General features: G+C 53.2%; 1 protein-coding gene across 1 annotated transcript; it reads right to left on the bottom strand.

Moving 5' to 3' along the window:
- Nucleotides 1-21742: 21742 nt before the first annotated feature.
- Nucleotides 21743-59867, bottom strand: ttc19 (tetratricopeptide repeat domain 19). Its single transcript, XM_038808535.1, has 10 exons — nt 59675-59867; nt 56895-56983; nt 50122-50232; nt 46267-46305; nt 45757-45813; nt 38414-38475; nt 34497-34591; nt 33942-34096; nt 25593-25755; nt 21743-22137 (listed from the first exon to the last, which is right to left on the bottom strand). Exons 1-10 carry the CDS (start codon nt 59829-59831, stop codon nt 21983-21985), a joined length of 1083 nt encoding a protein of 360 aa, XP_038664463.1. The 5' UTR covers nt 59832-59867; the 3' UTR covers nt 21743-21982.
- Nucleotides 59868-71230: the final 11363 nt, after the last annotated feature.

The following is a 71230-nucleotide window of genomic DNA, read 5'->3' as shown; positions in this document are numbered from 1 at the left end:
GACAGTGACCCAGGCCGGGATTCAAACCCGGGTCCTCAGCGTCGTAGGCAGCAATACTAATCACTGTGCCAACGTGCTGCCCCCACAGAGGCATTGTTGAGGGAGGGGAAGGACTGGCAGCTCAATATTCCGGGGTATAGACTCTTCGGGTGAGATGAGGGGCGCACGGGGAGGGGGGGGGGGGTAAAAGAGGAGGTGGTGTAATAATAATCTTTTATTGTCACAAGTATGAAGTTACTGTGAAAACCCCTAGTCACCACATTCCGGCACCTGCTCGGGTAAGCTGGTGCAGGAATTGAACCCATGTTGTTGGCCTTGCTCTGCATCACAAACCAGCTGTCTAGCCCTCTGAGCTAATTAGGTGGAGTTTGGGTGTAGCAACATTGATCGAGGAGTCAATCCCTCCAGTGAGGAGGGATGAGATTTCAGCAGGCTCCTCAATTGAGGCCATATGGGGGCAACATAAATGGGACAATCGCATAGAACATACAGCGCAGAAGGAGGCCATTCGGCCCATCGAGTCTGCACCGACCCATTCAAGCCCTCACTTCCACACTCTCCCCGTAACCCCTCCTACCGTTTTTGGCCACTAAGGGCAATTTATCACGGCCAATCCACCTAACCTGCACATCTTTGGACTGTGGGAGGAAACCGGAGCACCCGGAGGAAACCCACGCAGATACGGGGAGAACGTGGGCAGACATGAGGCAGCATGCAGAATGTCTTATGGGGCGGGCGAAGAATCGCGCAAAGTTGGAAAATTCCATTTTGCAGCCGGTGCTAATTCTGACCAACATTTGCATGGATTTAAATACCATTACCGGATTGGACCTATCCGTGATGCTCAAACCCCAATGATGCTCCGCCCCTCTCAGGCCGAATTGGTGTAAATATTTACAGAGATGGGGACTAGTTGCCATGGCTACTGAGGAGGACTGGGAGGCCAACAAAGCTCTGGAAAAAGCCACTAATATTGTCGAATTGTTGGGTGGTGGCTGCCTGGGCTGGGGGCAGTAGCGGGGAATGATGTCCGTTCACACGGAGTGTCCCCCTCAGGATCAGAGTAGCCTGCCTCACATTGCCATTGCTGGGCCTTAAACAGATCCCTCTTACAGACTCCTGGATGCTCTCAGTGCAGACAGCTCTCTGTATCCTCTCAATGCTCAGAGAGGCTCTGGTGATGTGGGATCCCAGCCAGACTGCCCTCTGGAGACCCTCATACCCCAGCTGTATCATCAAGGGGATGGGTGTGGCCAAACTCAATCAGGGGCCCACCAGGTATTGGCATTCCTCAGAAACACTGTTCCGGAGCAGAGGAAGCAAGGGAATAGCAGAGTTCTCCCAAGCCAAAGGACACCTGCCCCATGGCCTTTGGAACCCTCCCTGTTTCTCTGCCTCTCTCAGGACAGAAGCCTCACCAGTTACCCTCACCCCTCAGGATCACCAGTTACCCTCACCCCTCAGTATCACCAGCTGTCTCCTCCTGGTGAGATTGCAGTGATGACTGTCTGTGCCACCTCCTCCCAGGCATTGTTCAGGAGGGAGAGCTTGAGTCTGCAGCCCACACTGGGAAGAAGTGCTTTCAGTTAACCAAAAAATCTCCCTGGCTTCTGGGTCTCATTCAGTGGAGATCAAAGGGTTCTGCGTAGCGAACCTCATGGTCCAGGGAAGGGAGTTTAAAAATTACCTACATCCTTCCCCATCTCTGCACTGCCACGCTCCCAGGGTTAGATTTTCAATGTAACCTCCAAAGCTTAACTTTTAAATTCGGCAGCCCCATACCCCACCTTACTGTCTGCAGCCTCGCGACCCTCAAAGTCGACCCGCCTTCCCTGTTTGCGAACCTCACCCCGGATTGCAAACCTGCCGCCACCAGGAGCAGACGGTGCAGTGCCCAGGACCGGGCCTTCATCAGGTCGGAGGTCCAGCGATTACTGAGGGAAGGTATCATTGAGGCCAGCAACAGCCCCTGGAGAGCTCAAGTAGTGGTGGTAAAGACCGGGGAGAAGCACAGGATGGTCATCGATTACAGTCAGACCATCAACAGGTATACGCAGCTCGACGCGTATCCTCTCCCACATATCCGATCTGGTCAATCAGATTGCACAATACAAGGTCTTTTCCACGGTGGATCTCAAGTCCGCCTATCACCAGCTCCCCATTCGCACGGACGACCGCAAATACGCTGCTTTCGAAGCAGATGGGCGGCTCTACCACTTCCTAAGGGTTCCCTTTGGTGTCACGAATGGAGTCTCAGTCTTCCAACGGGAGATGGACTGGATGGTTGACGTTTCCGTACCTCGATAACGCCACCATCTGCGGTCACGACCAGCAGGACCACAGCACCAACCTCTGTAAATTCCTCCATACCGCAAAACTCCTTAACCTCACATATAACAAGGATAAATGTGTGTTCAGCACCAACCGTCGAGCCATCCTCGGCTACGTAGTGCATGATGGAGTTATAGACCCAGATCCCGAATGCATGCGCTCCCTCATGGAGTTTCCCCTCCCCCACTGCTCCATGGCCCTGAAACGCTGCCTGGCATTTTTTTCTTATTATGCCCAGTGGGTCCCCAACTATGCGGCCAAGGCCCGCCCACTAATCCAATCCACGGTTTATCCCCTGTCGGAAGAGGCCCGCCAGGTCTTCAGCTGCATCAAAGCGGTCATCGCAAAGGCCACGATGCGCACTATCGACGAATCCCTTCCCTTCCAAGTCGAGAGCGAAGCGTCCGGCGTAGCTCTGGCGGCCACCCTCAACCAAGCGGGCAGACCCGTGGCCTTCTTCTCCCGGACCCTCCACGCTTCAGAAATCCACCATTCCTCAGTGGAAAAGGAAGCACAGGCCATAGTAGAAGCTGTGCGGCACTGGAGGCATTACCTGGCCGGCAGGAGATTCACTCTCCTCACTGACCAACGGACGGTCGCTTTCATGTTTGATAATGCACAGCGGGGCAAGATAAAGAACGACAAGATCTTACGGTGGAGGATCGAACTCCCGGGAAGCTAAACAAGCCTCCTGATGCCCTATCCCGTGGCACATGTGCCAACGCACAAGTGGACCACCTCTGAACCCTCCACGAGGACCTCTGCCACCCGGGGGTCACTCGATTCTTCCATTTCATCAAGATCCGCAACCTGCCCTACTCCATCGAGGAGGTCAGGACCGCCACCAGGAACTGTCAAATCTGCGCGGAGTGCAAGCCGCACTTCTACTGGCCAGAGAAAGCGCATCTGATAAAGGTTTCCCGTCCCTTTGAACGCCTCAGTATGGACGTCAAAGGGCCCCTCCCCTCCACCGACCGCAACACGTATTTCCTGAACGTGATTGATGAGTACTCCCGGTTCCCATTCGCCATCCCCTGCCCCGACATGACCGCAGCCACCATCATAAAAGCCCTCCACAGTATCTTTACCCTGTTCGGTTTCCCCGCCTGCATACACAGCAATGGGGGTCCTCCTTTATGAGCGACGAACTGCGTCAATTCCTGCTCAGCAAGGGCATCGCCTCTAGCAACCCCCGAGGAAACGGACAGGTAGAGAGGGAGAACGGAACGGTCTGGAAGACCGTCCTACTCAGCCTATGGTCATGGAATCTCCCAGTCTCCCGCTGGCAGGAAGTCCTTCCCGATGCTCTCCACTCCATCCGATCACTGCTGTGTACCACGACCAACCAAACACCTCACGAACGTCTCCTTGTCTTCCCTAAGAAGTCCTCCTCCTTGACCTCGCTCCCGACGTGGCTGGCAGCTCCTGGACCCATCCTGCTCCGCAAACACGTGCGGGTACACAAGTCGGACCCATTGGTCGAGAGGGTCCACCTCCTTCACGCTAACCTTCAGTACGCATTGGCGTATCCCGACGGCTGACAGGACACGGTCTCCCTTTGGGACCTGACGCCCGCTGGGTCTCTACCCACATCCCCACCACCACCACCCTCCCTCCCACCAGCGCACCCCACAGTCGCCCCCTTCCCAGGTGGATCGGTCCTCCCACCGGTCCCATCGAGGGGTGATGAAGAAGAAGCTGAAACCACGTTCCCGGAGCCACGGATGCCCGAGCCGGCGCCTGCATCACCGCCGACGCTACGACGATCGCAGAGGATGACCAGGGCCCCCGATCGACTTATTGCTTCATTCTGAACTGTAAATAAATTTGTAAATAGTTGCGACATAACGAGGCAAAACACTGTACTGATGTATACCGGGTACCTCCATAACCTTAACCTCTACCACTGTGAAATGCGAAGCCACCACCCCGCCGGACTTTTTTTAAACAGGGGGTGAATGTGGTAGTCGGTATTAGAGGTATTACGGTACCTCTGAATAATGCTGTAAGACCATTGGTGTGGAAGGTACCTGAGACTGCTGTTTCATTGGTTAAGCCTGCCTGCTGGTTCCGCCCAGTAAGGCAGAGTATAAGAGTCTGTGTCTCCCCAGCAGCTGCCTTCTGTACCTGCGCTGCTGGGGGAAACATCTAGTGCAATAAAGCCTTCAATTGTCTCCAATCTCGCTTCTGGAGTTATTGATCGTGCATCAGCACAGTGGCCTAAATAGCTGGCTTGTAATGCAGAACACGGCCAGCAGCGCAGGTTCAATTCCCGTACCAGCCTCCCCGAACAGGCACCAGAATGTGGCGACTAGGGGATTTTCACAGTAACTTCATTGCAGTGTTAATGTAAGTCTATTTGTGATGCTAACAACGATTATTATAAGCAGCCAGTCAGTAAAGACCCTGAAGATTTTCTCTCCGTGCTGGATAATTTTCAGAAGCATTCTAGCCAAATCTGTGAAGACTTTCCTGTTTAAAGGGACACAGACAGCCAACAGAACGGGAAAGAGATCTCGAATGTGAAAGTACAAGTTTTCCCAAAGGTCAGTAACCTTTGAACTGTGTTTGTCAGGGACTGGGAAGAGCTGAAGAATTGAAGTTTAAAGTGGGAGTATTTGTGATAAAGCTGCCAGAGTCTTCAGTAAAAACTGCTAAACTCCAGGAGCAGAGCTGTGTTGTTCTCTCAGGGAGGTGAAAGCTCCATCTTGTGGCTGAAGGGTAGAATTGCACCGACCTGGAATTCTTAGATGGAGCACCATCTGGTGGTCGCAGGATGGAATTGCGCCAACCTGGACCATTCGAGTAAATCTTTCTCAGAGGCTGCAACCACAGTAGAACATAGAAAAATACAGCACAGAACAGGCCCTTCGGCCCCGTAATCCATGTACCTATCCAATAGCCGCTTGAAGGTCCCTAATGTTTCCGACTCAACTACTTCCACAGGCAGTGCATTCCATGCCCCCACTACTCTCTGGGTAAAGAACCTACCTCTGACATCCCCCCTATATCTTCCACCATTTACCTTAAATTTATGTCCCCTTGTAATGGTTTGTTCCACCCGGGGAAAAAGTCTCTGACTGTCTACTCTATCTATTCCCCTGATCATCTTATAAACCTCTATCAAGTCGCCCCTCATCCTTCTCTGTTCTAATGAAAGTGAAGATTATTCTCAGACCTACCCCTTTAATCTCTGATTATTTTTATCATAGATCATAGAATTTACAGTGCAGAAGGAGGCCATTTGGCCCATCGAGTCTGCACCGGCTCCTGGAAAGAGCACCCTACCCAAGGTCAACACCTCCACCCTATCCCCATAACCCAGCAATCCCACCCAACACTAAGGGCAATTTTGGACACTAAGGGCAATTTATCACGGCCAATCCTCCTAACCCGCACATCTTTGGACAGTGGGAGGAAACCGGAGCACCCGGAGGAAACCCACGCAGACACGGGGGAGAATGTGCAGACTCCACATAGACAGTGACTCAAGCCGGGAATCGAATTTGGGACCCTGGAGATGTGAAGCAATTGCTAACCACTGTGCTACCGTGCTGCCCATTCCTCGTTGACCCATACCTTGTGTCTGCTTTCTGTGTGCCTGGTTAGAGGCTGGGGTGGGGTCTTGGGATTAGGGAGCCTAATAAACGGTTATCCTGTTATTTCCTTATATGTTCATCTTTTCATTAATAAACAGTTTGTTAACGTTTCACTTATAAACCTGCTGTCTGTAACTCATTGGCACAGTCAAGGGTTAAAGATCTTTGGAAAATACAAATTATTGGTTAATTCACTTATATTGGGATTCCGGGGTCAGTGGGGCTGGAATTGACCGTGCCCTCGCTTAGGGTGTCATAACAGCTGTCACATTAAAGGTAAGCAAACAGTGGGTTGTGAAGGTCGGTCAGTGTGGGTCGTGACGGTCGGTCAGTGTGGGTCGTGAAGGTCGGTCAGTGTGGGTGGCGAAGGTCGGTCAGTGTGGGTGGCGAAGGTCGGTCAGTGTGGGTCGTGAAGGTCGTTCAGTGTGGGTCGTGAAGGTCGGGCAGTGTGGGTGGCGAAGGTCGGGCAGTGTGGGTGGCGAAGGTCGGGCAGTGCGGGTCGCGAGGGTCGGGCAGTGTGGGTCGCGAAGGTCGGGCAGGGTGGGTCGCGAAGGTCGGGCAGTGTGGGTGGCGAAGGTCGGGCAGTGTGGGTGGCGAAGGTCGGTCAGTGTGGGTGGCGAAGGTCGGTCAGTGTGGGTCGTGAAGGTCGTTCAGTGTGGGTCGTGAAGGTCGGGCAGTGTGGGTCACGAAGGTCGGGCAGTGTGGGTAGCGAGGGTCGGGCAGTGTGGGTGGCGAAGGTCGGTCAGTGTGGGTCGCGAAGGTCGGGCAGTGTGGGTGGCGAAGGTCGGTCAGTGTGGGTGGCGAAGGTCGGTCAGTGTGGGTGGCGAAGGTCGGTGAGTGTGGGTCGCGAAGGTCGGGCAGTGTGGGTGGCGAAGGTCGGGCAGTGTGGGTCGCGAAGGTCAGGCAATGTGCGTGGCGAAGGTCGGTCAGTGTGGGTCACGAAGGTCGAGCAGTGTGGGTCACGAAGGTCGAGCAGTGTGGGTCGCGAAGGTCGGGCAGTGTGGGTCGCGAGGGTCGGGCAGTGTGGGTGGCGAAGGTCAGGCAGTGTGGGTGGCGAAGGTCGGGCAGTGTGGGTGGCGAAGGTCGGGCAGTGTGGGTGGTGAAGGTCGGGCAGTGTGGGTGGCGAAGGTCGGGCAGTGTGGGTAGCGAGGGTCGGGCAGTGTGGGTAGCGAAGGTCGGGCAGTGTGGGTGGCGAGGGTCGGTCAGTGTGGGTGGCGAAGGTCGGGCAGTGTGGGTAGCGAGGGTCGGGCAGTGTGGGTGGCGAAGGTCGGGCAGTGTGGGTTGCGAAGGTCGGGCAGTGTGGGTGGCGAAGGTCGGGCAGTGTGGGTGGCGAAGGTCGGGCAGTGTGGGTGGCGAAGGTCGGGCAGTGTGGGTCGCGAAGGTCGGGCAGTGTGGGTCGCGAAGGTCGGGCAGTGTGGGTGGCGAAGGTCGGTCAGTGTGGGTGGCGAAGGTCGGTCAGTGTGGGTGGCGAAGGTCGGGCAGTGTGGGTCATGAAGGTCGGGCAGTGTGGGTCACGAAGGTCGGGCAGTGTGGGTAGCGAGGGTCGGGCAGTGTGGGTGGCGAAGGTCGGGCAGTGTGGGTCGCGAAGGTCGGGCAGTGTGGGTTGCGAAGGTCGGTCAGTGTGGGTCACGAAGGTCGGGCAGTGTGCGTGGCGAAGGTCGGGCAGTGTGGGTCACGAAGGTCGGGCAGTGTGGGTCACGAAGGTCGGGCAGTGTGGGTGGCGAAGGTCGGGCAGTGTGGGTCGCGAGGGTCGGGCAGTGTGGGTAGCGATGGTCGGGCAGTGTGGGTCGCGAAGGTCGGTCAGTGTGGGTCACGAAGGTCGGGCAGTGTGCGTGGCGAAGGTCGGGCAGTGTGGGTCACGAAGGTCGGGCAGTGTGGGTCACGAAGGTCGGGCAGTGTGGGTGGCGAAGGTCGGGCAGTGTGGGTGGCGAGGGTCGGGCAGTGTGGGTAAAACTAAGTCCTGGGAAGGAAAGTTTGAAAACACTGATCTGGATGGGAATGTGGGGGTTTGATCAGTAAGTTCACAGATGACACCAAAATTGCTGGTGTGGTCAGTAGCGAAGAGGATAATCTTAGATTACAGGACGATATAAACGGGCTGGTCAGACGGGCAGAACGGTGGCAAATGGAATTTAACCTTGAAAAGTGTGAGCTGATGCATTTTGGGAGGACAAATAAGGCAAAGGGATGTACAATGAATGAGAGGATGCTGGGAAATACAGAGGACCAAAGGGATCGTGGGATTCATGTCCATAAATCCTTGAAGACAGCAGGACAGGCACATGGGAGGAGAGGGCGAGGTTGGTAGAGGAGATTCTGAGGGTGGATGGGAGGTACTCGGTCGTGCCAGACGAGGGGTTGTTAAAGGCGAGGCAGAGGCTCCAGATGGAGTTTGGGTTGGTGTCCCTGGGGAAAACAGTGGGTCAGTTGTGGAGGGCCGGACGGTCAGTGTATGAGTACGGGGAAAAGGTGAGTAGGATGCTGGCCCATCAGCTGAGGAAGGAGGCATTGGCGAGGGAGATTGGTAGGAAAAGGGACGAGGGGGTAAGGTAGTGGCGGATCCAGGAGGAGGCATTGGGGTATTTGAGGCCTTTTATAGGAGGCTGTATGAGTCGGAGACTCTGGCCGGGGAGAAGGGGATGAGACGGTGTTCGGATGGGTTGGAGTTCCCTCAGGCGGAGTGAGAGAGGGTGCAGGGGCTGGGGACCCCGATTGGGCTGAGAGAGGTGATGGACGGGGAAGGCCCCAGGGCCAGACGGGCTCCCAACAGAGTTTTATAAGAAGTTTGGGATGGAGCTGGGGTGGCTGTTAGTGATGACGTACAATGAGGCGAGGGATAGGGGGAATGAGGCGAGGGATAGGGGGGAATGAGGCGAGGGACAGGGGGGAATGAGGCGAGGGACAGGGGGGAATGAGGCGAGGGATAGGGGTAATGAGGCGAGGGATAGGGGGGAATGAGGCGAGGGATAGGGGGGAATGAGGCGAGGGATAGGGGGGAATGAGGCAAGGGATAGGGGGGAATGAGGCGAGGGATAGGGGGGAATGAGGCGAGGGATAGGGGGGAATGAGGCGAGGGATAGGGGGGAATGAGGCGAGGGATAGGGGTAATGAGGCGAGGGATAGGGGGGAATGAGGCGAGGGATGGGGGGAATGAGGCGAGGGATAGGGGGGAATGAGGCGAGGGATGGGGGGAATGAGGCGAGGGATAGGGGGAATGAGGCGAGGGATGGGGGGGAATGAGGCGAGGGATAGGGGGAATGAGGCGAGGGATAGGGGGGAATGAGGCGAGGGATGGGAGGAATGAGTCGAGGGATAGGGGGGAATGAGGCGAGGGATGGGAGGAATGAGGCGAGGGATGGGAGGAATGAGTCGAGGGATAGGGGGCGGGCGTACCGCCCAATGTCCCTGCTGAATGTCGATGTGAAGTTGTTGACGAAGGTGTTGGCATCGTGAATAGAGGGTTGTGTGGGCCGGGGTTTGTAGAGTGGTTGCTGCTGTGGCGAGCGTTTGGACGAGCAGATCGTATTCGGGGGACTTTGGCTTATATGATGGGACGAGACAGGGGTGGCCGTTCTCCCCATTGTTCTTCACCTTGGCGATAGAGCCGTTGGCAATGACGATCAGGCATCGACAGGATGGAGGGGGATTGAGCTGGGGGGGGGTTTGTGGAGCAAAGCCTTACGTTGTATGCAGGCAGTTTGTTGTATATTTCGGACTTGGTGGGAAGCATTGAAATGAATGAAATCGCTTATTGTCACGAGTAGGCTTCAATGAAGTTACTGTGAAAAGCCCCTAGTCGCCACATTCACAGGGGCTGGTTTAGCACAGGGCTAAATCGCTGACTTTTAAAGCAGACCAAGGCAAGCTGGCAGCACGGTTCGATTCCCGTAACAGCCTCCCAGAACAGGTGCCGGAATGTGGCGACTAGGGGCTTTTCACAGTAACTTCATTTGAAGCCTACTCGTGACAATAAGCGATTTTCATTTCATTTTGCGGAATACAAATTGAACACTGGGAAGAGTGATGTGTTCCTGGTTAATGCTGGAGGGTAGGGGAGGGGATGTTAGGAGAGTTAATGCTGGAGGGTAGGGAGGGGATGTTAGGAGAGTTAATGCTGGAGGGTAGGGGGGATGTTAGGAGAGTTAATGCTGGAGGGTAGGGAGGGGATGTTAGGAGAGTTAATGCTGGAGGGTACGGGAGGGGATGTTAGGAGAGTTAATGCTGGAGGGTAGGGGAGGGGATGTTAGGAGAGTTAATGCTGGAGGGTAGGGGAGGGGATGTTAGGGGGGTTAATGCTGGAGGGTAGGAGGGGTTGTTAGGAGAGTTAATGCTGGAGGGTAGGGGAGGATGTTAGGAGAGTTAATGCTGGAGGGTAGGAGGGGATGTTAGGAGAGTTAATGCTGGAGGGTAGGAGGGGATGTTAGGAGAGTTAATGCTGGAGGGTAGGGGAGGGGATGTTAGGAGAGTTAATGCTGGAGGGTAGGGGAGGGGATGTTAGGAGAGTTAATGCTGGAGGGTAGGGGAGGGGATGTTAGGAGAGTTAATGCTGGAGGGTAGGAGGGGATGTTAGGTGAGTTAATGCTGGAGGGTAGGAGGGGATGTTAGGAGAGTTAATGCTGGAGGTTAGGAGGTGTTGTTAGGAGAGTTAATGCTGGAGGGTAGGAGGGGATGGTAGGAGAGTTAATGTTGGAGGGTAGGAGGGGATGTTAGGAGAGTTAATGCTGGAGGGTAGGGGAGGATGTTAGGAGAGTTAATGCTGGAGGGTAGGAGGGGATGTTGGGAGAGTTAATGCTGGAGGGTAGGAGGGGATGTTAGGAGAGTTAATGCTGGAGGGTAGGGGAGGGGATGTTAGAGTTAATGCTGGAGGGTAGGAGGGGATGTTAGGAGAGTTAATGCTGGAGGGTAGGAGGGGATGTTCAGAGAGTTAATGCTGGAGGGTAGGAGGGGATGTTAGGAGAGTTAATGCTGGAGGGTAGGAGGGGATGTTAGAGTTAATGCTGGAGGGTAGGGGAGGGGATGTTAGGAGAGTTAATGCTGGAGGGTAGGAGGGGATGTTAGGAGAGTTAATGCTGGAGGGTAGGGGAGAGGATGTTAGGAGAGTTAATGCTGGAGGGTACGAGGGGATGTTAGGAGAGTTAATGCTGGAGGGTAGGGGAGGGGAGGTTAGGAGAGTTAATGCTGGAGGGTAGGAGAGGGATGTTAGGTGAGTTAATGCTGGAGGGTAGGAGGGGATGTTAGGAGAGTTAATGCTGGAGGGTAGGAGGGGATGTTAGGAGTTAATGCTGGAGGGTAGGAGGGGATGTTACGAGAGTTAATGCTGGAGGGTAGGGAGGGGATGTTAGGAGAGTTAATGCTGGAGGGTAGGGAGGGGATGTTAGGAGAGTTAATGCTGGAGGGTAGGGGAGGGGATGTTAGGAGAGTTAATGCTGGAGGGTAGGGGAGGGATGTTAGGAGAGTTAATGCTGGAGGGTAGGAGAGGGATGTTAGGAGAGTTAATGCTGGAGGGTAGGAGGGGATGTTAGAGTTAATGCTGGAGGGTAGGGGAGGGATGTTAGAGTTAATGCTGGAGGGTAGGGGAGGGGATGTTAGGAGAGTTAATGCTGGAGGGTAGGGGAGGGGATGTTAGGAGAGTTAATGCTGGAGGGTAGGAGAGGGGATGTTAGGAGAGTTAATGCTGGAGGGTAGGAGGGGATGTTAGAGTTAATGCTGGAGGGTAGGAGGGGATGTTAGGAGAGTTAATGCTGGAGGGTAGGAGGGGATGTTAGGAGAGTTAATGCTGGAGGGTAGGGGAGGGGATGTTAGGAGAGTTAATGCTGGAGGGTAGGAGAGGGGATGTTAGGAGAGTTAATGCTGGAGGGTAGGAGGGGATGTTAGAGTTAATGCTGGAGGGTAGGGGAGAGGATGTTGGGAGAGTTAATGCTGGAGGGTAGGAGGGGATGTTTGGAGAGTTAATGCTGGAGGGTAGGAGGGGATGTTAGAGTTAATGCTGGAGGGTAGGGGAGGGGATGTTAGGAGAGTTAATGCTGGAGGGTAGGAGGGGATGTTAGAGTTAATGCTGGAGGGTAGGGGAGGGGATGTTAGGAGAGTTAATGCTGGAGGGTAGGGGGGATGTTAGGAGAGTTAATGCTGGAGGGTTGGAGGGGATGTTAGGAGAGTTAATGCTGGAGTGTAGGGGAGGATGTTAGGAGAGTTAATGCTGGAGGGTAGGAGGGGATGTTAGGAGAGTTAATGCTGGAGGGTAGGAGGGGATGTTAGGAGAGTTAATGCTGGAGGGTAGGAGGGGATGTTAGGGGAGTTAATGCTGGAGGGTAGGAGGGGATGTTAGGAGAGTTAATGCTGGAGGGTAGGAGGGGATGTTAGGAGAGTTAATGCTGGAGGGTAGGAGGGGATGTTAGGAGAGTTAATGCTGGAGGGTAGGAGGGGATGTTAGGAGAGTTAATGCTGGAGGGTAGGAGAGGGGATGTTAGGAGAGTTAATGCTGGAGGGTAGGAGGGGATGTTAGGAGAGTTAATGCTGGAGGGTAGGAGGGGATGTTAGGAGAGTTTATGCTGGAGGGTAGGAGGGGATGTTCGGAGAGTTAATGCTGGAGGGTAGGGGAGGGGATGTTAGGAGAGTTAATGCTGGAGGGTAGGGGAGGGGATTTTAGGGGAGTTCATGCTGGAGGGTAGGAGGGGATGTTATGAGAGTTAATGCTGGAGGGTAGGGGAGGGGATGTTAGGAGAGTTAATGCTGGAGGGTAGGAGAGGATGTTAGGAGAGTTAATGCAGGAGGGTAGGGGAGGGGATGTTAGGAGAGTTAATGCTGGAGGGTAGGGGAGGGGATGTTTGGAGAGTTAATGCTGGAGGGTAGGGGAGGGGATGTTAGGAGAGTTAATGCTGGAGGGTAGGGGAGGGGATGTTAGGAGAGTTAATGCTGGAGGGTAGGGGAGGGGATGTTAGGAGAGTTAATGCTGGAGGGTAGGGGAGGGGATGTTTGGAGAGTTAATGCTGGAGGGTAGGGGAGGATGTTAGGAGAGTTAATGCTGGAGGGTAGGGGAGGGGATGTTAGGAGAGTTAATGCTGGAGGGTAGGAGGGGATGTTAGGAGAGTTAATGCTGGAGGGTAGGTGGGGATGTTAGAGTTAATGCTGGAGGGTAGGAGGGGATGTTAGGAGAGTTAATGCTGGAGGGTAGGAGGGGATGTTAGGAGAGTTAATGCTGGAGGGTAGGGGAGGGGATGTTAGGAGAGTTAATGCTGGAGGGTAGGAGAGGATGTTAGAGTTAATGCTGGAGGGTAGGAGGGGATGTTAGGAGAGTTAATGCTGGAGGGTAGGAGGGGATGTTAGGGGAGTTAATGCTGGAGGGTAGGAGGGGATGTTAGGAGAGTTAATGCTGGAGGGTAGGAGGGGATGTTTGGAGAGTTAATGCTGGTGGGTAGGAGGGGATGTTAGGAGAGTTAATGCTGGAAGGTAGGAGGGGATGTTAGGAGAGTTAATGCTGGAAGGTAGGAGAGGATGTTAGAGTTAATGCTGGAGGGTAGGAGGGGAAGTTAGGAGAGTTAATGCTGGAGGGTAGGAGGGGATGTTAGGAGAGTTAATGCTGGAGGGTAGGACGGGATGTTAGGAGAGTTAATGCTGGAGGCTAGGAGGGGATGTTAGGAGAGTTAATGCTGGAGGGTAGGGGAGGGGATGTTAGGAGAGTTAATGCTGGAGGGTAGGAGGGGAAGTTTGGAGAGTTAATGCTGGAGGGTAGGGGAGGGGATGTTAGGAGAGTTAATGCTGGAGGGTAGGAGGGGATGTTAGAGTTAATGCTGGAGGGTAGGAGGGATGTTAGGAGAGTTAATGCTGGTGGGTAGGGGAGGGGATGTTAGGAGAGTTAATGCTGGAGGGTAGGAGGGGATGTTTGGAGAGTTAATGCTGGAGGGTAGGGGAGGGGATGTTAGGAGTGTTAATGCTGGAGGGTAGGGGAGGGGATGTTAGGAGAGTTAATGTTGGAGGGTAGGAGGGGATGTTAGGAGAGTTAATGCTGGAGGGTAGGAGGGGATGTTAGGAGAGTTAATGCTGGAGGGTAGGGGAGGGGATGTTAGGAGAGTTAATGCTGGAGGGTAGGACGGGATGTTAGGAGAGTTAATGCTGGAGGGTAGGGGAGGGGATGTTAGGAGAGTTAATGCTGGAGGGTAGGAGGGGATGTTAGGAGAGTTAATGCTGGAGGGTAGGGGAGGGGATGTTAGAGTTAATGCTGGAGGGTAGGAGGGGATGTTAGGAGAGTTAATGCTGGTGGGTAGGGGAGGGGATGTTAGGAGAGTTAATGCTGGAGGGTAGGAGGGGATGTTTGGAGAGTTAATGCTGGAGGGTAGGGGAGGGGATGTTAGGAGTGTTAATGCTGGAGGGTAGGGGAGGGGATGTTAGGAGAGTTAATGTTGGAGGGTAGGAGGGGATGTTAGGAGAGTTAATGCTGGAGGGTAGGAGGGGATGTTAGGAGAGTTAATGCTGGAGGGTAGGAGGGGATGTTAGGAGAGTTAATGCTGGAGGGTAGGAGGGGATGTTAGGAGAGTTAATGCTGGAGGGTAGGAGGGGATGTTAGAGTTAATGCTGGAGGGTAGGGGAGGGGATGTTAGGAGAGTTAATGCTGGAGGGTAGGGGCGGATGTTAGGAGAGTTAATGCTGGAGGGTAGGAGAGGATGTTAGGAGAGTTAATGCTGGAAGGTAGGAGGGGATGTTAGAGTTAATGCTGGAGGGTAGGACGGGATGTTAGGAGAGTTAATGCTGGAGGGTAGGGGAGGGGATGTTAGGAGAGTTAATGCTGGAGGGTAGGGGCGGGATGTTAGGAGAGTTAATGCTGGAGGGTAGGGGAGGGGATGTTAGGAGAGTTAATGCTGGAGGGTAGGAGGGGATGTTAGAGTTAATGCTGGAGGGTAGGAGGGGATGTTAGGAGAGTTAATGCTGGAGGGTAGGGGCGGATGTTAGGAGAGTTAATGCTGGAGGGTAGGAGGGGATGTTAGAGTTAATGCTGGAAGGTAGGAGGGGATGTTAGGAGAGTTAATGCTGGAGGGTAGGGGAGGGGATGTTAGGAGTGTTAATGCTGGAGGGTAGGGGCGGCCGTTAGGAGAGTTAATGCTGGAGGGTAGGGGAGGGGATGTTAGGAGAGTTAATGCTGGAGGGTAGGAGGGGATGTTAGATTTAATGCTGCAGGGTAGGAGGGGATGTTAGGAGAGTTAATGCTGGAGGGTAGGGGAGGGGATGTTAGGAGAGTTAATGCTGGAGGGTAGGAGGGGATGTTAGGGAGTTAATGCTGGAGGGTAGGGGAGGGGATGTTAGGAGAGTTAATGCTGGAGGGTAGGGAGGGGATGTTAGGAGAGTTAATGCTGGAGGGTAGGAGGGGATGTTAGGAGAGTTAATGCTGGAGGGTAGGAGGGGATGTTAGGAGAGTTAATGCGAGAGGGTAGGAGAGGATGTTAGGAGAGTTAATGCGAGAGGGTAGGAGGGGATGTTTAGGAGAGTTAATCCGAGAGGGTAGGAGAGGATGTTAGGAGAGTTGCCGTTCAGGGTGGTGGGGGCGGGTTATCGGTATTTAGGAACCCAGATGGGGCGGAGCTTGGCCCTGCTGTTGGAGGGAATGAAGGTGGATTTTGAGAGGTGCGATGTACTGCGGCTGTCATTGGCTGTGTGTGTGCAGATGGTTAAAATGACGGCGCTGCCCAGGTTCTTGGTTATATTCCTGAACCTCCCCATCTTTGTTCCCAAGTACTTTTTCAGGAAGGTTGACTGGATACTTTTGGGGTCTGTGTGTGTTTGGGTGGGGGAGACGGGGGGTGGGGCAGATGGGGGGGGGGGGGGGGCGGGAACCCCACGGGTGAGGCGCGGTTTCCTGGAGAGATCGGGGGGGGGCAAGGGCTGGCATTGCCAAATTTGATAAATTATTAGTGGGCGGTGGACATAGCAATGGTGAGGAAATGGGTGGTGGGGTAGGGGTCTGTGTGGGGGTGGGTGGAGGTAGTGTCGAGTAGGGGTTTGAGTTTGAGGGCACTGTTGTTGGCGCCAATTCCGTTCTCGCCGGTGCAGTACGCTGGGAGCCCAGTGGTGATTTTGGAGTTGGATTGGAGGGTATGTGTCAATGTGGGCGCCGACTTGTGCCAACCATAAGGTTTGTGCTGGTGGGGCAGGAGGGTGGCAGCAGGTGGGGATAGAGTACTTCAGGGACTTGTTCATATGGGCCATGTTTATGGGACTGGAGGAGTTGGAGGAAATATTTGAGTTGGCTAAAGGGAAATGATTTAGGTTCCTGCAGGAGAGAGATTTTATGAGGAGAGAGATGCCGTCCTTCCCGGTGTTGCAGGAGAAGTTGTTGTGGGAGGCTGTGGGAGGCTGATATAGGGAAGGGGGACGGTGCTGAAATCTATAATGAATTGATGGAGAGGGTGGCCACCCTGGCTGGAGGAGATGAAGCACAAATGGAAGGAGGAGTTGGGAGGGGAGGTGGGGGCCGGGGTGTGGGTAGAGGCCTTGTGGAAGGTGAGTGCATCCTTATCGTGTGCAAAGTTGAGCCTCATCCAGTTTAAGGTGGTGCACGGGGCCCACATGGTGGTGGCGAGGATGAGCCGGTTCTTTGAGGGGGTGGGGAATAGACGATTCACATCCACACGTCCGAAGCTGAGGGGGGTCTGGCAGGAGATCTCGGATGTGATGTCCAAGATTCCGGGTTTGGGAGTGACCCCGAGTCTGGAGGTGGCGATATTTGGAGAGGCGGAAGATTGGGAGGCCGGAGGGTGGGGGGGGGGGGTGGGGGTGTGGGGGTGGGGGGTGGGGCAGGGGGCAATGTCTTGGCCTTTGCTTCCCTGATAGCTCGGAGACGGATATGGTTGTTGGCGGGACTCGGAGGTGCTGGAAGAGGGATTGTGGGTGAGCGACCTGGCGGAGTTCCTGAGATTGGAGAAGGTCCAGTTCGCTCTGCGGGGGTTGGAGGAGGGTTTCACCTGGAGCTGGAAACCGGTCGTTGATTACTTCAAGGATTGAGGGGCCAGTGGGGAGGAGTTGGAGGGCTGGGAGTGGGGAATAAGGAATTAAAATCAGGGAGGCGGGGTGTTGGTATCGGTGCAGGGGGCAGTTAGTGACTGGCTGTTCAGGTTGACATTTTGATCTTCTGATATTTCACATATTCTGACATGTAAAAAGCCTTGAATAAAATATTTCTAAAAAAAAGAATGTATGTGGGAGACTTGCCATTATTAGCGAAGTCATAGATTACAAAAGCAGGGAGGTTGTGCTGGAGCTGTATAAAACACTGGTTAGGCCCCAGCTGGAGCATTGTGTTCAGTTCTGGTCACCTCGCTATAGGAAGGCAGTGACTGCACCGGAGACGGTGCAGATTCACCAGGATGTTCCCCGGGCTGGAGCGTTTCAGCTGTGAAGAGAGGCTGGTTCGGCTGGGGTTGTTTTCCTTGAAGCAGAGACGGCTGAGAGGAACCTCAACAAGATGTACAAAATAATGGAGGGATATATAAGGGGTCGACAGGTAGAAACATTTCCCCTTAGTTGAGGAAAAAGGGATGGGAATCTGGAATTCACTGCACTTCACGATCACATTTTCATCTACAGCAATCAAGAGAATACATTTTTAAAATTAATTTATGGGATGTGCGCATCACTGGCTAGGTCAGTATTTGTTGTCCATCTGTAATTGCCTTGAACCGAGGTGCTTGCTGGGCCATTTCTGAGGGCAGTTCTGAATCAACCACATTGCTGTGGGTCTGGAGTCACATGTAGGCCAGACCGGGTAAGGACGGCAGATTTCCTTCCCTAAAGGACATTAGTGAGCCAGATGCTTTTTAAAGACAATTGATTATATTTTCATGGTCACCATTATTGAGACTAGCTTTGTAACACAGATGTATTAATTGATTTACATTGTATCATTTAAATGCCATGGGGTTTGACCCCATGTCCCTCAGAACACTAGTCCAGATCTATCCAGAGACATCATCACTAAACCACCATCTCCTCATCATTCAATGGCGACAAATCAGACTGCAGAAGGGAGATAAATCACTTGGTTCCATGGTGTACCGAAAACAACCTCTCTCTAAATGTTGGGAAGACCAAGGAACTGATCATTTACTTCAGGAAGCGTAGCACAACACACCCCAGTGTGCTGTCAATGGCTCCGAAGTGGAGATGGTCGATAGCTTTAAGTTCCTGGGGGGGTCACCATCACCAACAGTCTGTCCTGGTCCACTCACGTTGATGCAACAGTCAAGAAAGCCCAACAACGTCTCTACTTCCTATGGAAGCTAAAGAAATTAAGCATGTCTGCATCGACTCTCACAAACTTCTACAGATGTGCGATAGAGAACATCCTATCCGGCTGCATTACAGCCTGGTATGGCAACTGCTCGGCCCAAGATCGCAAGCAACTGCAGAGTGTGGTGAACTCAGCCCAGCTCATCACACAAGCTTGCCACCCCCACATTGATTCTGTCTACACCTCCCACTGCCTCAGGAAGGCAGACAGCATTATCAGAGACCCCTCCCACCCTGGCATTGCCTTCTTCCAGACCCTTCCATCAGGCAGAAGATACAGAAGTCTGAAGACCCGCACATCCAGACATAGGAACAGCTTCTTCCCCACAGCTACAAGACTCAACGACTCGCCCTCGGACTGATCTGTTCCCTGTAAGAACACTATTCACGACGCCCTATGCTGTTCTTGCTCATGTATTTGCTTTGTTTGGCCCCTTGTTCTGCACTGTAACCAATCACTGTTTTGTTGATGTACCATTTGTCAATGTTCTCTGCTGATTATTCTGGAGTCTACTACATACATACTGTGTACGTTCCTCAGCCGCAGAAAAATACTGTTCACTGTTCTTCAGTATATGTGACAATAAATCAAATCAAATTTATGCAACATATTCTCAGAAATCAAACCCTGAGTCTTGTCAGAATTCTGGTGAATCTGTACTGTATCCTCCCTCTCCTTCCTGAAGTGTGGTAGCCAGGTTTGTAAATGTAAACATGATTACTGTTTATTTATGACTATAACGAAATATGCCGCAAATTGGATAACTATTACTTAATTCCCACTTTAACGTACACACACACACAGTTTGTTTCAGAGGATTATTTTTGGCACACCTTCCTTCACAGCAAGCTTGCAGGTTAAAGTCTCTGTTTGCAGCCTGTAATGGTTTTCTCTGTAGATTCACTCATTCAGGTTTTCAGTAGTTTAGGTGACAGTAGCTATGGTCTTTCTGGAGAAATGGCAGGTTTTTGCCTCTATGCTACCAGAATCAAAATGGAACCTCCTTGTGGCTCTGAAAAGCATCCCACTGGGATAGGATCCAATCATCACCTATTACCGGGCAGAGCACAGCCTTTTGAGTCGACTCATTGGCCACCAGCCAATCAATCAAACCGAGCCCCAACCCCATTTCTCTCTCTGGTGCCAACAAGTCTGTCGCTCGGTTTAAACCAGCCCAGCCCAGCAAAGTGATCCCTCCTGTAACTTCATGAATTCTCCTGCCTGCCTTAAAGACACATGTCTATTAATCATCCATGGATCAAAAATGTAACGGCAAAATAAAATAAATGGGAAATAAGGGAATGAACAGGAAGGATCCTTACTTTGTCCATTTCATCCCAACCCATCATCATTTTGTACACAATTAAAACGCCCCTCAAACTCCTTGTTCCAAACCAAACCTGTTTTGTTTCAAACAAGGTGTAATGGTCGCAATTCTCCAGTCCTCTGGCACCACCCCTTAATCGAAAGAAGACGAAACAATTATGACCAGTACCTCCACAATTCCCACTTACCTCAATATCATTGGACCCATCTCATCTGGTCCTGGTGCCTTATTAACATCTAAGTACAGACAGCCAATCCAATATGACAATTTTGCACCCTTCTCGTGACAAAATGATGATGATACGTCTGGTATTTGTAATGTTGTGTGTGTCAAATAACTCGAGATGGTACAGGAATTAAAATAGAAACTGCCAAAGAAAGGATGTGTCACATGGACAATAATAATAATCTTTATTATCACAAGTAGGCTTACATTAACACTGCAATGAAGTTACTGTGAAAAGCCCCTAGTCGCCACACTCCAGCACCTGTTCGGGTACAGAGGGAGAATTCAGAATGTCCAATTCACCTAACAGCATGTCTTTCAGGGCTGGTTTAGCACAGGGCTAAATCACTGGCTTTGATCCAGCAGAGCAGAGCTACTGATTGGCTGTTCTGGGGAGATTTGCATACCTGCAGTGCGGTCAGAGTAATTCGAAGGTGTTCCTGTGCAAGAGACCCTAGGTGTTCAAGTGAAGGCAAGCATCCAGCAGGGGATAGTAGAGCGGAGCTACTGATTGGCTGTTCCGGGAGATTTGCATACCTGTTCCGGGAGATTTGCATACCTGCAGTGCAGTCAACGTAATTTGAAGGTGGTTTGTGGAGGGGCTGTTGTGAGGGTCGAAGGGCCTGTTCCTGTGCTGTAATGTTCTTTGTAAGCAGACCAAGGCAGGCCAGTAGCACGGTCCAATTCCCATACCAACTCCCTGAACAGGTGCCGGAATGTGGCGACTAGTGGCTTTTCACAGTAACTTCATTTGAAGCCTACCTGTGACAATAAGTGATTTACATTTTCATTTCATTTCACTTGTGGGAGGAACCGGGAGCACCCGGGGGAAACCCACGCAGACACGGGGAGAACATGCAGACTCCACACAGACAGTGACACAACGGTGAATCGAACCTGGGACCCTGGCGCTGTGAAGCAACAGTGCTATCCACTGTGCTACCGTGCTGGCCAAAAGTCATGGCTATTTCTACAAATCCTGTAATTCTTCAGAACTAAAACATACTCCTGCTTGACAAGGGAGCAACTCAGGACGCACATTTGCATTTTGATTATTTTATTATAAAAAATACATAGTTCTGTACTGAAATCACATCATTCATGGCCACAGAACATTCCATCATTTTTTAAAACTAATGATAAACAACCTGAGAACTCCTGCTCTTTGAATAATGCCGGGCATTGACAACAGCTGGCCTCGGTCACACCCAAAAGGAGGCACATGTGACAGTGCGGCACTCCCTCAGTACTGACCCTCTGACAGTGCGGCACTCCCTCAGTACTGACCCTCTGACAGTGCGGCACTCCCTCTCATACTGACCCTCTGACAGTGCGGCAACTCCCTCAGTACGACCCTCTGACAGTGCAGTGCTCCCTCAGTCCTGGACCCTCTGACAGGCGGCGCTCCCATCAGTACTGACCCTCTGACAGTGCGGCACTCCCTCAGTACTGACCCTCTGACAGTGCAGCACTCCCTCAGTACTGACCCTCTGACAGTGCGAGCATTCCCTCAGTACTGACCCTCTGACAGTGCGGCGCTCCCTCAGTACTGACCCTCTGACAGTGCGGCACTCCTCAGTACTGACCCTCTGAAGTGCAGCACTCCCTCAGTACTGACCCTCTGACAGTGCAGCACTCCCTCAGTACTGACCCTCTGACAGTGCGGCATTCCCTCAGTACTGACCCTCTGACAGTGCAGCACTCCCTCAGTACTGACCCTCTGACAGTGCGGCATTCCCTCAGTACTGACCCTCTGACAGTGCAGCACTCCCTCAGTACTGACCCTCTGACAGTGCAGCATTCCCTCAGTACTGACCCTCTGACAGTGCAGCACTCTCTCAGTACTGACCCTCTGACAGTGCAGCATTCCCTCAGTACTGACCCTCTGACAGTGCAGCACTCTCTCAGTACTGACCCTCTGACAGTGCAGCATTCCCTCAGTACTGACCCTCTGACAGTGCGGCACTCTCTCAGTACTGACCCTCTGACAGTGCAGCACTCTCTCAGTACTGACCCTCTGACAGTGCAGCACTCCCTCAGCACTGACCCTCTGACAGTGCAGCACTCCCTCAGCACTGACCCTCTGACAGTGCAGCACTCCCTCAGTTTCACATGGAGTATTGAGCTCAAATCTTTGGAGTGGGGTTTGAAGCAATGGCTCTCGGAGTCCAGAGGTGAGAATGATTTCTGTTGTCAGTGGCAATGACCAATAGGAACTTGTTCTATTTAATGACTCTTTTCGCCAAGGACTTGGACTTTCAGAGTTTTCGCCTCCAACTCTCCCAATCCCTCACGGATCCGTTCAATGACTGGCTGGTCGGCCTTTGACTCCGCTTGTTTCAGAGCCTCTTCATAGACCAGCTTGGCTTCGCTGTACCTCCCTGTTAGCAAAGCAGACGGAAATCAGAGCTGGAGATATAAAACCGATTTTCCACTGTCTGAATCCAAAAGCGAGTTGGATGCTCCCACCCCACCCACCGCCAGAACACCGCGGGTGAGACACCGACAATGGAGAAATCCATCAACCTTGGGCGGGATTCTCCAGGCGAACGCGGAGGGAGAATCACACCCATCTTTTACAACGTAGGGGGAGACTGCACATTGCATCGATATAGGCTCTCTTTTGGTCACTTTGTCCATTGTCTCGATGCAACTCAGCCGGTTAATATTCCTGAGAAACACCTTGGTAGGTGCAGGACAATCAGATTGGCAGCATTGGCAAAGACATGGATTTGGTCAGAACGGAGTATATTTCACCCACTGAACCATAGAGACATTACGGTGCAGAAAGAGGCCATTCAGCCCATCATGTCTGCACCGGCCAAACAATAAATAAACCAACCGTTCATTTTAATCCCAGTTCCCAGCACCTGGGCTGGAGTCTTGCAGGTTATGGCACCTTAGATACAGATCCAGGCACCTTTTAAACAAGTTGAGTATTTCAGCCTCAACCACCAACTCAGGCCGTGAATTGCAGATGCTCACTATCTTCTGGGTGAAAAGGATTTTCCCTCTAATCCTTCTACCAATCACCTCAAATCTATGGTAATTGATCCCTCAGCCAGGGGGGAACAAGTCTTTCCCGTCAACCCTGACAATTTTGTACACTTCAATTCAGTTATCCTTCAGCCTCCTTTGTTCGAAGGGAAACAGCCCCAGCATTTCCAATCTGTCCTCATAGCTGCAAATGACAAGATTTGGTAACGAGAGTAATTCTGTTTTGCTGTAATGCTATAACCAGATCTGTACACAAAACTCTAGCTGTGCCTAACCAGTGTTTTATACAGCTCCAGCATTACAGCCCTGCCTTTGCATTGAACAGCGAGCCCAATAAAGAAACACATTTCATATGATTTCTTAACCACCTTATCTACCTGTCCTGTGACCTTCAAGGACCTGCACTCAAGCATGATCTCTCACTTCCTCATCTCCTCTCAATATCTTCCCGATTATTGAGAATTGCCTTGCTTTGTTTGCCTGCCCCCACCCCCCGCATTACCTCACAGTTCAAATTGAACTCCATTTGCCACTTCTCTGCCCACTTCAACCAAACAACTCGAGTTGACAGCTATCCTCTTCACTATCAACTACACAGCCGATTTCTGTGTCATCTGCAAATTTCCCAATTATGCCACACACATAGACATAGAATTTACAGTGCAGGAGGCCATTCGGCCCATTGAGTCTGCACCGGCTCTTGGAAAGAGCACCCTACCCAAGGTCAACACCTCCACCCTGTCCCCATAACCCAGTAACCCCACCCAACACTAAGGGCAATATTTGGACACTAAGGGCAATTTATCATGGCCAATCCACCTAACCTGCACATCTTTGGACTGTGGGAGGAAACCGGAGCACCCGGAGGAAACCCACGCACACACGGGGAGGATGTGCAGACTCCACACAGACAGTGACCCAAGCCGGAATCGAACCTGGGACCCTGGAGCTGTGAAGCAATTATGCTAACCACAATGCTACCGTGCTGCCCACACATTGCAGACCAAATCATTAATCTATACAACAGCAAGGGCCCAACACGGAGCCCTGTGGAACACCACTGGAAACGGTTTTCCATTCACAAAAACATCCATCGACCATCACCCTCCTGTTACTGATCCAATTTTGGATCCAACCTGCTACCTCCCGGGTTTCCCGTTCGATCTCACTCTTCTGACCAGTCTGCCATGTGGAACCTTGTGAAATGCCTTACTGAAATCCATATACACAACATCCAATGCACTACCCTCATCAATCCTCCTTGTAGTTTCCAATAATTTTCCCACCACTGAAATCAGACTGATGCCTATTAGTTTTCTGGCTAATCCCTCACACCCTTTTTTAAATAATGTTGCAACGTTTCCAGACCTTCAATCCTCTGGAATCTCACCGGTGTCTAGCGAGGATTCAAAAACGATCCTCAAAGCATCTGTTATTTCCTCTCTAGCTTTCCTTCGACAGCCTGGGATACAATCCATCTGGCCCTGGTGACTTATCCACCTTCCAAAGATGCCAGTTCCTCCAGTAATTCCTCTCCCAGCATGCTCTCACAAAAGGATACAATAGCATTTCAAGGCAGCTATTTAGGTAACAATACCCAGAGTGTGACAGGAAGGTACAAGCATTTCAAAACAGCAAATAGGGTCATAGGAGGAAAACTGGTATAAAGGAAAAATTAATGCACATGATATTTGGTACAAAATAAATGAATTAACGGCACAAATTGAGGTTAATGGGGTGATTTTACAGTCATTACAGACATAGTTAAAGAGATCAAAGCTAGGAACTAAATATTCAGGGTAGGTGACTATTCATAGGGCCAGGCAGAAAGGAAAGGGTGGTGGGGTAGCTTGTTAGTATGGAATGGAATAAGTATGATCGGAATAAATGATCCTGGATCAGAAGATGTAGATTTCATATGAGGCGAGGTGGGGGAGGTAGATGGTGGACAGACTTTAGCCAGTCAAGTGGTCAGTTACTTGTCACAGGATTCTCAGCCTCTGATATTATCTTACTGCCACAGTATTTATATTGATGAGCCAGTTCAATTGCTGGTCAATGGGAACTCCCAGGATATTGATAAGGGGGATTCAGTGACAGTAATGCCATTGAATTTTAAGGGGCGATGGTTAGATTCTCTCTTGTTGGAGACGGTCATTACGTGGCAATTGTGTGGTGTCTGGGGAGGCAGTGGCCTTGTCACATTGTCACTGGCCTACTAATGATCTCCCTGAACAGGCGCCGGAATGTGGCGACTAGGGGCTTTTCACAGTAACTTCATTCGAAGCCTCCTCGTGACAATAAGCGATTTTCATTTCTTTTTTCATTGATGAAGCAGCTGAAGATGGTTGGGCCGAGGACACTACCCTGAGGAACTCCTGCAGTGATGTCAGAGGACTGAGACAATTGACTCCAATAACCACAACCATCTTCCTTTGTGCCGGGTATGACTCCAACCAGCGGAGAGTTTCCCCCCCCCCCCCGATTCCCATAGAGTCCAGTTTAGTGAGGGCTCAGGGCTCCTTGATGCCATACTCGGTCAAATGCTGCCTTGATGTCAAGGGCAGTCACTCTCACCTCATCTCTGGCATTCAGCTCTTTTGTCCATGTTTGAACCAAGGCTGCCATAAGATCAGGAGCTGGTTGGCCTGCTGACACCTACAGTGTACGATTGCCTCCTAAAGTTCTCGGGGAAACAGGAAAATTAAAAACCTGATTAGATACAAATACTGCGCCTGACCACACCCGCGCACTGATAGCATGTGGCCCCAAACTCTCCATCCCTTCCCTGATAGGATGTGATTCACACTCCGTCCTCAGTATTTAACAGTGCTATTACCTTTGTGCATGAGAACTCTGGCCAAGTTATTAAGAATCACGTATTCATCTGGGTGGCTGGTCTCTCTCGCCAGGTCGGAGGCCCTTCGGACATAATCATAGGCCCGTTCATGGTGGCCTTTCATATCCAGTACGGTGGCCAGATCGTTCATCAGTACCACTGTCTGAGAGAGGGGAAGGGGGTTGGGTGGAGAGAGATGGGGAAAACGTTATTATATCATGGAGGACTAATATGGTAGCTTTTCTTTTACCATCAGCAAGTTTATTCTGATACAGCTCAGAGACGCAAACACCTTCTAGCTTTCCCACAGCAACGGTTCCAGCTGTGTCCATTTATACTCCTTTGGAGGTTGAGCCAATACCATTACCTGTTTGTAATAAGGCAATGAGCTTAACAATATAATTGCTAAAGCATGCACTTGCTGATACATTGACAGATTCCTCTCTTTCTTTGAAATTAAAGCTTTAGAAGAAAAATAAATAAATTGGAGAACACAGCTTTGTTTCCATTTGTTTGGACTGAAATGGGACAGGGAGACAGAACGAGAGGGGTACAGCACCCGGGGCAGGACAGACTTCAGGAGCTGCAGTGAGGTGTGTGGGTATGTTAATTGCCTGGCGCTTGGGGGGAAATGATACATTACACGTAACTGCTACACGGAGATTCAAGACAGTACATGACAGGATGCCATTCGACCCATCGAAGAACAAACCCATCATTCCCACTTCCCCACTCTTTTCCCCCATATCCTGGCAATGTCTTTTCACCTTCTTTACCCAATTCCCTTTGAAAATTTCTATTGACTCTGCTTCCACCGCCCTTTCAGACAGCACCTTCCCGTTCACAACCCAGTGTGTAGAATGAAGCCTTACCTCATGTACCGCCCTTTCAGACAGCACATTCCCGATCACAACCCACGGTGTAGAATGAAGCCTTACCTCATAAGAACATAAGAACTAGGAGCAGAAGTAGACCGTCCGGCCCTTCGAGCCTGCTCCGCCATGCTATAAGATCATGGCTGATCTATTCGTGGTCTCAGAACCACTTACCCGCATTCTCGCCATATCCCGTAATTCCTTTATTTTTCAAAAAAACATCTACCCTATCTTTAAATATACAATGAAGTAGTGTCTACTACTCCTTTCGGTAGGGAATTCCATACTTTAACCACCCTCTGGGTGAAGAAGTTCCTCCTTGATTCAGTCCTAAATCTGCTCCCCCTAATCTTGAGGCTATGCCCTCTTGCCCTACTTTCACCTACCAGTGGAAACATCCTTTCTACTTCTATCTTATCCATTCCCTTCAAAATTTTATATGTTTCTATTAGATCCCCCCTCAACCTTCTGAATTCCAGTGAATATAATCCCAATCTACTCAGCCTCTCCTCATACGATAACCCCCTCAACTCCGGAATCAGCCTAGTGAACCTCCTCTGCACCCCCTCTAGTGCTAGCGTATCCTTTCTCAAGTGTGGAGACCAAAACTGCCTACAGTACTCCAGGTTTGGCCTCACCAGCACCTTGTACAACTGCAACATTACCTCTCTGCTTTTAAACTCAATCCCCTTCGCAATGAAGGACAAAATTCCATTTGCCTTCCTAATTACTTGTTGCACCTGCAGACCAACCTTCTGTGACTCGTGCACAAGTACACCCAGGTCCCTCTGCATAGCAGCATGCTGCAGCTTTTTACCATTTAAGTAATAATCCGTTCTATTGTTACTCCTACCAAAATGCATGACTTCACACTTATTGACATTATACTCCATCTGCCAGACCTTTGCCCACTCACTCAATGTGTCAATGTTCCTCTGTAAGGTTTTACAGTCCTCAGTACACTTTGCTCTGCCACACACCTTCGTGTCACCTGCAAACTTAGGTACCTTACACGTAGTTCCCAACTCCAAATCGTCTATATAAATTGTAAATAATTGTGGTCCCAACACCGATCCCTGAGGCACACCACTCGTCACTGATTGCCAGCCAGAATAGCACTCATTTATTCCCACTCTTTGTTTCCTGTTGGACAACCAATCCTCTATCCATGCTAGTACTCTACCCTGAACACCATGCATCCTTATCTTATGCAGCAGCCTCTTGTGCGGTACCTTGTCAAAGGCCTTTTGGAAATCTAGGTACACCACATCCACTGGGTCCCCTTTGTCTACCTTGCTCGAAATGTCTTCATAGAATTCCAAGAGATTCGTTAAGCATGACCTGCCCTTCATGAATCCTTGCTGCGTCCGTTCAATGGGACAATTTCTATCGAGGTGCCCCCCTATCTCTTTCTTGATAATAGACTCAAGCATCTTCCCCACGACAGAGGTTAAGCTAACTGGTCTATAATTCCCCATCTTTTGTCTACTTCCCTTTTTAAACAGTGGCGTCACATTTGCTGTTTTCCAATCCTCTGGGACTGCCCCAGTGTTCAGCGAATTTTGGAAAATTACCGCCAGTGCATCTGCTATTACTCCAGCCATCTCTTTCAGTACCCTGGGATGCATTCCATCAGGGCCAGGAGACTTATCTATCCTGAACTCCATTAGCTTGCCCAGCACTTGCTCTTTCGTGATAGTAATGGTTTCCAGGTCCTCACCTACCTTCTTCTCTCGGTCAATTGCTGACATGTTATTAGTGTCCTCCACTGTGAAGACCGATACAAAATATTTGTTCAATGCCTCCGCCATTTCATCATATCCCATAACTAAATGACCACTCTCATCCTCTAACGGACCAATGTTTACTTTAGCCACTCTTTTTAGTTTTATATAATTATATAATTATAAAAACTTTTGCTATCTGTCCTTATATTCTGTGCCAGTTTTTTTTCGTGTTGTATCTTACTTTTCTTTATGGCTTTTTTCGTGGCTTTCTGCTGACCTTTAAAGTTTTCCCAATCTTCTAGTTTCCCGCTGATCTTGGCCACTTTGTAAGCCTTCTCTTTCAATTTGACAGCCTCATGTATCTCCTTAGACACCCATGGTAGATTCCCTCTTTTCTTACAATTCTTCCTTCTCACTGGAATATACTTTTGTTGAGCACTATGAAAGATTTCTTTGAAAGTACTCCACTGCTCCTCAACTGTCCTACCATAAAATATTTGTTTCCAGTCTACTTTAGCGAGGTCCTTCCTCATTCTATCGTAGTCCCCTTTGTTCAAGCATAGGGCCCTGGTATTGGATTCTATCATCACACTCTCCATCTGTATACTAAATTCAACCATGCTGTGATCACTCCGCCCTTTCAGACAGCACATTCCCGATCAAAATGAAGCCTTACCTCATGTACCGCCCTTTCAGATAGCACATTCCCGATCACAGCCCACTGTGTAGAATGAAGCCTTATCTCATGTACCGCCCTTTCAGACGGCACATTCCCGATCACAGCCCACTGTGTAGAATGAAGCCTTACCTCATGTTGTCCCTGGTTCTTCTGCCAGTCTGGGCCTTCTCATTATCGACTCTGCATCCGCTGTAAACAGTTGCACTTGATTTACTCCATCTTAAACCTTCCAGGTTCTGGACATCTCTATTAAATCTCTCCTTTACCTTCTGTGCTCAACAGGAACAATCCCAGCTTCTCCAATCCCTTGTCCTTGATACCATTCTGGGAAATCTCCTCCCCAAGGCCCTGGTATCTTTACAACAATATAGTGCCTGGAAACGGACTCCATACATCACTGGTTAGGTCTCAGCTGGAGTGCTAAAGATTACATTAACAGCCTGGGTTTTGCATCTATTCCCCTATTTGGAAAGCTCAGGTTCCCAATTGCATCATTAATTGTTGGTTAACTTCTCCTTATCGGCCCCCTGGTAGCAGATTGGAGGTGGTAGATTGTATAAAGGCAGAAATTAGGCAAGTGTACATCAAAGGCAGAGTAATATTAATAGGGGATTTCAACGTGCGCATAGGTTGGGAACAGCAGACAAGCAGCTGTCAGAAAGGCAGTGAATTTTGGGAATGTTTCTGGGATGGTTTCCTGCAGCAATATGTTCTGGATGTAACAAGGGGACAGGCAGGTGAGGGGGGGGGGGGGGGGGGGGTAAATGGGTAATGGGTTCCACTTCACAAAGAAAAGTAGCCATGGATAACGAAAGAGGTTAGGGACAGCAGAAAACTAAAAGCAAAGGCTCACAAAAAAAATGAAAACACAGCACAATTTCGGATGATTGGGAAAGGTTCACGGGCCAGCAAAAAGGTCACAAAGCAGAAGAGCTACCAAAAGGGATTATGAAAGGAAACTTGCAATAAGAGGAGATTTTATAGTTCTATAAAAGGAAAAGGGGTGGGGGGCGATGAGCAATGTGGGCGCACTAAAAGCTGAAAATGGAGATATTGTCAGTGATAATGGGGAAATGGCAGACATGTTGAACAATTACCTTGCCTCAGTATTTACAGTAGGAAAGGAGGTAATTTGCCAGAAGACCCGAAAAAATTAATCAATAGAGGACAGAGACTTATACGATAATTGCACAACAACACTAACTATGAAATTAATGGAACTAAATCTCCAGGACCTGACAGTTTCCATCCGAGGTTGTTGAATGAGAGACAGCGGACTGGGTGCAGTATGGGCAGAGTGGCTGAGTGAGAGACAGCGGACTGGGTGCAGTATGGGCAGAGTGGCTGAGTGAGAGACAGTGGACTGGGCAGAGCGGCTGAGTGAGAGACAGCTGACTGGGTGCAGTATGGGCAGGGTGGCTGAGAGAGTGGACTGGGTGCAGTATGGGCAGGGTGGCTGAGAGAGTGGACTGGGTGCAGCATGGGCAGAGCGGCTGAGTGAGAGACAGCGGACTGGGTGCAGCATGGGCAGAGCGGCTGAGTGAGAGACAGCAGACTGGGCAGAGCGGCTGAGTGAGAGACAGCAGACTGGGCGCAGTATGGGCAGAGCGGCTGAGTGAGAGACAGCAGACTGGGTGCAGCATGGGCAGAGCGGCTGAGTGAGAGACAGCAGACTGGGCAGAGTGGCTGAGTGAGAGACAGCAGACTGGGCAGAGTGGCTGAGCGAGAGACAGCAGACTGGGTGCAGTATGGGCAGAGTGGCTGAGTGAGAGACAGCGGACTGGGTGCAGTATGGGCAGGGTGGCTGAGTGAGAGACAGCGGACTGGGTGCAGTATGGGCAGGGCGGCTGAGTGAGAGACAGCGGACTGGGTGCAGTATGGGCAGAGCGGCTGAGTGAGAGACAGGGACTGGGTGCAGTATGGGCAGAGCGGCTGAGTGAGAGACAGCAGACTGGGTGCAGTATGGGCAGAGCGGCTGAGTGAGAGACAGCAGACTGGGTGCAGTATGGGCAGAGCGGCTGAGTGAGAGACAGCGGACTGGGTGCAGTATGGGCAGAGCGGCTGAGTGAGAGACAGCAGACTGGGTGCAGTATGGGCAGAGCGGCTGAGTGAGAGACAGCGGACTGGGCGCAGGATGGGCAGAGCGGCTGAGTGAGAGACAGCGGACTGGGTGCAGTATGGGCAGAGCGGCTGAGTGAGAGACAGCAGACTGGGTGCAGTATGGGCAGAGCGGCTGAGTGAGAGACAGCGGACTGGGCACAGCATGGGCAGGGTGGCTGAGTGAGAGACAGCGGGCTGGGAGCAGTATGGGCAGGGTGGCTGAGTGAGAGACAGCGGACTGGGCAGAGTGGCTGAGTGAGAGACAGCAGACTGGGCAGAGCGGCTGAGTGAGAGACAGCAGACTGGGTGCAGTATGGGCAGAGTGGCTGAGTGAGAGACAGCAGACTGGGTGCAGTATGGGCAGAGTAGCTGAGTGAGAGACAGCAGACTGGGTGCAGTATGGGCAGAGCGGCTGAGTGAGAGACAGCAGACTGGGTGCAGTATGGGCAGAGTGGCTGAGTGAGAGACAGCAGACTGGGTGCAGTATGGGCAGAGCGGCTGAGTGAGAGGCAGCGGACTGGGTGCAGTATGGGCAGAGCGGCTGAGTGAGAGACAGCGGACTGGGTGCAGTATGGGCAGAGCGGCTGAGTGAGAGGCAGCGGACTGGGCGCAGTATGGGCAGAGCGGCTGAGTGAGAGGCAGCGGGCTGGGTGCAGTATGGGCAGAGCGGCTGAGTGAGAGACAGCGGACTGGGCACAGCATGGGCAGGGTGGCTGAGTGAGAGACAGCGGGCTGGGAGCAGTATGGGCAGGGTGGCTGAGTGAGAGACAGCGGACTGGGCAGAGTGGCTGAGTGAGAGACAGCAGACTGGGCAGAGCGGCTGAGTGAGAGACAGCAGACTGGGTGCAGTATGGGCAGAGTGGCTGAGTGAGAGACAGCAGACTGGGCAGAGTGGCTGAGTGAGAGACAGCAGACTGGGCAGAGTGGCTGAGTGAGAGACAGCAGACTGGGCAGAGTGGCTGAGTGAGAGACAGCAGACTGGGCAGAGTGGCTGAGTGAGATACAGCAGACTCTGCGCAGTATGGGCAGAGCGGCTGAGTGAGAGACAGCGGACTGGGCGCAGTATGGGCAGAGCGGCTGAGTGAGAGACAGCGGACTGGGTGCAGTATGGGCAGGGTGGCTGAGTGAGAGACAGCGGACTGGGCGCAGTAGCTGAGTGAGAGACAGCAGACTGGGTGCAGTATGGGCAGAGCGGCTGAGTGAGAGACAGCGGACTGGGTGCAGTATGGGCAGAGCGGCTGAGTGAGAGACAGCGGACTGGGTGCAGTATGGGCAGAGCGGCTGAGTGAGAGACAGCAGACTGGGTGCAGTATGGGCAGAGCGGCTGAGTGAGAGACAGCGGACTGGGTGCAGTATGGGCAGAGCGGCTGAGTGAGAGACAGCAGACTGGGTGCAGTATGGGCAGAGCGGCTGAGTGAGAGACAGCGGACTGGGTGCAGTATGGGCAGAGCGGCTGAGTGAGAGACAGGGACTGGGTGCAGTATGGGCAGAGTAGCTGAGTGAGACACAACAGACTGGGTGCAGTATGGGCAGAGCGGCTGAGTGAGAGACAGCGGACTGGGTGCAGTATGGGCAGAGCGGCTGAGTGAGAGACAGCAGACTGGGTGCAGTATGGGCAGAGCGGCTGAGTGAGAGACAGCGGACTGGGCACAGCATGGGCAGGGTGGCTGAGGGAGAGACAGCGGACTGGGTGCAGTATGGGCAGAGTAGCTGAGTGAGACACAACAGACTGGGTGCAGTATGGGCAGAGCGGCTGAGTGAGAGACAGCAGACTGGGTGCAGTATGGGCAGAGTGGCTGAGTGAGAGACAGCAGACTGGGTGCAGTATGGGCAGAGTAGCTGAGTGAGACACAACAGACTGGGTGCAGTATGGGCAGAGCGGCTGAGTGAGAGACAGCGGACTGGGTGCAGTATGGGCAGGGTGGCTGAGTGAGAGACAGCGGACTGGGTGCAGTATGGGCAGAGCGGCTGAGTGAGAGACAGGGACTGGGTGCAGTATGGGCAGAGCGGCTGAGTGAGAGACAGCGGACTGGGTGCAGTATGGGCAGGGTGGCTGAGTGAGAGACAGCGGACTGGGCGCAGTATGGGCAGGTTGGCTGAGTGAGAGACAGCGGGCTGGGTGCAGTATGGGCAGGGTGGCTGAGTGAGAGACAGCGGACTGGGTGCAGTATGGGCAGAGCGGCTGAGTGAGAGACAGCACACTGGGCACAGCATGGGCAGGGTGGCTGAGTGAGAGACAGCGGACTGGGTGCAGTATGGGCAGGGTGGCTGAGTGAGAGACAGCGGACTGGGTGCAGTATGGGCAGAGCGGCTGAGTGAGAGACAGCGGACTGGGCGCAGTATGGGCAGAGTGGCTGAGTGAGAGACAGCAGACTGGGCAGAGCGGCTGAGTGAGAGACAGCGGACTGGGTGCAGTATGGGCAGGGTGGCTGAGGGAGAGACAGCGGACTGGGTGCAGTATGGGCAGGGTGGCTGAGGGAGAGACAGCGGACTGGGTGCAGTATGGGCAGAGCGGCTGAGTGAGAGACAGCGGACTGGGTGCAGTATGGGCAGGGTGGCTGAGTGAGAGACAGGGACTGGGTGCAGTATGGGCAGGGTGGCTGAGTGAGAGACAGGGACTGGGTGCAGTATGGGCAGGGTGGCTGAGGGAGAGACAGCGGACTGGGTGCAGTATGGGCAGAGCGGCTGAGTGAGAGACAGCGGACTGGGTGCAGTATGGGCAGAGCGGCTGAGTGAGAGACAGCGGACTGGGTGCAGTATGGGCAGGGTGGCTGAGTGAGAGACAGCAGACTGGGTGCAGTATGGGCAGAGCGGCTGAGTGAGAGACAGCAGACTGGGTGCAGTATGGGCAGAGCGGCTGAGTGAGAGACAGCAGACTGGGTGCAGTATGGGCAGAGTAGCTGCAGGGGGTGCTGATGGAATGACTGCTACCCGATTGCTGCTGCAGAATCTCCACCGTGAGGTTTACCTGTGGGTGTGTCTCTCCCTGCACCTGCCGAGAGATTGCTAATGCCTTTTCGTACAGACTTTCTGCCAAATCCAGCTGCTTCCGGCTAACCATGTAGCGGGCACACGAGTCCAGGGTCATCCCCAATAGCAGGCGGGTATTGTCCTTCTCTTTGGCTGGGAAATAAACCAAGGAAAGAACAAAAACAGGAATTTCACTGCATGTCTGTCAGCTTTCACAAGCTCAAAACATCACTAAGTGGAAACGATGTTTGCATGTTTCAGGATTTTTCTACAGCAAACCAGGCCAGATTCTCACTCTATTTATTATTGTTAAACACCACAGGGCAGGCTTCATCTTTTATTCATTTATGGAATGTGGGCCTCGCAGGCCAGGGCAGCATTTATCACCCACCCTAATTACCCTCCACAAGGTGATGGAGAGTTGCCTTCGCTGCAGTGCACGCGAGGAAGGTGCAGATGAAGAAGCAACCGATCACTCTGTGACCAGGAAGACATTGGGTTTATCCAGACTGTGTGCAGCAACGGGACTGATTCCATCAATAGACAGTCTTACCCGACAGGGTCTCCTCTGGAAGATCTTTCTGACTCTGAATCTTGTCTTCCAGTGTCTCAATGCACCATTTGTACCCTTCCACTGCTAAACCATGCCTGGGAAAGCAGAAAGAAACATCAATATCACTCACATGGACTGATTACACAGGCATGATAAACTGGTGATCTAAATCAGACATTTAAGATGATTGGCCCCCACCTTCTCAACGTTGCACCTCACCTGAGGTGCGGTGATCTACAGGTTAAACCACCACCAGCCAGCTCTCCCCTCAAAGGGAAACATAAGAATTGGGAGCAGCAGTCCATTCAGCCCTTTGAACCTGCTCCGCCATTCACTCAGATCATGGCTGATCTCTTCCTGGTCTCAAATCCACCTCCCACCTGTTCCCCATATCCCTTTAACCTATTTAAAAAAAATCAGAAATATATCTACCTCCTTCTTGAAACCATTTAATGATTCAGATTCCACCTCACTATGGGGCAGTGAGTTCCACAAATTCACTCCCCTCTGCGAGAAGTAGTTCCTCCTCATTTCAGTTTTAAATCTACCGCCTCTCAACCTATATCCGTGACCTCTCGTTCTAGATTGTCCCACAAGGGGGAACATTTGGTCTACGTTTACTTCATCAATCTCTCTTTGTATTTTATACACCTCGATCAGATCCCCTCTCATTCTTGGAAATTCAGCAAGTAGAAGGCCAAACCGTATAATCTCTCCTTATAAGTGAACCCCTTCATCCCCGGATCTCTCCTCACACGTTAACCCTTTCATCCCTGGAATCAATCTGGTGAACCTCCTCTGAACTGCCTCCAATGTCACCACATCCTTCCTCAAATAAGGAGAGCAAAACTGGACACAATGCTCCAGATGTGGTCTCACCAACACCCTGTACAATTGCAACAACACTTCTCTACTTTTATACTCCAGTCCTTTTGCAATAAACGCTAAAATTCCATTTTCCTTTTTAGGAACAGCTTCTTCCCCACAGTTACTAGACTCAACGACTCTCCCTCGGACTGATCTGTTCCCTGTAAGAACACTATTCACGACGTCCTATGCTGTTCTTGCTCATGTATTTGCTTTGTTTGGCCCCTTGTTCTGCACTGTAACCAATTAATTTGTTGATGTTCTCTGTTGATTATTTTTTTGTCTACTGTGTATGCACTGTGTATGTTCCCTTAGCCGCAGAAAAATACTTTCACTGTACTTGTGGCACGTGACAATCAAATCAATCAATCCTTGCATACCGACTTTCTGCGATTCATCATCAAAGACACCCAGATCCCTCTGCACAAACACATCCTGAATCTGCATTCATTTAGATAATAATTAGTCTTTCTATTTTTTTGGCGGAGAGGGGGAGCGCGAAGAATGAGTGCAGCCAGGAGGCCCGCAGAGGCACCAAATTCTTTCACTGGAGAGGGTGCAGAGGAGATTCACCGGGATATTGCCTGGGTTGGAGCGTTTCAGCTGTGGAGAGGGGCAGGGTAGGCTAGGGTCATTTTCCTTGAAGAGGATAAAGGGGGACCTGACTGAGCATTACCAAATTATGAAGGACACAGATAGGGTGTGGTGGTACGGATATGAGCACTGCCATTGGTGCAGAGCACTGGCTTCCCATTGGCTCTGGCTGGTCATGTGCCTCTCGTCCGATTGGTTGGGACTAGTCACGTGACTGCTCTCCAATTGGTCGAGAGGCAAGTAGGCCCCGCCTCCGAGGCGGGGTATAAGTACCCAGAGTTCCTGGCGGTCGGCCATTCTCTGTAGTCGACCACCGGGCTAACAACTAGCAGATTAAAGCGACAGTTCGGATCCCAAATGTGTTTTGAGTCGAATTGATGGTACATCATAGGGAAGATAGGAAGGTACTTTTCCCGTCAGTAGAGGGGCCAATAACCAGGTGGCAGAGATTTTGAGGGTATTTGAGGTAAAACTATTTCACTCACAGAGTGGTGTGAATCTGGAAGTCACTGTCTGAAAGGGTAGTGGAGGCAGGAACCTTCACAATAGTTAAGAAGCATTTAGATAAGTACTTCAAATGCCCTAGCATACAGAGCTATGGAGCAAGGGCTGGGAAATGGGATTAGAATGGATAGGTGCTTGATGGCTGGCCCAGACTCGATGGGCTGAAAGGCATTATTTTGCTTTTAAACTATATGGTGCTATGAGTCTAACAGGCCCAATCTCCTCAATCTGTCGAGGGTGGGAGCCAATTGCAAATTTCAAAACAGAGATTGACAAGATTTTTCTGAGGAGACATTCGAGCTCGAAGCATTAACTCGGTTGCTCTCTCCACAAATGGAGTTTTTCCAGAATGTTTTATTTTTATGTCAGATTTCCTGCACCCGCAGTATTTTGCTTTTATTTGGTAACTTTTGTTTTGAGTAAGGTTATACAACCTGGGCAGGCAGACGGAAGGGAATGTGTGGGTGGTGGTGTCACAGTGTATCTCACAGGGGTGTATCCTCCTTCTAGATGGAGGTGGTAGTGGGTTTGGAAGGAGATGAAGGAACCTTGGCGAGGTACTGCAGCGCATCGTGCAGATGGTACACACAGCTGCCACTGTGCACCAATGGCAGAGGGAGTGTATATTTAAGGTGTGAAGGGAAGTTATAAATATAAAAAGCATAAATGGCCCCACAGTCCCAGATGACCATAGGCTGCTTTGAGGGGGGAGAGCTGACTGGTGGCGATTTAACCGGAGGATCTCCACACCTCAGGCGAGGGGTAAGGTTCAGAAGGTGGGAGCTTCATGAATAATCTCAGCCAGTACAGGAACTGAACCCATCATTCTGGATCACAAGCCAGCCATCCAGTTAACTGGGCTAACCAACCCCCGATAAGGAGAAGGCAAAGAGGCTTCCGGCAGAAAAGATGGAAAAGCAGAGTATTTCTTAAATAGTGAGATGTTGGAAAGTGTCGATGGCCAAAGAGAGCAGAGTATCCTTGTTCATGAGTCACTAAAGCTAACATGTAGGTGCAGCAAGCATTTATGAAGTTAAATGGCCTTCATTGTAAGTGAGTCGATGTACAGGAGTAAAGATTATCTTGCTGCAATTGTATAAAGGCTTGCTGAGACCAAACCTGGAGTATTATCATAGAATTTACAGTGCAGGAGGCCATTCGACCCATCGAGTCTGCACCGGCCCTCGGAAAGAGCACTCTACTTAAGCCCACACTTCCACCCTATCCCCACCTAACCCTTTTGGACACTAAGGGCAATTTATCACGGCCAATCCTCCTGCACATCTTTGGACTGTGGAGGAAACCGGAGCACCCGGAGGAAACCCACGCAGACACGAGGAGAACGTGCAGACTCCGCACAGACTGTGACCCAGCCAGGAGTCGAACCTGGGACCCAGAATCTGTGAAGCAGCAGTGCTAACCACTGTGCTATTGTGCCGCCCATGTACGGTTTTGGGTGGAAGGATATACTTGCCATAGAGGGAGTGCAATGAAGGCTCAGCAGACAAATCCCTGGGATGGAAGGATTGTCTGATGAGGAGAGATTGAAGCCGGTATTCTCAGGTTCCAAGACTTCCCGAACAGGCGCCGGAATGTGGCGACTAGGGGCTTTTCACAGTAACTTCATTGAAGCCTACTCGTGACAATAAGCGATTTTTATTTTCATTTTTCAATAAGAGTTGATCTCATTGAAACGTACAGAATTCTTGAGGGGCTCAACAGGTTTGATGTAGTAAGGAGGTTTCCCCTAGCTGAAGAGTCTTAGTACAAGGGTCTGGTTATTTAGGAATGAGGACAGGACAAATATCTTCACTCAGAGGCCTATGGGTCCCAACTGGAGCCAATTATCACAAACCCTGCATCTGACTGGCTGGCTGAGGAAGTGGTGGATTCAGGGGTGGATTCCCAAGGTCACTCCTGGGAGATTGGTTTGCTACGTCTAATGTACTCACTGCTCAGTGCTCGCGTAGATGCTGCACAACTTGAGGGACATCTCAATCACAGCATTGTCATCCTGTGGAAGCCAAGAGAAACCAGTTATTCGCCACATTACACTTTTGCTACCCCTTCCCAAAGCCTTGTCAAAAGCAACTCATACAGACAATGTTGTCGAGGAGAACACTCAGGTTCAGTCGACCAGGCTAGATGGAATTGAGGTTCAAAAGGAGGAGGTGTTAGCAATTTTAGAAAATGTCAAAATAGATAAGTCCCCTGGGCCAGATGGGATTTATCCTAGGATTCTCTGGGAAGCCAGGGAGGAGATTGCAGAGCCTTTGTCCTTGATCTTTATGTCGTCTTTGTCGACAGGAATAGTGCCGGAAGACTGGAGGATAGCAAATGTTGTCCCCTTGTTCAAGAAGGGGAGTAGAGACAACCCTGGTAATTATAGACCTGTGAGCCTTACTTCGGTTGTGGGTAAAATGTTGGAAAAGGTTATAAGAGATAGGGTGTATAATCATCTTGAAAAGAACAAGTTGATTAGCGATAGTCAACACGGTTTTGTGAAGGGTAGGTCATGCCTCACAAACCTTATTGAGTTTTTTGAGAAGGTGACCAAACAGGTGGATCAGGGTAAAGCTGTTGATGTGGTGTATATGGATTTCAGTAAGGCGTTTGATAAGGTTCCCCACGGTAGGCTATTGCAGAAAATAAGGAAGTATGGGATTGAAGGTGATTTAGCGGTTTGGATCAGTAATTGGCTAGCTGAAAGAAGACAGAGGGTGGTGGTTGATGGCAAATGTTCATCCTGGAGTTCAGTTACTAGTGGTGTACCGCAAGGATCTGTTTTGGGGCCACTGCTGTTTGTCATTTTTATAAATGACCTGGAAGAGGGTGTAGAAGGATGGGTTAGTAAATTTGCAGATGACACGAAGGTTGGTGGAGTTGTGGATAGTGCTGAAGGATGTTATAGGATACAGAGGGACATAGATAAGCTGCAGAGCAGGGCTGAGAGGTAGCAGATGGAGTTTAATGCGGAAAAGTGAGGTGGTTCACTTTGGAAGGAGTAACAGGAATGCAGAATATTGGGCTAATGGCAAGATTCTTGGTAGTGTAGATGAACAGAGAGATCTCGGCATCCAGGTACATAAATCCCTGAAAGTTGCCACCCAGGTTAATAGGGCTGTTAAGAAGGCATATGGTGTGCTAGCCTTTATAAGCAGGGGGATTGAGTTTCGGAACCACAAGGTCATGCTGCAGCTGTACATAACTCTGGTGCGGCCGCACCTGGAGTACTGCGTGCAGTTCTGGTCACCACATTATAGGAAGGATGTGGAAGCTTTGGAAAGGGTTCAGAGGAGATTTACTAGGATGTTGCCTGGTATAGAGGGAAGGTCTTACGAGGAAAGGCTCAGGGAATTGAGGTTGTTTTCGTTAGAGAGGAGAAGGCTGAGAGGTGACTTAATAGAGACATATAAGATAGTCAGAGGGTTAGATAGGGTGGACAGTGAGAGTCTTTTTCCTCGGATGGTGATGACCAACACGAGGGGACATAGCTTTAAATTGAGGGGTGATAGATATAGGACAGATGTCAGAGGCAGTTTCTTTACTCAGAGAGTAGTAGGGGTGTGGAACACCCTGCCTGCAACAGTAGTAGACTCGCCAACTTTAAGGGCATTTAAGTGGTCACTGGATAGACATATGGATGAAAATGGAATAGTGTAGGTCAGATAGGCTTCAGATGGTTTCACAGGTCGGCGCAACATCGAGGGTCGAAGGGCCCGTACTGCGCTGTAGTGTTCTATGTTCTATACTGTAATTGGAATTATGGAGACTTGGCTGAAGGAGGGACAGGACTGGCAGCTTAACATTCCGGGATATCGGTGTTTTAGACGGGACAGAAGGAGGAAGCAGGAGGTGGGGAGGTTGGGGGGGGGGGGGGGGGGGGGGGGGGGGGGGGGGGGGGCATTGCTGATTAGGGAGCAGATCACAGCTGTGTTGAGCGAGGACACATTGGGGGGGGGGGATCTTGTAGTGAGGCATTGTGGATGGAGTTCAGGAATAAGGAGGGTGAAATCACAATGTTGGGAGTGTACGATGGACCTCCCAACAGCCCGCAGGAGACGGGAGCAGTTGTGTAGTCAGATACTGAAAAGGTGTGATAAAGCAGGGTAGTTGTGATGGGCGACTTTAACTCCCCCCATATTAACTGGGAATCCCTTACAGTCAGGGGCTCGGATGGAGAGCAATTCGTTACATGTGTCCAGGAGGGTGTTTTGATCCAGTATGTTGACAATCCAACCAGGGAGGGGGTGATACTAGACTTGGTATTGGGGAATGAGCCAGGCCAGGTGATGGATGTTTCATGGAATTTACAGTGCAGAAGGAGGCCATTTGGTCCATCAGGTCTGCACCGGCCCTTGGAAAGAGCATCACACTTAAGCCCATGCCTCCACACTATCCCCGTAAACTAGTAACCCCACAACCTTTTCTTTGGAAACTAAGGACAATTTAGCATGGCCAATCCACCTAACCTGCATATCTTTGGACTGTGGGAGGAAACTGGAGCAGCCGGAGGAAACCCCCGCAGACACGGGGAGAACGTGCAGTTTCCACACAGACAGTGACCAAACCAGGAAGCGAACTTGGGACCCTGGAGCGGTGAAGCAACTGTGCTAGCCACTGTGTTGTGCTGCCCAGTGGGGGACATTTTGGGCTGGGCTTAGCGACCATAATTCCATAAGATTTTGAGCAATCATAGATAAGGACAAGAGTAGCCTGCGGGAGAAGGTGCTGAATTGGGCGAGGGCCAGTTACATCCAAATTAGACAGAAACAGGGGAATGTGGATTGGGAGCGATTGGAGGGCAAATCCACGTCGGACATGTGGGAAGCTTTTAAAGGCCAGTTGATTGAAGTGCAGGACAGGCATGTCTCCGCACAATGAAGGATAGAAATGGCAGGATCCAGGAACCATGGATGACAAGGGAAATTGTAAGCTTAGTCAAAGGGGAAAAAAAAGCACACGATAGGTTTAGGCATCTAAAAACAAGCCCTTGAGGAGTACAGTGAAAGTAAATGGGGCCATGAAATGTCTTTAGCAAACATGGTCAAGGAGAATCCCAAGGCTTTTTTATGCATATATTAGGAGCAAGAGGGTAGCAAGAGAAAGAGTCGGCCGACTCGAGGACAATGGAGGGAAGATATGCTGGAACCACAGGATGTGGGTGAAATCCTTAATGAGTACTTTGTATCGGTATTCACCAGGGAGAAGGACATGACGGATGTTGAGGTCAGGGATAGGTGTGTGAACACTCTTGAGAATGTCAATATATCAAAGGAGGAAGTGTTGAGTATCCTAAACTGCATTAAGGTAGACAAGTCCCCGGGGCCGGATGGTATCTATCGCAGGTTACTGCGGGAGGCAAGGGGAGAGATAGCAGAGGCCTTAACAGATATCTTCGCATCCTCTTCAACCACAGGCGAGGTTCCAGATGACTGGAGGATAGTCAATGTCATTCCCTTGTTTAAGAAAGGAAGCAGGGATAATCCAGCAAATTATAGGCCGGTGAGCCGGACATCAGTGGTGGGGAAGCTTTTGGAAAAGATTTAGAGGGACAGGATATATGGACATTTGGAGGAAAATGGACTAGTTAGCGACAGGCAGCATGGTTTCGTACAGGGAAGGTCAGGTCTCACCAACTTGATTGAGTTTTTTGAAGAGGTGACAAAGAAAATTGGTGAGCAAACGGCTGTGGATGTAGTTTATATGGACTTCAGTAAGGCATTTGACAAGGTCCCACATGGCAGACAGGTACAAAAACTAAAATCACACAGGATTCGGGGTGGGCTGGCTAGATGGATACAGAACTGGCTTGGTTATAGAAGACGGAGAGTAGCTATGGGTGTTTTTCAGAATGGAGATCTGTAGCTGGTGGTGTTCCGCAGGGATCAGTGCTGGAACCTGTTGTTTGCAGTCTGTGTAAATGATCTGGAGGAAAATGTGGACGTCACAAAGATTGGTGGGAGTTGTTGATAGTGCCGAGGATTGTCAGAGGATACAACAGGATATCGATAGATTGGAGACTTGGGCACAGAAATGGCAGATGGAGTTTAATCCAGACAAATGCGAGGTGATGCATTTTGAAGGATCAAATCTATGAATGAATTAAATGGCAGAACCCTCAGGAGCATTAACACAGAGGGATCTGGACGTGCAGGTCCACAGTTCCCTAAAAGTGGCAACACAGGTGGCCAAGGTGATTTAGGCACGCTTGCCTTCATCAGCCGGGGCATTGGGTACAGGAGTTGGGAAATCATGTTGCAGCTCGTCACGTGCTGGAGAGTAGAAATAGTAAGATGTATCAGATGAATACGTGGCTGAAGAGATGATGTGAGGGGGAGGGGGGACCTGTACAAACTGGACGGGTTACACCTGGGCAGAACCTGGACTGATGTCCTAGGGGGAGGGGTACTTGCTAGAGCTGTTCGGGAGGGTTTAAACTAATATAACAGGGGGATGGGAACCTATGCAAGGATTCAGAGCAGGGGCAATCAAGAACAAGGGAAAAAGACAGATAGGAGATTAAGAAAAGTGACAGGCAAAGAAACCAAGGGGCAGTATCAGATAATAACATGTACAAAATAGTAAGGACAGGACAAGGAACGTTAAGAGGACAAAGTCAGCATGGATTTACGAAAGGAAAATCATCCTTGATAAATCTACTAGAGTTCTTTGAAGATGTAAGTAGTACAGTTGACCAAGGAGAACCGGTAGATGTGATTTATTTAGACTTTCAGAAGGCTTTCGACAAGGTCTCACACAGCAGATTAATATGTAAAATTAAAGTGCATGGGATTACAGTTAGTGTAATGGATAGAATGCAAAAAGTTGGAATAAATGCGTCTTTTTCTGATTTACAGGCAGTCACTCGTAGGGTACAGCAGGGATCTGTGCTAGGACCCTAACTGTTCACATTGTTTATTGATGATTTGGATGAGGGAACTAAATGTATTATCTCCAGATTTGCAGATGATACAAAGTTGGGTGGGAGGGTGAGCTGTGAGGAGGATGCAGAGATGCTTCAGTGGGAATTGGACTGAGTGAGTGGGCACATGCATGGCAGATGCAGTACAATGTGGATAAATGTGAGGCTATCTGCTTCGGTAGCAAAAATAGGAAGGCTGATTATTATTGGAATGTGTGTAAATTGAGAGAGGCGGATACTCAGCGAGACCTTGGTGTCCTCGTGCATCAGTCGCTGAAAGTAAGCGGGCAGGTACAGCAGACAATAAAGGCGGCAAATGGTATGTTGGCCTTCATAGCGAGAGGATTTGAGAGTAGGAATAGAGATGTTTTACTGCAATTGTATCGGGCATTGGTGAGGCCACACCTGGAGTATTGTGGCAGTTTCGAAGGGCCAAATGGCGTCCTCCTGTTTCTATCAGTTAAACAGTTCTTAAACAAACAGAAAACTTGAACATGCTATTTGTACCTGCTACTAATTCCAATCAAGCAACCCAATACACTTTGAATGCCTTTGTCTGATTGGCAGGATGTAACGAGTGGAGTCATAGAATCCCTGCAGCGCAGGAGGCCATTTGGCCCATCGGGTCTGCACTGACCCTTCAAACCCTCGCCCGATACCTGCAACCCCCCCCCCCCCCCCCCCCAAGAGGCAATTAAACATGGCCAATTCACCTAACCTGCACATCTTTGCACTGTGGGTGAAAACCGGAGCACCCAGGGAAACCCTTGCAAGCACAGGGAGAACGTGCAGACTCCACACAGACAGTGACCCGATGCCGCAATTGAACCAGAGTCTCTGTCGCTGTGAGGCAGGGGTCAGTGCTGGGACCTTTTTACAATTTATGTCAATGACTTAGATGAGGGAAGTGAAGGCATAGTCGCTAAATTTGCCGATGACACAAAGATAGGTAGAAAGGTATGCTGCGAGGAAGACATAAGGAGGTTATTGACGGATATAGATAGGTTTGAGTGAGTGGGCGAAAATCTGACAGATGGAGCATAACGTGGCAAAATGTGAAGTAGTTCACTTTGGGACGGAGAATAAAAAAGCAGAGTTGTATTTGAATGGAGAGCAGAAATCCAAGATGCAGAAGGATCTAGATGTTTAATAGAATTTACTGTGCAGAAGGAGGCCATTTGGCCCATCGAGTCTGCACCGGCTCTTGGAAAGAGCACCCTACCCAAGGTCAACACCTCCACCTTATCTCCATAACCCAGTAACCCCACCCAACATTAAGGGCAATTTTGGACACCAAGGGCAATTTATCATGGCCAATCCACCTAACCTGCACATCTTTGGACTGTGGGAGGAAACCGGAGCACCTGGAGGAAACCCACGCACACACGGGGAGAACGTGCAGACTCCACACAATGACCCAAGCCGGAATCGAACCTGGGACCCTGGAGCTGTGAAGCAATTGTGCTAACCACTGTGCTACCGTGCATGTTCTAGTGCATGAGTCACAAAAAGTTAATGGAATGCTGTCCTTGATTACAAGAGCACATGTCCAATACTGAGCACAGTTTTGGTCTCCTTATTTAAAGGAAGGGTGTAAATGCGTTGGAGGAGGTTCAGAGTAGGTTCACTATTGATACCTGGACTGAGCGGGTTGTCTTGTGAGGAAAGGTTGGACAGACTGGGCTTGTTTCCACTGGCGTGTAGAAGAGTGAGGGGTGACTTGATTGAAATATATAAAATCCTGAACAGTCTCGACAATTTGGGCATGGAATGGGTGTTTTCTCTTGTGGGCAAGGTTTTAAAATTAGGCGTCACCTTCTCAGGACAGAGATGAGGGAAGTTTTTTTCTCTCCGAGGGTTCAGTGACTTTGGAACACTTGGCCTCTGGAGGCGCAGTCACTGAATATTTTTAAGACGGAGGCAGATGGATTCTTGTTGGGCAAGGGGGGTCAAAGGTTTTTTTGGGGGAGGGGGTAGATGGGGAATGTGGAATTCAGATCAGCCACAATATTAATGAATAGCGATCGGGCTCCATTTCATATGTTCAACAGCAGCTACCAAACCTTCATCCAGAAGGACAAGGGCAGCCGATACCTGTGAACCTCACCACCTGGAGGTTCCTCTCCAAGTCACTCACCGCGTGACTGGGAAATATATCGGCCGTTCCTTCACTGTCGCTGGGGCAAAATCCAGGAACTTCCTCCCTAACAGCACAGTGGGTGTACCTACACCCCGGGGACTGCAGCGGTTCAGGAAGGCAGCTCACCACCACCTTCTGAAGGGCAATTAGGGATGGGCCTAGCCAGCAACACCCACTTTCAACGAACAAATATTTGATCCCTGTCACTGCTCAGATTATAAGATATTTACCTGCTGAGTTCCAGATCCCAACATCTGGCTCATTGCTGCTTTGAAAAGCTTCTCTGCCTGAGAGGGAGAGAGGAACACAGTGAGAACGGAGCACTCAATTACAAATGTCCCAGGCAAAATTGGGTGGGTTCCGGAGGATAGGGGGAAGAGGAGGGCCCGAGAGAAACTGGGATGGGAGAAAGGATGGTGATGGAGGAGAGTGGAGGACATGTCGGAGACTGTGGAGGGTGGGAAGGGGAGTGTTGCAGAAAAGAAGGAGGAAGGGGGCCTGGGGGGGGGGGGGGGGAAGAGATGGATGAGGGGGGGGGGGGAGGAGGAATGAGGAGAGTCTGGGGGAGACAGGAGGAGGGTGGGGGAATGAGGAAAGCATGGGGAAGACGGTGGGTGGGCTGGTGAGGAAGGCCTGGGGGAGACAGGAGGGCGCGGGAGGAGGGAATGTGTTCGGACACTGGGTTTGTGGGGACATGGGAGATATCAGGCTGAGCTGGCCAAATCATTCTACATACTTACATTAAGTAGGTCACCTCGGAGAAATGCCAGGTTAGCCATCTGCAGAGAACAATGAGGCGAGAGAGGGGGAGAAAAAGAGAGGGGGAGAAAAAGAGAGGGGGAGAAAAAGAGAGGGGGAGAAAAAGAGAGGGGGAGAAAAAGAGAGGGGGAGAAAAAGAGAGGGGGGAGAAAAAGAGAGGGGGAGAAAAAGAGAGGGGGAGAAAAAGAGAGGGGGAGAAAAAGAGAGGGGGAGAAAAAGAGAGGGGGAGAAAAAGAGAGGGGGAGAAAAAGAGAGGGGGAGAAAAAGAGAGGGGGAGAAAAAGAGAGGGGGAGAAAAAGAGAGGGGGAGAAAAAGAGAGAAAGAGAGGGAGAAAAAGAGAGGGAGAATAATCTCGATTAGTGTCACAAGTAGGCTTACATTAACACTGCAATGAAGTTACTGTGAAAATCCCCTAGTCGCCACATTCCGGTGCCTGTTCGGGTACACAGAGGGAGAATTCAGAATGTGCCAATCCACCTAACAAGCAAATCTTTCAGGACTTGTGGGAGGAAAGCGGAGCACTCGGCGGGAACCCACGCAGACACGGGGAGAAACGTGCAGACTCTGCACAGTCAGTGACCCAGCGGGGAATCGAACCCGGGACCCTGGCGCTGTGAAGCAACAGTGCTAACCGCTGCTACTGAGCATCAGAGAAACATGGTACACACTGAACATTATGTCACCTCCAAGGGGAGTCCATAGGTGAGGGTGTGCTCGCCACGGTCCAGCACTGTCTACCAGGGGAGAGAGGGCATTGTGAGGGCCGAGGGGAAACCGGCAAAAGGCCTCTGCGTGCCGGGGGCGATGTGGCGACGGGGGTTACCAATGAGTTCAGTCCCGACTATGTCAGCTTTAATGGAGAGGCATGACAACAATGAACATTCTGTTGTAATGGAGGTCATTGAACCACTCGTAAATTAACATTCCTTCAGTCTGACAGCTGAGCCAGTTATACCCACTGACTCACCATTGAGATGTGTGATTGCCATGGATTGCAGTGCAGCAGTTAACCCTTGGTACACTAACCTGGTAATTCTGTGACTGCTACAGGACCTCTGTTGAATGGGTGAGCACATACATCCCTCTCAACAGTGAGCAAGGCACACAGATTAAGCAGAGCGACCTGATCCAGCAGGTGCGAGTGCTGGGACATCCTTTTTTTTTAAACTTTAGAAAATAAAATTTCCAATGAAGAGACAATTTAGTGTGGCCAATCCATCTGCCCTGCACATCTTTGGGTTTTGGGGATGAGACCCAGGCAGATACGGGGAGATTTACAGGGGCCCCCTCTTGACCAGGTTTCATGCAGTGCCTGAGTGAAACCAGGGCCTAGGGATTACACGAGAGCGAAGGAGACAGGAAGGTTGCAAAAAACTGTTGTCACTCGGTCAAGCTGAATGGGGACAGGCCTGGCTCTCCAGAGGCAGCAGCAGGACCCTGAAGAGGCAGCCATGGCAGGACCTGCTTCGCTGCCACAGGAGGAACCCCAGAGAACAGCCGCTCGGTAAGCCTTCCACGACCCAGGGTCTACAGACAGCGGCGGCCTTCCTCTAGATGAGCGAGAACGAGTGTTAGCACAGGCTTCGTAAGGGCTCACAGCCCAGAGTGGTGCCCCCTCATCACAGGCTGCCACTCCCCATTGACAAGATGGTGCCCCCTCGCTACAGACCCACCCCCAACATGGGCGTGGCCTCTTATCACAGACCCCTTTGCCAGGGCAGCACCCCCTCACCACAGAACACCCCCCCCCCCCCCCCCCCCCCCCCCCCCCCGTCACCGCCGAAAGGGCGATGCTCCCTCGGCACTGACCGCCCCTCCCGACAAGGCAGCACCCCCCCTGTAAGGGGAGGTCAGGGCTGGAATTTGTGTTCAAGTCTCCAGAGCTTTCCTTGAACCCAGAGTTGAGTTTAACACCCAGGCTGGTCTCACATTCCTTTTTGTTTTATTTTATTTATTTATTTTTTAAAAAGAGTACCCAATTATTTATCTCCAATTCAGTGGCAATTTAGCGTGACCAATCCACCTACCCTGCACATCTTTATGTTGTGTGAGGTGAAGCCCACGCAGACACGGGGAGAATGTGCAAACTCCCACTGCCCGCGTGGCAGTGACCCAGAGTCGGGATCGAACCTGGGTCCTCGGTGCCGTAGGCAGCACTGCTAACCACTGTGCCACCGTGCTGCCCTTGGTCTCGCACTGCTCAGATGGGAGATTGAGCTGAACAGGTTGTTAGGCTCTGCAGCTTTAGGCTGTCAGGAATAACATGACTGCCAAAGCTGAAAGAAATAAATGCTGTCGAGGGGACAGCTAACCTGTTCTTGCCGAGATGACGACCGAGCTTCCCAATCGGCTCCTAGATCCCACGGGAGGCGCAGTGGGAGACAATCCCGTCAGAATGTTACAGCACTGGGAGGACATCCAGCAACAATGGCAGGTCACCTACCACACCCTCTCGAGAGTCCTGTGTCCCTCGCACACTGCGAGACCGCACCCTATAGACCCCAAACACCTTTCCCTCAGACACTGCGAGACCACACCCTATAGACTCCAAACAGCGAGACCGCACCCTATAGATCCCAAACACCTTTCCCTCAGACACTGCGAGACCACACCCTATAGACTCCAAACAGCGAGACCGCACCCTATAGATCCCAAACACCTTTCCCTCAGACACTGCGAGACCACGCCCTATAGACCCCAAACACCTTTCCCTCAGACACTGCGAGACCTCACCCTATAGACCCCAAACAGCGAGACCGCACCCTATAGATCCCAAACACCTTTCCCTCAGACACTGCGTGACCACACCCTATAGACCCCAAACAGCGAGACCGCACCCTATAGATCCCAAACACCTTTCCCTCAGACACTGCGTGACCACACCCTATAGACCCCAAACAGCGAGACCGCACCCTATAGACCCCAAACACCTTTCCCTCAGACACTGCGAGACCACACCCTATAGACCCCAAACAGCGAGACCGCACCCTATAGACCCCAAACACCTTTCCCTCAGACACTGCGAGACCACACCCTATAGACACCCACACCCCTTCCCCTCAGAAACTGCGTGACCACACCCTATAGACCCCCACAGCCCTTCCCCTCAGACACTGCGAGACCACACCCTATAGACCCCCACAGCCCTTCCCCTCAGACACTGCGAGACCACACCCTATAGACCCCCAAACCCCTTCCCCTCAGACACTGCGCGACCGCACCCTATAGACCCCCACAGCCCTTCCCCTTGGACACTGAGACCACACCCTATAGACCCCAAACACCTTCCCCTCAGACACTGCGTGACCACACCCTATAGACCCCAAACACCTTCCCCTCAGACACTGCGAGACCACACCCTATAGATCCCAAACACCTTCACCTCAGACACTGCGAGACCACACCCTATAGACCCCAAACACCTTCCCCTCAGACACTGCGAGACCACACCCTATAGATCCCAAACACCTTCACCTCAGACACTGCGAGACCACACCCTATAGACCCCAAACACCTTCCCCTCAGACACTGCGAGACCACACCCTATAGACCCCAAACACCTTCCCCTCAGACACTGCGAGACCACACCCTATAGACCCCAAACACCTTCCCCTCAGACACTGCGAGACCACACCCTATAGATCCCAAACACCTTCACCTCAAGACACTGTGACCGCATCCTATAGACCCCCAAACCCCTTCCCCTCAGACACTATAGACCCCCAAAGCCTTTCCCCTTGGACAGAGGCCACACCCCTTCCCCTTGCACACAGCGAGGTCACACCCTATGGACCCCCAATCTCCTTCCCCTCAGACATGGGGGCCTAAGCCCTTACCTGAGTGTAGGTGTAGATGATGGCCTGATTGTTACGTGTCTGCTGGGCAAGCTTTAGGGCCTGGTGTAAGAAGCGGTCAGCATCTTCCAGCTTCCCCGTTATAACACTGAGCTGCAGAGAGAGTCAGAGAGTAACAGGACATTAACACAGTAATGTGGATCATGGATTGGTTAGTGAATGGGGATAAATGGGTTACCTTAAGCTGTTACAAGTGGAATGCTACAGGGAGCAATGCTGGGGTTCTGCTATTTACTATCCTTGGATAAAGGGACTGAATGTAAATTTGCGGATGAGGAGGAAAGTAAGTTGTCAGGAGGAGGAGGAGAGTCTGCAACGGGATGTAGCCACATTGAGTGGGTGGGTTAAAAACTTGGCAGATGGAATATAATGGGGGGGTAAGTGTGAACTTGTCGACTTTGGCAGGAAGATTCGAAAAGCAGGAGAGAGATTACTGAACTCTGAGGTACAGAGGGAGCTGGATGTCCTGTACATGAATCACAAAACGTTAGTCTGCAGGTACAAGTGGTGAGGAATGTTGGTGCATATTGGAATATAAAAGTGGGGAAGTTTTACTGCAGCTGTACAGGAACGCTACGTACAGATTTGGCCTCCTTATCGGAAGCAATTCAGAGGTTTACTGGACTTATTCCTGCGATGAGGGGCTGATCGGATAAAGAAAGGTTGGGCCTGCATCAACTGAGAGTTTAGCAGAATGAGCTAATCTTATTGAAGCACAAACGATGCCGAGGGGATTTGACCGGGTGGGTAGTGGGAGGGGGTTTCCTGTTGTGCGGGAGATTATTTTTCTCAGAGGGTTATTAGTTTGTGAATTCTCTTCCCTGGGAAGATGCTGGACAATTGAAACCAGAGCGAGTTAGACAGGTTAAATAGACACGGGAGTTTGGGTTATGGGGGACTGATGGCAAAGCAAAGTTGACCGACAACTAGGTTAACCAATGGATAGAAGACCAGGTTCAAAGTCCCACATTCCACTAAACCTCCTTCCTTCCGTTTTGCAACCCAACGTCAGAACAGAGTCAACGCAATCTTCACGAAGCAGTCACACCAGATTGAATTCTATGCTCCAGTCGAAGGAATCGGTCTTGCCCCATGATCTGTGTCTGCAGGATGCAGCCCAGGTAGCTATGGCTGAACATCACTACCCAGGCTGGGGAGGAGGGGGCAGTTTAGAGGCTTGGGAGTGTAGTAAACCACTGTTGCACCTATATATTAGGTGATGTATGGTAGGACCTGTACTTCAGGTACGTCGGTAGTCCCTGCCTGCTGGCTCCACCCAGTAGGCGGAATATAAATATGCGTGCTCCCCATGCTGCAGCCATTTCGCCAGCTGCTGTAGGAGGCCACACATCTTAGAGCAATAAAGCCTCAGTTGTATCCAACTCTCGTCTTTGTGTAATTGATCGTGCATCAATTTATTGCTCTAAGATTTTCAAAAGATGAACCTCCGTATCAAACCGGATCGCCTGCAGCTGGATCCGCAGTCAAGCGATGCCAAAAGGGACTTTCAGCACTGGCTAGCTTGTTTCGAGGCGTACATCAACTCGGCACCAAGCCCCATCTCAGAAGCTCAGAAAATACAGATACTGTACTCAAAGTTGAGCTCAAACATCTTTCTGCTGATCCAGGACGCGGCAAACTGCGCCGAAGCCATGACGCTTCTCAAAGAAAATTACACTCAGAAGACGAACACGCTCTTCGCCAGGCACGTACTCGCCACTCGCTCTCAACTCCCTGGTGAGTCCTGGTGAGTCCGTAGAAGACTTCTGGCGGGCCCTAATCCCACTAGGCCGGGACTGTGACTGTCAGGCCGTTACGGCCAAGGAACATTCTACCCTCCTTACGCGGGACGCTTTTGTTACGGGGATTGGGTCGGACCTCATACGCCAGCTACTGTTAGAAGGGGCCACACTCAATCTCGCAGAGCCAAAGAAGCTGGCGCTCTCTATGACGGTCGCCTCGCGCAACATTCAGGCCGACACCCCCAACCGCGCGGCCCACCCCTCCTACGCATCGTGGACCCCACAGACAGCCGCCCCAGCGGGGGCCTTACCCAGCCAATACGCCTGCGCCACGCGCCAGCTAGCGAACCCCAGGAGTCCCCAATGTTACTTTTGCTGCCCGGCCCGCGCTGCCATTTGTAAGGCTTGCGGTAAGAAGGGGCACTTTACCACGGTGTGCCAGGCCCGTGCAATCGCTGCTATCACGCCCACCCCCTCATTTACAGACAATGGGCGCCGCCACCTTCTCCCCCCTCATACCACACGCGGCCAGTGGGCACCACCACCTTCTCCCCCTCAGACCACACGCGGCCAGTGGGCACCGCCACCTTCTCCCCCTCAGACCACACGTGCGGCCAGTGGGCACCGCCACCTTCTCCCCCCTCAGACCACACGTGCGGCCAGTGGGCACCGCCACCTTCTCCCCCCTCAGACCACACGCGGCCAGTGGGCACCACCATCGTCTCCCCCTCAGACCACGCAGGGCCAGTGGGCACCACCATCGTCTCCCCCTCAGACCACACGCAGCCAGTGGGCACCGCCACCTTCTCCCCCCTCAGACCACACGTGCGGCCAGTGGGCACCGCCATCTTCTCCCCCTCAGACCACACAGGGCCAGTGGGCACCACCATCGTCTCCCCCTCAGACCAAACGCGGCCAGTGGGCACCGCCACCTTCTCCCCCCTCAGACCACACGTGCGGCCAGTGGGCACCGCCATCTTCTCCCCCTCAGACCACACAGGGCCAGTGGGCACTGCCATCGTCTCCCCCTCAGACCACACGCGGCCAGTGGGCACCGCCATCTTCTCCCCCTCAGACCACACGCGGCCAGTGGGCACCGCTATCTTCTCCCCCTCAGACCACGCAGGGCCAGTGGGCGCTGCCATCTTCTCCCCCTCAGACCACACGCGGCCAGTGGGCACCACCATCTTCCCCTCCGCGCAACACATGCTGCCCATGGGCGCCGCCATCTTGTTCAACCCCCGCCACATGCGGCCCATGGGCGCCACCATCTTGTCTCCCCCATGGCACATGGGCACCGCCAGCGTTCCAGGACCTGTGCCCCCCCCCCGGGCTCCCCATCATCCGACACCAGCAACGACCGACCACAACTCGCCTCTGTGACCATCGACCAGTTTCTTCCGCACAACCTGGCCACCTCATTGACCAGCGTGAAAATCAACAGCCGTGACCAATTGCCTGCTGGACTCCGGGAGCACCGAACGAGTCATCCACCCGGATACAGTAAGGCGCTGCTCCCTCGCAGTACACCCCACCAACCAAAGAATCTCCCTGGCCTCCGGATCCCATTCCGTGGCGGTCCGGGGGTACTGTATAGTCACACTCACGGTCCAGGGCGTAGAATTCAGTGGCTTCCACCTCTACATCCTCCCTAACCTCTGCGCTGCCCTGCTACTCGGCCTGGACATCCAGTGTAACCTCCAGAGCCCAACACTGAAATTCGGCGGGCCCCTACCCCCCTTACTGTGTGCGGCCTCGCGACCCTAAAGGTCAACCCACCTTCGCTTTTCGCAAATCTAACCCCGGATTGCAAACCCGTCGCCACCAGGAGCAGACGGTACAGCACCCAGGACAGGACCTTCATCAGGTCGGAGGTCCAGCGGCTGCTTCGGGAAGGCATCATCGAGGCCAGCAACAGCTCAAGTGGTCGTGGTTAAAACTGGAGAGAAACACAGAATGGTCGTGGACTACAGCCAGACCATCAATCGGTACACGCAGCTCGACGCATGCCCCCTCCCACGCATATCTGATATGGTCAATCGGAATGCACAGTACCGGGTCTTCTCAACGGTCGACCTCAAATCCGCCAACCACCAGCTCCCTGTTGGTAAATCGGACCGTCCATACACTGCTTTCGAGGCAGATGGTGGCATCAGGGTTCCTTCCGGCGTCACCAACGGGGTCTCGGTCTTCCAAAGGGAGATGGACCGAATGGTCGACCGGTACAATTTGCGGGCCACCTTTCTGTACCTAGACAACGTCACCATCTGCGGCCACGACCAGCAGGACCACGATGCCAACCGTGCTAAGTTTCTCCACACCGCCTCTCTCCTAAACCTCACCATAACAAGGAGAAGTGCGTGTTTAGCCCGACCCACTTAGCCATCCTCGGCTATGTGGTCCAGCAGAGTTCTGGGGCCCGATCCCGACTGCATGCACCCCCACATGGAGCCCCCCCCTCCCCCACTGCCCCAAGGCCCTCAAACGCTGCCTTGGGTTCTTTTCATACTACGCCCAGTGGGTCCCAAACTATGCGGCAAGGCCCGCCCTCTCATACAGTCCACCCATTTTCTCCTGACGGCCGAGGCATAACAGGTCTTCGCCCGTATCAGAGCCGATATCGCCAAGGCCGGGATGCATGCAGTAGACGAGACTCTGCCCTTTCAAGTAGAGAGCGACGCATCAGACGTCGCCCTAGCCGCCACCCTCAATCAGGCAGGCAGATGCGTGGCATTCTTTTCCCGCACCCTTCATGCCTCAGATATGCGGCACTCATCCGTCGAAAAAAAGAGGCCCAAGCTATCGTTGAAGCTGTGCGGCATTTGAGGCATTACCAGGCCGGCAGGAGACTCACTCTCCTCACTGACCAACGGTCGGTAGCCTTCATGTTCAACAACACACAGCGGGGCAAGATCAAGAATGATAAGATCTTGAGGTGGAGGATCGAGCTTTCCACCTACAATTATGAGATTTTGTATCGCCCCGGCAAACTCAACGAGCCCCCAGACGCCCTACCCCGAGGGACAGGGCCAGCACACAAGTAGACCGACTCCAGGCCCTGCACGACGTCCTTTGTCACCTGGGAGTCATATGGTTGTACCATTTTATAAAGGCCCGCAATCTGCCCTACTCCGTCGAGGAAATACGGACAATCACCAGAGACTGCCAGGTCTGTGCGGCGTGCAAGCCGCACTTCTACCGGCCGGACCGTGCGCGCCTGGTGAAGGCCTCCCGCCCCTTTGAGTGGATTTCAAAGGGCCCCTCCCCTCCACCGACTGCAACACGTATATTCTCAGTGCGGTCGATGAATTCTCCAGGTTCTCCTTCGCCATCCCGTGCCCCGATATGACGTCTGCCACCATCATCAAGGCCCTCAACATAATCTTCACTCTGTTCGGTTTCCCCGTTTACGGCCACAGTGACAGGGGATCCTCATTCATGAGCGATGAGCTGCGTCAGTTCCTGCTCAGCAGGGGTATTGCCTCCAGCGATTACCTTGGGGCTGGTTTAGCACAGGGCTAAATCGCTGGCTTTGAAAGCAGACTAAGGCAGGCCAGCAGCACGGTTCAATTCCCGTACCAGCCTCCCCGGACAGGTGCCGGAATGTGGCGACTAGGGGCTTTTCACAGTAACTTCATTTGAAGCCTACTCGTGACAATAAGCGATTTTCATTTCATTTCAGCAGGACGACAAGCCATAACCCCCGGGGAAACGGATAGGTAGAGAGGGAGAACTGGAACCTCCCGGCCTCCCGCTGGCAGGAGGTCCTCCCTGATGCACTACACTCCATTCGGTCACTGCTGTGCATCGCCACGAATAACACACCCCATGAATGTCTTTTTGCCTTCCCCAGAATTCCACATCCGGGGTGTCGCTCCCGACTTGGCTCGCAGCTCCAGGACCCGCCCTGCTCCTTAGGCATGTCCGACTCCACAAGGCGGACCCGTTGGTGGAGAGGGTGCAGTTGCTCCATGCGAACACCCGGTATGCCTAAGTGGCGTACCCCGATGGCCGCCAAGATACTGTCCCCCTCAGGCACCTGGCACCAGCAGGATCCACACATGCACCCCTCCGGCTCGGCGCCACCCTCCCTTCCCCCCGCGCATCCAGCAGCAACCCCCCCCCCCCCAGGTCCATCCGTCCTCCCCCTGCCCACGCCCAAGGATGAAGAGGATTTTGGCACGCTCCCGGAGTCACCGAAGACTAGACCAGCATCGGCATCGCCGCCACCACCACTCCGTCGTTCCCAGCGGCACATCAAGGCCCCGGACCGGTTAAACCTCGTATTGGTCCACTGGACTTCAAGAGACATTTTTTTTCTCTCAAATATTGTAAATGTAAAATTTAATCGTTGTATATAGTTCTCCACCACTCCCGCCGGACTCAACAGGGGGTGAATGTGGTAAACCACTGTTGCACCTATCTTAGGTGATGTATGGTAGGATCTGTACTACAGGTACAGCGGTAGTCCCTGCCTGCTGGCTCCACCCAGTAGGCGGAGTATAAATGTGCATGTCCTCCATGCTCCAGCCATTTCGCCAGCTGCTGTGGGAGGCCACACATCTTAGAGAAATAAAGTCTCAGTTGTATCCAACTGTCGTCTTTGAGCAATTAAAAAAAAAAGTAAATTTAGAGTACCCAATTAATATGTTCCAATTAAGGGGCAGTTTAGTGTGGCCAATGCACCTAGCCTGCACATCTTTGGGTTGTGGGGGCGAAACCCACGCAAACACGGGGAGAATGTGCAAACCCCACACGGACAGTGACCCAGAGCAGGGATCGAACCTGGGACCTCAGTGCCGTGAGGCTACAGGACGAACCTGCTGAGCCACCTTGCTGTCCCGTCTTTGTGTAGTTGATCGCGCTTGGGCGAGGGGCGGGGGTGTGGCGAGGGGGTTGGGGGAGCAGCTGGGTTGCCCCCTCCCGGGTAATGACCCTGTGTTAGGGGGTCACACTCCCGCGGTGGATTCCCTGCCAGTTGCAGCCAGTTTGATTTGAGGATGAAACGCAAACCTTGGCCTTTTTGATGAGCAGAATGATGTCATCCTCCGGATTCGGCTGCTCCTTCTGGTCCTGGGAGAAGAAGCTGAAAGCGAGGCTCACTGGGGGGGGGGGGGGGGGGGGGACAGAGAACACACAGTCAGAGAGAGGGGGGCGTCCGGGGGCCCGGGTCGGTGGCGTGAGGTCCGGGGGCACGGGTCACGGGGCGGGGGGGCGGTGCCGCGGGGTGGGGGCCGCGGGGTCAGGTCCGGGGTCACGGGGTAGGGGCCGCGGGGTCAGGCCCGGGGTCAGGGGCTCAGGGCCGGGGTCACGGGGTAGGTGGCGCGGGGTCAGGGCCGGGGTCACGGGGCAGGGGGGGTCGGGGGTCACGGGCGAGGGGGTGGGTCGGGCATTACGGGGCGGGGGGGCGCCACGGGGCGTTGGGGGGGGGGGCGGACGCCACGGGGCGTTGGGGGGGGGGGCGGACGCCACGGGGCGTTGGGAGGGGGGCGGACGCCACGGGGCGTTGGGGGGGGGCGGACGCCACGGGGCGTTGGGGGGGGGGCGGACGCCACGGGGCGTTGGGGGGGGGGCGGACGCCACGGGGCGTTGGGGGGGGGGGGGCGGACGCCACGGGGCGTTGGGGGGAGGGGCTGACGCCACGGGGCGTTGGGGGGGGGGCGGACGCCACGGGGGGTTGGGGGGGGGGGGGGGCGGACGCCACGGGGCGTTGGGGGGGGCGGACGCCACGGGCCGTTGGGGGGGGGGGGCGGACGCCACGGGGCGTTGGGGGGGGGGGGCGGACGCCACGGGGCGTTGGGGGGGGGGGGCGGACGCCACGGGGCGTTGGGGGGGGGGGGGCGGACGCCACGGGGCGTTGGGGGGGGGGCGGACGCCACGGGGCGTTGGGGGGGGGCTGACGCCACGGGGCGTTGGGGGGGGGGCGGACGCCACGGGGCGAGGGGGGGGACGGGCGTCACGGGGCGAGGGGGGGGACGGGCGTCACGGGGCGAGGGGGGGACGGGCGTCACGGGCGAGGGGGGGGGACGGGCGTCACGGGGCGAGGGGGGGGGACGGGCGTCACGGGGCGAGGGGGGGACAGGCGTCACGGGGCGAGGGGGGGACGGGCGTCACGGGGCGAGGGGGGGACGGGCGTCACGGGGCGAGGGGGGGACGGGCGTCACGGGGCGAGGGGGGGACGGGCGTCACGGGGCGAGGGGGGGGACGGGCGTCACGGGGCGAGGGGGGGACGGGCGTCACGGGGCGAGGGGGGGACGGGCGTCACGGGGCGAGGGGGGGGACGGGCGTCACGGGGCGAGGGGGGGACGGGCGTCACGGGGCGAGGGGGGGACGGGCGTCACGGGGCGAGGGGGGGACGGGCGTCACGGGGCGAGGGGGGGGACGGGCGTCACGGGGCGAGGGGGGGGGACGGGCGTCACGGGGCGAGGGGGGGGACGGGCGTCACGGGGCGAGGGGGGGACGGGCGTCACGGGGCGAGGGGGGGGACGGGCGTCACGGGGCGAGGGGGGGGACGGGCGTCACGGGGCGAGGGGGGGGACGGGCGTCACGGGGCGAGGGGGGGGGCGGGCGTCACGGGGCGAGGGGGGGGACGGGGCGTCACGGGGCGGGGGGGGGGACGGGCGTCACGGGGCGAGGGGGGGGACGGGCGTCACGGGGCGAGGGGGGGACGGGCGTCACGGGGCGAGGGGGGGGACGGGCGTCACGGGGCGAGGGGGGGGACGGGCGTCACGGGGCGAGGGGGGGGACGGGCGTCACGGGGCGAGGGGGGGACGGGCGTCACGGGGCGAGGGGGGGGACGGGCGTCACGGGGCGAGGGGGGGGACGGGCGTCACGGGGCGAGGGGGGGGGACGGGCGTCACGGGGCGAGGGGGGGGACGGGCGTCACGGGGCGAGGGGGGGACGGGCGTCACGGGGCGAGGGGGGGGACGGGCGTCACGGGGCGAGGGGGGGACGGGCGTCACGGGGCGAGGGGGGGGGACGGGGGTCACGGGGCGAGGGGGGGGAAGGGCGTCGCGGGGCGAGGGGGGGGCCGGGCGTCACGGGGCGAGGGGGGGGACGGGCGTCACGGGGCGAGGGGGGGGGGGGGGGCGTCACGGGGCGAGGGGGGGACGGGCGTCACGGGGCGCGGGGGGGACGGGCGTCACGGGGCGAGGGGGGGGACGGGCGTCACGGGGCGAGGGGGGGGTCGGAGCGCGGGGGGGGGTCGGAGCGCGGGGGGGTCGGAGCGCGGGGGGGGTCGGGGCGCGGGGGGGTCGGGGCGCGGGGGGGGTCGGGGCGCGGGGGGGTCGGGGCGCGGGGGGGTCGGGGCGCGGGGGGGGTCGGGGCGCGGGGGGTCGGGGCGCGGGGGGGTCGGGGCGCGGGGGGGGGTCGGGGCGCGGGGGGGGGTCGGGGCGCGGGGGGGGGTCGGGGCGCGGGGGGGGGTCGGGGCGGCGGGGGGGTCGGGGCGCGGGGGGGGCGGGAGCGCGGGGGGGGTCGGGGCGCGGGGGGGGCGGGAGCGCGGGGGGGGGGGGGGGCGGGGAGCGCGGGGGGGGTCGGGCGCGGGGGGGGTCGGGCGCGGGGGGGGTCGGGCGCGGGGGGGTCGGGCGCGGGGGGGTCGGGGGCGGGGTCGGAGCGCAGGGGGCGGGGGGGTCGGGCGCGGGGGGGTCGGGCGCGGGGGGGGCGGGGTCGCGGGGGGGGGCGGGGTCGCGGGGGGGGCGGGGTCGGGGGCGGGGTCGGAGCGCGGGGGGGGGGGGCGGGGTCGCGGGGGGGTCGGGGGGCGGGGTCGGAGCGCAGGGGGCGGGGTCAGGTCTTACCCAGTCCGACCGCGCTGAGGGTCCCCGGGCCCGCTGAGTTCCGCTTTGTGCTGGGCTGCAGGATGGGCTCCCGGGGGCGGCCCCGCTCTGACCCCCGGCTCCAGGTGCGGAATCTCCGCCCAGAGACCAGGGCCCGACAGCCGGCGGTGCGCAGCATCACCCTGGCAACGGAGCGGAAACACGTCACCCACCGGAAACAACCGTCACGTTATCAGGGACAGGATCCTCACAGTCTTAAAGGGATAGCATCCTTCGACTCTTAAAGGGACAGCAACCTGGGACTCTTAAAGGGTCAGGATCCTCACAGTCTTAAAGGGACAGCATCCTGGGACACTTAAAGGGACAGCACCCTGCACTCTTAAAGAGACAGCATCCTGAGACTCTTAAAGGGTCAACACCCTGACTCTTAAAGGGAAAGCATCCTGGGACTCTTAAAAGGACAGCCTCCTTTGATTTGATTTGATTTATTATTGTCACATGTATTAGTAGACAGTGAAAAGTATTGTTTCTTGCATGCTGTACAGACAATGCATACCGTACATAGGGAAGGAAGGAGAGACTGCAGAATATAATGTTACAGTTATAGCAAGGTGTAGAGAGAAGATCAACTTAATCCGAGGTAGGTCCATTCAAAAGTCTGATGGCAGCAGGGAAGAAGCTGTTCTTGAGTTGGTTGATACATGATCTCAAACTTCCTCAAACTCCTGACACTCTTAAAGGGACAGCATTCTGGGACTCTTAAAGGGACAGCATCTTGACACTCTTAAGGGGACAGCAGCCGGCGGATCTTAAAGGGACAGCAACCTGGGAATCTTAATGGTACAGCATCCTGAAACGCTTAAAGGGACAGCATCCTGGGACTCTTAAAGGGACAGCAACCTGGGACTTGAAGGGACTCTTAAAGGGACTGCATTCTTGGACACTTTAAGGGACAGAATCTTGGGACTCTTAAACAGACAGCATCCTGGGACTCTTAAAGAGAGAGGATTCTCACAGTGTTGAAGGGACAGCAACCTGGGACTCTTAAAAGGACAGGATCTTCAGACTTAAAGGGACAGCATCCTGGGACTCTTAAAGGGACAGGATCCTCACAGTCTTGAAGGGACAGCATCCTGGGATTCTTAAAGGGACAGCATTCTGGGGCTCTTAAAGGGAAAGCAACTTGGGACTCTTAAAGGGACAGCAACCTGGGGCTTTTATAGGTACAGCAACCTGGGACTCTTAAAGGGACAGGATCTTCGCAGTCTTAAAGGCACAGCCATCTCACGGTCTTCAAGGGGACAGGATCCACGAGGTCTCCGATGGACACCATTCCCGGGGTTTCCGGAGGAACGTTATTTCCGGGGGATACCATTCCCGGGGTCTCCGGGGGAACATTATTCCTGGGGTCTCCGGGGGACATTCATTATCCCCGGGGTCTCCGGGGGAACTTTATCCCCGGGGTCTCCGGGGGAACATTATTCCCAGGGTCTCCGGGAGACACCGTTTCCGGGGTCTCCGGGGGACATTATTCCCAGGGTCTCCGGAAGACACCGTTTCCGGGGCCTCCGGGGGACATTATTCCCAGGGTCTCCGGGAGACACCGTTTCCGGGGTCTCCGGGGGACATTATTCCCAGGGTCTCCGGAAGACACCGTTTCCGGGGTCTCCGGGGGACATTATCCCCAGGGTCTCCGGAAGACACCTTTTCCGGGGTCTCCGGAGGACATTATCCCCAGGGTCTCCGGGAGACACCGTTTCCGGGGTCTCCGGGGGACATTATCCCCAGGGTCTCCGGAAGACACCATTTCCGGGGTCTCCGGGGGACATTATTCCCAGGGTCTCCGGGAGACACCGTTTCCGGGGTCTCCGGAGGACATTATTCCCAGGGTCTCCGGGAGACACCATTTCCGGGGTCTCCGGGGGACATTATTCCCAGGGTCTCCGGGAGACACCGTTTCCGGGGTCTCCGGAGGACATTATCCCCAGCGTTTCTAAGTGACAGGAATCAGTCTTTTCTGAACTGTTTCAAAAGTAATTTTTGCCCTTTCATAAGTGATGGTATCAAACTCTACAGAATATTCCTGATGTGGTCAAAGTCAGGCTCAGTACATCTGTAGCAATTCTTCAAATCCTCCCTACTTTTAGACTCAGCTGACCTGGTGAACACGTTTTATTTGCCTTCCAAATTACTTGTTGTACCAGCTGATTAACACTTGGAAAGGGGAGGCTGCGGTGTTGTATTATTAGCGTCAGACTAGTAATCCAGAGCCCAAGAGCTAATCCTCTGGGAATCTGGGTTTGAAGCCAACCATGGCTGGTGGTGGAATTTGAGTTCAATAAGAAGTCTAATGATGACCATGAAACGTCCTTTGTCGATTGTCGTAAAAACCCATCTGGTTCACTAACGTCCTTTAGGGAAGGAAATCTATTTCACAATTTGCTTTCGAAATTTACCACTTATCTTTGTGTCATCAGCAAATTTAGCAAACATACTTTCTTCGGACCCTTCATCATTGTTGTGCATTGCAAATAACTGAGGTCCTGCTCTCTGCTCTATCTATGCTAATACATGACTAACGAGCTCATATTTTGTGTCTTAAACTTTCGTGTGGCATCTCATTAAATGCCCTTGGGAAATCCAGGCACATCTACAGGCTCCCCTAAATTATTTCTTACTTCCTCTAAAACTCTAATGCATTTAAGTGCCCTGCTATAACTTTCTGAATAGATTCCACTACTTTCCCTATGACAGATGTTAGGTGACCTGACCTGCCTTCTACCTTCTGTTTCCCTCCTTGAACAAAATAGCGAATGTGTTCTCTATTTTCCAATCTGATGGAACTTTTTCAGAATCCAGGGAATTTTCTAAACTAATTTCAAAGCCAATACTTCTTTCGGAGCCGAGGATGTCAGGCCACAAAAGATCTGATCAATGTTTCCCCAGACTTGCTCCCCAGAAGACCCAGGCTCACTTTATTTTTTCAATATCAGGAGGAACTCTTCCTGTTTTTATATTTCTGACTAGCTCTCCCTCGAAGCCACAATTTTACCCCTTTTTTTAGTCAATCTTTGCTGTTTTTAAATTCTGTCAAATGTTTTCACATATCACTTATCTTTGCAGATTTGTATCTTTTTTCTTTCAATTTGATAACATTTTTAACTTCCTTAATCAATAATAATAATAAACTACTTGTAGTGTCACAAGTAGGCTTACATTCACACTGCAATGAAGTTACTGTGAAAATCCCCCTAGTCGCCACATTCCGGCGCCTGTTTGGGTACACGGAGGGAGAATTCAGAATGTCCAATTCACCTAACAGCACGTCTTTCAGGACTTGTGGGAGGAAACCGGAGCATCCGGAGCGCAGTCACGGGGAGAACGTGCAGACTCCGCACAGACAAGTGACCCAAGCCGGGAATCGAACCCAGGACCCTGGAGCTGTGAAGCCACAGTGCTAACCACTGTGCTACCATGCTGCCGTATAGATGGTTCCTTTGTGTCCTTGAGTCTTCCTATCCCACTGAACTCTTACCAATTTTTACAGATGCACCATAGGAAGCATCAGAAATGGCTGCATCACAGCCTGGTATGGCAACTGCTCGGCCCAATCGATTGATTGATTGATTTGATTTATTGTCACATGTACCGAAGTACAGTGAAAAGTCTTTTTCTGCGGCCGAGGGAACGTACACAGTACGTACATAGACAAAGAGAATAATAAGACCGTCAGAACAAAGAAGAACAGTTAGAGCAGCTCCACCTCACGTCCCCTCTCGATCTGCTTCCCATGTAATTCAACATGGGGACACGGTGGTGTAGTAATACTGTTACTGGGCTATGGCAAATGGGGATGTGGGTTCAAATCCCACAATGGCAACTGGTAGAATTTAAATTCAGTGAATAAATCCGGAATTGAAAGTCAGTCTCATTAATTACAGAAGGAAATCTACACATGACTCCAGACCGGCAGCAATGTGGTTGGCTGTTAACTTCCCCCCTGACATGGTTTAGCCACTTAGTTCAAGGGCAATTCGGGAAGGATAACAAATGCTGCCCTTGTGAGTGACACTAACTTTGACAAGGACACAGGGAGTGCACTTTGAGTGAAAGTAAGAACAAAGCTCTATTTACGAACAATATATATACACTTCCTGGCAGACCCCTTCCGGGTGCTGCTTGATTGGTGCCTTACTGCCCGATTTTCTGTACACTGGGTAATACTCGGCCCGAGTGGGGGAGCCCGTACTTCGCTCGGAGCACGGAGAAGACGAGCATTTACCCCCCATAGATCCCGTGCAGGGTGTTACACTAACATCCCATGAAGGAATAATTTTAAAAAATCAAATATCATCCTCCCCAATCCTTCCTCGCCAACATCCCTCCCCCCCCCCCCCCCCCCCCCTCCCCATCTGTGATCATCCCCTAATATCTCCTCTATGGCTAATAAACCAAGAAAATTTATAAAGACAGTCAAATGCACAGTTGGAGACTCTAAAACAGGCCTGAACATGGGGCAGCGAGACAGGAAGGCACTGCTATACAGAGAGTACCCCGAAGGCAGGAACCTGCCCCAACGTCAACAGCACATACTTTCAACATTCCATACCTTATATGGAAGAAAACCCAAGCATTGCAGAGTGTTGTTGTAGGAGTGGCAGTTGAGGCAATTAATGAAGGGGAAGGAAAAAGGGGAAGGGGAAGGTAAGAGGTAGTGATCAGTGGCCCGGGGGGGGGGGCACGGTGTCTCTGCGAGAGAATAAGTTCAGTAGCTGAGCAGTTAGGCTGGGGGACAAGCAATCCAGAGTTTAAATTCCATATGGCATCACCATTGCTGAATTCTGCACCATCCTGGAGGTTAGCATTGATCAGAAATGTAACTCAAGCAGCCAGACAAATGCAGTGGCCGCAAGAGTCAGCGTTTGTGAATTGTGCAGCAAGTACCTCACCTCCTGACTCCCCAAAGCCTGTCCGCCATCGCCACGGCACAGGTGTGCTGGATTGCTCTCCACTTGCCTGGATGAGGGCAGCTCCAACAACACTGAGGATGCTCATGGCAAAGCAGCCTACCCATCACCCTAACCTTTCATTCCCTCCACCACCGGCACACAGGGGCAGCCGTGTGTACCATCTACAAGATGTACTGCAGCAACTCCGGCACGGTGACATGGCAGCACAGAGGTTAACACTGCTGCCTCACAGCACCAGGGACCCAGGTTCGATTCCGGCCTTGGGTGACTGTGTGGAGGCTGCACGTTCTCCCCGTGTCTGCGTGGGTTTCCTCCGGGTGCTCCGGTTTCCTCCCACAGTCCACAGATGTGCAGGTTAGGTGGGGTAATAGGGATAAGGTGGGTAACGTGCTCTTTCAGAGGTTGGGTGCAAACTCGAAGGGCCAAATGGCCTTCTTCTGCATTATAAAAAAAAATCAAGGCTCTTCCGGCAGCGCATTCTTTTTAAAAAAAAATAATTTTTATTGAAAAATTTTGAATTTATACAACAACATCAAACCATACTAAAATGCCAACGACAACAGTAATGACAACAATCATGAACCCTCGCCCCTCCTCAATGAACAACCCAACATATTAACAACAACTCAAGTTAACACCATGTTAAGTTACATAACCGTAGCGTAAAAATATAGAAACCATAATAAGGAACCCCCCCCTTCCCCCCTCCCCGGGTTGCTGCTGCTATTGACCAAGATACCTATCTTTGAGCCAGGAAGTCCAGAAAATGCCATCGTTTATAGAACCCTTGTATTGATCCTCTCAGGGCAAATTTGACCCTTTCCAACTTTATAAATCCCGCCATGTCACTGATCCAGGTCTCCACACTTGGGGGCCTCGCATCCTTCCACTGTAGCAGGATCCTCCGCCGGGCTACTAGGGACACAAAGGCCAGGACACCGGCCTCTTTCGCCTCCTGCACTCCCGGCTCCACCGCAACTCCGAAAATCGCGAGTCCCCACCCTGGTTTGACCCTGGATCCAACCACCCTCGACACCGTCCCCACCACCCCCTTCCAGAATTCTTCCAGTGCCGGGCATGCCCAGAACATATGGGCGTGGTTCGCTGGACTCCCCGAACACCTGGTGCACCTGTCCTCACCCCCAAAGAACCTACTCATCCTAGTCTCGGACATGTGGGCCCGGTGCAGCACCTTAAATTGGATGAGACTAAGCCTCGCACATGAGGAGGAAGAGTTGACTCTCTCCAAGGCATCCGCCCAAGTCCCGTCCTCTATCTGCTCCCCAAGTTCCCTCTCCCATTTAGCCTTCAGCTCCTCCACTGACGACTCCTCCACCTCCTGCATTACCTTATAGATGTCAGACACCTTCCCCTCTCCTACCCACACCCCCGAAAGCACTCTGTCCATCGTCCCCCGCGAGGGCAGCAAAGGGAATCCCTCTACCTGTCGCCTAGCAAACGCCTTTACCTGCAAGTATCTGAACATGTTCCCTTGGGGGAGCCCAAATTTATCTTCCAGTTCTTCCAGGCCCGCAAACCTCCCGCCAATAAACAGGTCCCTCAATTTACTGATGCCCACCCTTTGCCACCCCCTAAATCCCCCATCCCTGTTCCCCGGGATGAACCGATGGTTGCCACCCAGTGGTGCCTCCATCGAGCCCCCTGTTTCCCCCCTATGCCGTCTCCACTGTCCCCAGATTCTTAGGGTCGCCGCCACCACCGGGCTCGTGGTAAACCTCTTAGGGGAGAGCGGCAACGGCGCCATTACCATGGCACCCAGGCTCGTACCTCTACATGACGCCATCTCCATTCTTTTCCACGCTGCCCCTCCCCCCTCCATCACCCATTTATGCACCATTGACACATTGGCCGCCCAATAGTACCATAAAAGGTTGGGCAGCGCCAGCCCCCCTCTATCCCTCCCTCGCTCCAGGAAAACCCTCTTCACTCTCGGAGTCTCATGTGTCCAAACAAAGCTCAAGATACTGCTAGTCACTCTCCTAAAGAAGGCCCTGGGGTTAAATATGGGCAGGCACTGAAAGAGGAACAAGAACCTCGGAAGCACCGTCATTTTGACGGACTGCACCCTCCCCGCCAAAGACAATGGCAGCATGTCCCACCTCTTGAACTCCTCCTCCATCTGATCTACAAGTCTGGTGAAATTATGTTTGTGAAGAGTCCCCCAGTCCCTGGCCACCTGCACCCCCAGGTACCTAAAACTCTCCCCTGCCCGCCTAAGCGGGAGCCTACCAATTCCTTCCTCCTGGTCTCCAGGGTGCTCCACAAACACCTCACTCTTGCCTAAATTTAGTTTATAGCCTGAAAAGGTCCCAAACTCAGCTAGCAACTCCATCACCCCCGGCATCCCTCCCACCGGGTCCGCCACATACAGTAACAGGTCATCGGCATACAACGACACCCTATGTTCCTCCCCACCTCGCACCAAACCTCTCCACCTCTCTGAATCCCTCAATGCCATCGCCAACGGCTCGATTGCCAGTGCAAACAACAAAGGGGACGGGGGCAACCCTGCCTGGTCCCTCGGTAAAGCCGGAAGTACTCCGACCTCCTCCTATTCGTGGCCACGCACGCCATCGGGGCCTCATATAGCAGCCTTACCCATCTAATAAACCCTTCACCAAATCCAAACCTCCCCAACACCTCCCATAAGTACCTCCACTCCACTCTATCGAAGGCCTTCTCCGCATCCAGCGTCACCACTATCTCTGCCTCCCCCTCAATCGCCGGCATCATGATGACCTTCAACAATCTCCGCACATTCGTGTTCAGCTGCCTTCCCTTCACAAACCCTGTCTGATCCTCGTGTACAACCCCTGGCACACAGTCCTCTATCCTGGTGGCCAGGATTTTTGCCAGCACCTTGGCATCTACGTTGAGGAGAGATATGGGCCTGTATGAACCACACTGCTGGGGGTCCTTGTCCCTCTTTAAGATTAACGAGATCAGCGCCCGCGACATCGTCGGGTGCAAAGTCCCCCCTTCCCACGCTTCAGTAAGTGTCCGCACCAGCAAGGGGCCCACTAGGTCCACAAACTTTTTATAAAATTCCACCGGGAACCCATCCGGCCCCGGTGCCTTCCCTGACTGCATCTGCCCGATCCCCTTAACTAGCTCCTCCAGCTCAATCGGCGCACCCAACCCCTCCACCTTCTCCTCCTGTACCTTCGGGAAAGAAAGCCTGTCGAGGAACCTCTTCATTCCCCTGCTCTCCCTCGTTGGCTCCGACCGGTACAGTTCCCCGTAAAAGTCCTTGAAGACCTCATTCACCTCTACCCCCTTCCGCACCACATTCCCACTCTTGTCTCTCACTCCAGCAATTTCCTTAGCCGCATCCCGCTTGCGGAGCTGATGAGCCAGCATCCTACTCGTCTTTTCACCATGTTCATACACTGCCCCTTGTGCCTTCCTCCACTGTGCCTCCGCCTTTCTAGTGGTCAGCAAATCAAATTTAGCCTGCAGGCTGCGCCTCTCCCCCAGCAGTCCCTCCTCTGGTGCCTCTGCATACCTCCTGTCTACCTCCAGCATCTTCCCCACCAGTCTATCCCTCTCATTCCTTTCGCTCCTCTCCCTGTGTGCCCGGATGGATATCAGCTCCCCACGAATCACTGCCGTCAGGGCTTCCAAGACCACCCCCACCTGAACCTCCCCCGTATCATTCACCTCGAGGTACCCCTCAATACTTGCCCAGACCCTCCTACACACCTCCTCCTCCGCCAACAACCCCACATCCAACCGTCACAACGGGCGCTGGTCCCGCATCTCCCCCATCTCCAACTCTATCCAATGCGGAGCGTGGTCGGAGATTACAATGGCCGAATACTCGGCCTCCTCCACTCTCGGAATCAGTCCCCTACTCACCACGATGAAATCTATCCGAGAATAAACCCTATGTACGTGGGAGAAGAAAGAGTACTCCCGTGCCCTCGGCCTCACAAACCTCCATGGGTCCACCCCTCCCATCTGGTCCATAAACCCTCTCAGTACCTTGGCCGCCGCCGGCCTCCTACCCGTCCTAGAGCTGGACCGATCCAGTGAAGGATCCAACACCGTATTAAAGAGCCCCCCCCCCCCCCGCCATGATCAGACCTCCCGCCTTGAGATCCGGGACCCGTCCCAGCATAAGCCTCATAAAGCCCGCATCGTCCCAATTTGGGGCATACACACTAGCAAGTACCACCTTCTCTCCTTGTAGCCTGCCCCTAACCATAACATACCTACCCCCCTTATCCGCCACCACCTCCGATGCCTCAAACAACACATTTTTCCCCACCAGAATCGCCACTCCCCGGTTCTTCACATCCAACCCAGAGTGGAAAACCTGCCCCACCCACCTCTTCCTCAGACGGACCTGGTCCGCCACCTTCAGGTGGGTCTCCTGAAGCTTTGCCACATCTGCCTTTAGCCCCCTCAGATGAGCAAGTACCCTCGACTGCTTCACCAGCGACAACCCCTCACCTCTGTCCCCCCAGTCCCCACCAGCTCCTTCCTGACCCTGCCAGCAGCAACCCGGTATTCCCCTTTCCCTCCCTCCCTCCCCCCCCAGGCTAGGAACCCTCCTAGCCGCGAACCATCCTCCATTGTACTTCCGTGGGTCAGCTAACTTCTGCTGACCCCGGAAACTCCCGCCAATAACCCGACCCCTCCTAAAGTGGGATCATCCCCCAATCTATCCCTCCTCCAGGCACTGCTCCAGCGCGGGGAAGAACCAGTTAAGGCCCCGCCTCCCCTCGTCATCATCTCCACCCCCCAGCCCCGCAGCGCGGGAAACCAGAGGAAAGCCCGCGCTTTCGCACTGCCCCATCACACCCTTCTGACGCAGCTCCCAAATACCAGCCCCACTCCATACCCCCAACCCGACATAGAATACAACAAAACCCCCCAACCCTCCCCGCAAGATACAAAACTCAAACAATACCCCACAGCAAAAAAAAACATAACAGAACAACACCCCAATAAATAACCATATCAAAATTGCAAAAGTACAGAAAAAGAGAACACAGCAACAGCAGAATCCAGCAATAAAGTATTACAACCGACCCCGCAACCCCCAACCCCTAGTTCAAGTCCAGTTTCTCCGTCCGCACGAAGGCCCACGCCTCCTCCGGGGAATCAAAATAATAATGCCGGGCCAAATAAGTTACCCACAGGCGCGCAGGCTGCAACATTCCGAACTTTATCTTCTTCTTGTAGAGCACCTCTTTCGTCCGATTAAACCCGGACCGCCGCTTAGCCACCTCCGCACTCCAATCCTGGTAGATCCGTACTACCCCATTCTCCCACTTGCTGCTCTTCACCTTCTTGGCCCAGCGCAGCACACACTCCCGATCACTGAACCGGTGGAACCTCACCAGCACCGCACGCAGGGGTTCGTTCTCCTTAGGCCTCCTGGGGAGTACCCTGTGGGCTCCCTCCAGCTCCAGGAGCAGATGGAAAGATCCTGCCCCCACTAGCGAGTTCAGCATCGTGGCCATGTAGGTTGTCAGATCTGACCCCTCCAGCCCCTCCGCAAGGCCCAAGATCCGCAGATATTTCCGCCTCATGTGGTGATCAAGCTCCTCGAAGCGGTCCTGCCACTTCTTGTGGAGTGCCTCGTGTCCCTCCACCTTACTCCCGAGGATCCCGGCCACCTCCTCTCATTCAGTGGCCTGCGTCTGCAACTCCTTGATGGCAGCACCCTGGGTCGTCTGAATCTCCGAGAGCCTTGTGTTCGTTTCCTGCAGAGAGCTCAGTACCTCAGCCTTGAAATTTGCAAAACAGCGTTGGAGAGCAGCTTGTTGCTCCTGGGCCCACTGCTTCCACTCCTCTGGAGCTCCGCCGGCCGCCATCTTGGATTCCTTCCCCCGTTTTTTCTGGGGAGCTGCTGCCGTTTTATCCCCCTCTCCACTCCGAGTTCGAGTCATGAACTGCGGGGAAAGTCGATCAGCACACCTTCTCCCACCGGGAGACGTCGAAAAGTTTCCGTTTTGGGCTCTAAAAAGAGCCGAAAAGTCCGTTTGAAACGGGAGCTTCCAAATGTGCGGCTTCCTACGTCATCGCCGCAACCGGAAGTTTCCCGACAGCGCATTCCTAATCCGTGACCCTACCATCTAGAAGGGCAAGGGCAGGAAACACATGGGAATGGGACCAACTGGAGGTTCCGCTCACATCCCATGAATGAGCAAAGTGAAACTTCCTCCAATGAGAGGAATTTGGGAAGTGGACATGGGTAAAGGGGGCTAGGGCCCAATTGAGGAGGGAGAGAGAGGGGAATGAGGTGGGGGGGGGGGGGAGATAATGGGAAATAGAGTTTATGTGGGAGCCAGTACTCCCTCCAGAACAGTAACACAATAGAGAGTGCGATGGGCACCGAAGGTCTCTGAACCCCAGGGACTTTACTGTGGGTAAAGACTGAAAGTCCGATTCTCCTGGTGGGCGAGTGAGGAACAAGAGGATGGAGGGTGAAAGCTCTCAGTGGGAGAGCCAATGGGACCTACACCTTAGGGACTGCACCAGTTCCAATGGGCAGCTCACCACCAGCTTCTCAAAGGCAGCTACTGATGGGCAATAAATGCTGGTCTAGCCAACAACAGCCACATCACATGAATGA

The sequence above is a fragment of the Scyliorhinus canicula genome, chromosome 10 (genome assembly GCF_902713615.1).
Source record: "Scyliorhinus canicula chromosome 10, sScyCan1.1, whole genome shotgun sequence".
NCBI classification, from domain to species: Eukaryota; Metazoa; Chordata; class Chondrichthyes; order Carcharhiniformes; family Scyliorhinidae; genus Scyliorhinus; species Scyliorhinus canicula.
This window is presented reverse-complemented; position numbering and strand designations above follow the sequence as displayed.

What these genes read in the sequence shown, in the direction of transcription:
- ttc19 (XM_038808535.1), bottom strand. Translation starts at nt 59,831, where the DNA reads ATGCTGCGCACCGCCGGCTGTCGGGCCCTGGTCTCTGGGCGGAGATTC. An exon ending in CCTCAGCGCGGTCGGACTGG is followed by an intron (nt 56,984 to 59,674) that starts GTAAGACCTGAC and finishes CCCCCCCCCCAG; the next exon opens with TGAGCCTCGCTTTCAGCTTC. An exon ending in ATCTACGCGAGCACTGAGCA is followed by an intron (nt 34,592 to 38,413) that starts GTGAGTACATTA and finishes CTGCTTTCCCAG; the next exon opens with GCATGGTTTAGCAGTGGAAG.